Source organism: Triticum aestivum, chromosome 4A (assembly GCF_018294505.1).
Source record: "Triticum aestivum cultivar Chinese Spring chromosome 4A, IWGSC CS RefSeq v2.1, whole genome shotgun sequence".
Taxonomy (NCBI): Eukaryota; Viridiplantae; Streptophyta; class Magnoliopsida; order Poales; family Poaceae; genus Triticum; species Triticum aestivum.
Genome location: NC_057803.1, coordinates 730085102 through 730157190, shown reverse-complemented (window position 1 = coordinate 730157190; position 72089 = coordinate 730085102). Strand labels below are relative to the sequence as shown.

General features: G+C 45.5%; 2 protein-coding genes across 2 annotated transcripts; both read right to left on the bottom strand.

Annotated features, from left to right (window-relative positions):
* Positions 1-23641: 23641 nt before the first annotated feature.
* Positions 23642-24524, bottom strand: LOC123083439 (B3 domain-containing protein Os06g0112300). Its single transcript, XM_044505488.1, has 3 exons — positions 24474-24524; positions 24257-24367; positions 23642-24158 (listed from the first exon to the last, which is right to left on the bottom strand). The coding sequence occupies exons 1-3, from the start codon at positions 24474-24476 to the stop codon at positions 23826-23828; spliced, it is 447 nt and encodes a 148-aa protein (XP_044361423.1). The 5' UTR covers positions 24477-24524; the 3' UTR covers positions 23642-23825.
* Positions 24525-25432: 908 nt separating this feature from the next.
* On the bottom strand, positions 25433-29932 carry LOC123088407 (5'-methylthioadenosine/S-adenosylhomocysteine nucleosidase). Its single transcript, XM_044510606.1, has 8 exons — positions 29742-29932; positions 29572-29641; positions 29010-29101; positions 28726-28832; positions 28570-28644; positions 28131-28205; positions 27520-27612; positions 25433-26079 (listed from the first exon to the last, which is right to left on the bottom strand). The coding sequence occupies exons 1-8, from the start codon at positions 29818-29820 to the stop codon at positions 25882-25884; spliced, it is 789 nt and encodes a 262-aa protein (XP_044366541.1). The 5' UTR covers positions 29821-29932; the 3' UTR covers positions 25433-25881.
* Between the last annotated feature and the right edge of the window lie 42157 nt (positions 29933-72089).

The window sequence follows — 72089 nt, the reverse complement described above, 5'->3', positions numbered from 1 at the left end:
TTTGTTCATATTGTGTTAGATTTTTTTTCTGTTAATAGATTTTTTGGGTGATATTATTGTTGAATATGCATGTTTGTATGTTCATATATATGCAAAGATCGAATATGTCAAATTTTTATGATTTTTTTCTTTTCATAGAATCTTTATGATTTTTCTCTGTTGTAATTTTGTTTATAGAATTTTAATGATTTTTTTGTTCATAGTATTTAGAAAAAGGAAAAAATTAAGAACAGAAAGTGTTTAATATAATTAGTTAGAAAAATACTAGTTTATTTTTAGTAAGTACTACTTTATTTTATTTATAGTAAGTGCTTCATATATAGTTGAACTAGCTAGTTGATTTAATAAACTACTTTATTTTACTATATATAGAAGTAGTTTGTTTTTAGTAAGTACTACTTTATTTGTTTATAGTAAGTGTTTAGTAGTTGAACTAGCTAATTGATTTAATTAATAAAACTACTTTATTTAACTATATATATAGAAGTAGTTCCCGCATCGACGTCGGCGATGCCTATCCCGCATCCTCGTCGTCGTCGACTCGGCGGTGGAGGCTTGCTTGATTAGGGCCATTTTCGGGACTGGGCTCCGCCGGGCTGGTATTGGGAGGTGCTACCTTCCGAGGGACGTAGGTTGGTGAGGAGGCAGCCCGTTGTTGACCCGATCCTTGTTTGGTGGCGGTCGCGTGGGCCAGTGACGGTGCCGAGGCTTCCGGACACCGCGGAGGTGGTACGTCACCGTGTCAGCGAGGAGGACGAGCACGTCCGTCGCTACATGGTTGCATTGGAGGGCAGGTTCGACAATACCTGGCAGGTTCTTCAGGGATCTCACTGGAGCTATGATCCTGTGATGGTTCCTTATCTTTGGGTGTCCACCGCCCACGTCGATACCCGTCGGGCGCTACGGTTCTAGTTGTATTAGTGATGCTATATTAGTGATAATATTCGACGATGTACGGAGACCAAGAGATGATGTATTTTTGCTTATAATTATTGAATGCATGCTAATTTGAATACTACTTTATTTTATGATTTGGTTTTGCTTATTCTATGATTTGGTTTTGCTTATTGAATGCTCATATTGGATAAGTTCTCCTTCATTCCCGTGTGCTAGACAATTTGGTGTAATAATGCACTCGGGAATGAAAAGAGGAGCTACGTACATCACCGATAGTCAACCCGTGATTAATAATAATGATCTAGTTTAATATTTGAATTATGAACATAGGCCGGAAATGTCGTACTCATCGGACGACGAAAACCGCCCGGGGGAGTGCGACTGGTGCCACGACGACCGAGGTATCTGCGACAGGTTCATTGAGCTGGAGGAAGATCGTCGCTTCAACATTAAGCTCGAGGAGACCTTCGATGTTCATACGGTACGCAACCGACGACAATAGTTTTTTTTCGTAATTAATCATGACTTCAACTATTTTAATCATGACAATATTTTTTATCTTTTCCAATTCGACTAGCTTATCCCATGTTTTGCAAGACGCTATGTCTTGGAGAGGATGGATTTTGAAGACCATGAAAGTTTCGAAACCAAAAAAATTATCCTAGGTACCCATCATGGTGTGGATTTTCAAGTAAACATGTACAATGCTCAGAGTGTAACCCATTTTGGTTGCAAAAATTGGGAAGCACTTTGCAAGATGTATGGTCTTGATGAGGGTATGCTTGTCACCATGGATCTTGGTGATCCTACAATCGAGCAAGAGAGACCTTCGATTTGGGTCCTTGTAGATACACCTCCAATTCTTCCCCCATGTGAGCTTAACATAGTTATTAAGTAATTTATATTATTTATTTCCAAATAGTTGACAACTTATCTCCATTGACAGCTTATTTTCATTCTTCAAAGAATGTGCGGAAGATGGTAGACAGAACCTACTACACCGAAGGCTTCGAATTAACTTATCAGGAGAAAAATCATTTGTTCGGATTTTGTACTGATCTTGGGAATTACAATATCTACAATCAAACTCCTCAACATTATGGTCAATACGTGCCACTAGTGCAATTGTTGAACTACGGTAACTACCATGGAGATACCCTGGTAAGATTATTTTTAAATATTACAACATCCGTGCATCTTTTTGCACACTTCTAGAACTAGTACATCATTGCTAACTACGAAGTTATTACTATGTTTTTCAACAGATAATCCCGAATGATTGTGTGCCTCATCTGATGTATACGCATGGTAGCCTTCATGTTTTGAACATACAACCAGGTCGTCCTACGAATCTCAACTGTCCATACCGGGTTTCCAAAAGAAGTGGAGACATAAAAATCAAAGAATGGAAAAAATGTATGGACAGTCGTAAGGAGCTTCTTGGAAGCAATAAGCAGCGAAGGGCAAGAATTGGAGACAGGATGATCGCCATTCTTCATAATCGAGAGTCAGGGTCTATATTGTTTTATGCTATTTTACCTTAAGGGTGTTTAGGTCCTACCTGAGATACTGATGATCATGTGCTAAGAACAATTATGTAGGGTTGGGTTCGATGACTATGAGGATGATGATCGTATGACTTATTATTAATAACGAGTAGAAGTTGTATGATGATGCATGATTAGTAGGACTTGTTATTATATATGATGATGTATGATGCGAGCATGCATGAGCATGTTATATCTGCGGGTGCAATGAACATAGCAGCAGCGTTGATAAACCAAGGACGAAGATATAAGAGAGGACACTTCTCTCTATTAGCTAGCTAATAACAACCTAAAAATAACCCCCAAAACCCCTAAAGCAGCCACTTTTGTAAAAAAAAATTGACTTTTGGTCCCGGTTGGAGCCACCAACCGGGACCAAAGGCCCCCTGACTGGGCTCGGCGCACAGGGCCACGTGGAGGCACATTGGTCCCGGTTCGTGTTTGAACCGGGACTAATGGGTGGAGGTATTAGTAACGACCCATTAGTCCCGGTTCATGAACCGGGACTATAGGACCCTACGAACCGGGACTATTAGGTGTTTTTCTACTAGTGCTTCATTGTGTGCGAATTTCAAATAGTAAATATTTTGTTTCTGTACTATTCCCAAACAGGTGTCAGAGGCTCGGCGCTGCTTATTCTAACTCTCACTTCCCTAATTGGATCATATATATTGTATTACATGATGAGAGCAAGAACTGTTTGGATAAAATGATCGTTGAGTGCAGGAATAGAGAAACCGCAATGGTCGACTATGACGCTTGAGGAGATAAATATATATGTTTGAATGTTGCAAGAATATGTATCGCTTGAGGAAAAGGCAAGTTCTTCTCCAGAATACATAATTAGGCTTATGCTGAGAGTTTCTGTTAGCTAGATGGTTGTACCTCAATTCCTGGGATAGCATGTTGTTTAGGTTCAGAGTTCTCTTCCAGAATTACTTACACCAGCTAATGCTGAGTATTTTCTATATCGTTTGGTATGAATTAGACCATAGAAAAGTTTGTTCATACTTCTAATCAAATATATGACTAATTTTTAATTAAATTCTTTCGTCTTCCCGTGGCCCTTGAATTCTTCCGGGAGGTCATGCCTGCTACAAAATGGTGCACATAATTAACTAGAATGAGTGAATATTATTGTGGTAACTTCTTTGACATTTTTCTTTTTGTACATGTGTATGGAAACCTTCTCTGAATTCTGTAAAATGTACGTACAAAGACGATAATTAATAAACATTATTATTTTCTTATTGCGCTAACTACGAACAAAAATTATTTCAATCTGTATTTGAATTGGGTGCCATATGCTGCTAGCGTCGTGATGTCCTCAGCATATCAGCAATTGTCGACTTTTCTATCCCAATAAATATAGGGATAGAGACTGGACCAGTATCGTTTACTTCTATCGGCGATCTGCTAGGTAATATGCATATGAACAAATCATGTTGGCATGTCCTACATTGTGTTTGCAACGTCTTTAGCAGTACCTTTCCCTGGAGTTTATGTATGTTCTGAAAATGTTTGTTTTGCAAGAGCTGTGCTTCATATCCATATAGAAACTTACCACATATTTCTGAAATTCTATGAAGTTTTATTTTTTTCAAAAAAAATGCACAAACTTCCATGTTCAGTGTGTCAAGAGAAGTAGGTGAAAAGGCATATAGTGTGATTGTTTTCACCATAAATGGATGCCTAAATACTCTAACCTAAGAACAGTGAGCTTCACACAATAACCTTACATCGCTTGGAGCACAATGGGGCTTCAGCATTCGTTACTATCTCCTCTCTTATTCAATAACATAGGAAAGCAATTAGTGGTGGGCATAAGTACAACGCCAATTGACGGGCTTATGCTTAGTACTGTCAATTTCTCTTACCCAATAAATCAAAAAAGAAAGTTTTGTTACCCAATATAATTCTAAATGAATGTTCTCTTAGCCATTAGGAAATAATAGTTTCATGCTAGAAGTGATTTTTTTCAGCCTGCATATGATTTCGAGACAAACATGGAGTATATAGGAACTATCACATCAATGGAAATGAATAAAAAATAAACAATTGCTATAATTGCTATTATGTGAGTTGTAGTTTCTATCAGACTTTACATAATGAATGTATAAGCAGCTTGCCCGTGCAGGAGCACGGGTTGACGACTAGTTGTGTTAATTAAAAAGTGATTTTAGTTGACCCCCTCTTTCAAAAAATGGTTTAAACTATTTCAATATTTCAAAAGGTGGTTTAACTATTTTTTGGCATATTCATGTTATTTCTGAAAGATTTCATGATTTTAGAAAGAGAAAAAAAATGTTCTCCACTATTTCACTTCCGAAAGAGTGGTTTTGAACAATTTTCAACATATTCCAGTCATTTCAAAAACTTCATTTCAATTATTTCACTGTTTCAAAAAAGTGGTTTCAACCAAACCTGGGCCCGATCAAAGCCACACAGCAGTGTGCTCCTCCTTTTTACCAAACGTTGCTAAGAAATGATCCACATAGTTTTTCTCTCAATTTAACTAGTTTCAAAATATTCTAGTTACTGAAATAAGTAAAATTTAAACTAGTTTGGAATGTATCGAATATCGGTCTTTTTCTAGAGGCCTGATTGCCATGAATTCAAATATTAAATAGGAAATACAATTTAAATTTTAGTTCGAAAGATATCTATCATGTAATTTTCACAAATGAAATCATATGTCTGGACATTTTGTGGGGGTAGTTACCGCATGCAAGGTTCTACTCTCCCCAATACTCTCTCTCTCTCTCTCTGTGTGGGGGGGCGCCAAAAGTGTTGTTCTGGTACTAATGACAAGACAACATGAGTTGACATAATCGGAGATATACACAAAAGTGTAGTGGGAATGCACATGGGGGAGACGAAGTACACACGCATCTAACAACGAATGGAAAAAAGACCAATTCATACATGACACTATCCGACTGCGAGTCAGCGAGGTTCGTTACCTACCTTTTCTACGTACCCTGATTGGTGCCATAAATTGTGAAAGTGGAAATAAATTTTAAACAAGATGACAATATGAGTCGGTACTACGTGTAGAGATGCTTCGACTCCGCACCATGGTCCATGGTGCCTCCATCCGACCGGTCGACATGAGGCCCTGTAGTTAGATGTGTCGGCCTACCGTGCATGCCATCTTTGGCGCCATGTCCTCGCTCGGGTGCCTAGCTAGCATCGCAGTGGCTTGCTGCCAAGGACATCAGTCAACGGCGCTCACAATTGAAGCTGCTCCCACGTAGTGGACGAAGACATGGAGTTGCCTGTCAGTCATCCAGCGCTAGGTTGGTAATATGACCTCACTCCCCTGCAATTAGGGATGCTGCTCTAGGGACTGGGAGTCGAGGATGCAACAAACTGAACGTGTAAGCATTCAGGAATGGAATGGACTGCAGTTCAGAAGAGTTGGGCATTGTGATTATATGCATTGTGATTGTCAAGAATATAAGAGAAAAGTATGTTTTTGTTCCTCAAGTTTACAAGAAGTATACATTTGGTCCGATATCTTTTTTTGTCTACATTTCGTCCCTTATGTTTTAAAACCGGATATGTTTTGCCCAAAACAAGAAACAAGCGGTATTGACACACATGTCCCCAGTTTTCTGGTGCATTACGCACATAACAGATAAAGTGAGGAGTAAGATTAAAAATGCTCAAAAAGATAAGTCTCTCCCACCATGCGGCTACACCGATGGTGTCGTAGGTTGGAAGGCGCTACTCCTGCGGTGCCAAATGGTGTGGCGGTCGTTGGCAGTAGCAAGCGCTAGTTCCGTGTTGATATGGAGGTGCTCACCATCTATAGGGGGTTCACGTGGCTTGTCATGTTGGCCCAGCTGAGTAGCCTCGACCGCCATTCACCTCTGTCCATGCCGAACAGGATGGAGGTGAGGGTACGTAGGAGCAACAAGATGGCCACCAGGAGCACCACGCGCGACTGGGTGGTCTACCTGTGCCGCACGCTGTGGCTTGTTGGTAGGAAGGGATCTGAAGGCGGTGGCCTGCTCGGGAGCACAGGTGGTCGACGGGGAGGGTCCATCTGGTGATGCGTGGGTAGGAGGCAGCTGGGTGGGCCCCTCTGGCGATGCATGTGCCAGAGGCGGCGGGATAGGATGGGCAGTCAGGGGTTGGATTCATGCGGAGAGATGGGTATTTTGACTTTGACTGCTGATCTGGCAGGTGGGATTTTAAAAACCAGTGACACATCGGGCTCAATACAACGTACTTTGTTTCGGTTTTGGACTAAAAATATTTGGTTTTGAGACACAAGGGACTAAATCTCATGCAGTAAATCTTGAGGGACCAAATGTGTAGTTCTCTGAAACTTATCGGATGAAAAACATATTTTCTTATAATATAATGTCGACTTATACATTGAGTATACATGATATGACCAGCATAGCACCGACTAATAATTCCAAAAGTGCCACAATAACTTTCGGCAGGTAGTGCAGTATCAAGTAAAAAAAACAAAGCTAGTCTTCTCATTTCTTCATTATACCAAACCAACCAGGTAGGCCGCAAGAAAAAGGAAAAGAGCACAGCTAAGTCCTGTGGGCCCACGCTAATGTTGCCTATTGAACATATAAAGGATGAAGGACTGCGCCCAACTAGCGGCCATGGCCACGTCTCCTTTTATTCGTCTATAAACAGTGCCGAGCGTCGCGTCTAGCATCCTCTCCTCTCCCATTCCCTGGCTCGCTTCCTCCTCCCGCAGCACCTCATCCGCCTCCTCTCCTCTCCACCCAGCCGCCTACTCCCTCTCGCCCAGCGCGGACGGCCTCCGCCTCCTTCTCTTCCTCTTCCTCCCTCAGCGTACCCCCTCCACCTCCCTCCTCCGTCGACGGTGCCTGGTCCGTCTCCTTCTCTCCCTTCCACCGCTGCTCGTCGCAGCTCCGCCTCCCCGCCTCACCTCCTCTTCCTCTTTTCTGGAGCATGGCCTCGATCTGGATCAGGAGAGGCCAGGAGAGTGCATCCTCGATCTGGAGAAGGGGAGCAGCCGCCGGCCGATTCCGGCCAGCTCCGGCGACCCCGGCGGCCATCCAGCACCTTCCCGTGCTCTCCTATCATCTTGCCCCCTCCCCCCCCCCCCCCCCCCCGGATTCTGGTTCTGCGCCTCCCAGTGCACTGGCTCGTCGTCCGCCTTCTCCTCCACCTTCCCTAGCTGCTCTACTCGACCTCATCATCGTCGTCGGTGCTCAACAGGGGAAGCACGAGCAGCAGATGCAGTTGAGCATCCGCCCGGTGGTAGCTCGGCTTCAGTTAAGTCGCCGCCGCCTCCGGGATGGACATAGGAGAGGAGCCATGGAGGGTGTTGGCGGCGCTCGATTCAATGTAGCGCCATGGATCAGTCCCTGCTGCAGGAGAGAAACAGAAGATGAGAGGGAGAGGGAGAAGAAAGGAGAGGAGGGAGAAAGAGAAAGGAAAGAGGAGATGGAGGTGCGTCGTCCGGCATCGGCCTGCGCTGGTGAGGTGTATTTTACCATGGGATTAGCGAGGTGTATTTATGCTTACCCCTTTTTAGTGTTTGGTCAAGCCAATGGACAGCGAGCATTATGTACCATTGAAGCAATAAAGTTGTTAATTGTCCCCCTACATTCCTCAGTTAGATCTCTAATAAATTAAGAAATTGTTATTTGTCAGTAGGTTCAATATATCATCGTCTGCTTAGACAAAATATATCATGGTCAAAGCATGTGAAATATTAGTTCTCGGTGAAAAGATGAAGGTTTCACATATATTAATGCTTTCACCTCACTTGTCATGCTGTAATGAACATGTTTTTCGTGCAAATTGATAAGAGAGGGCCTACGAGTTTGTCAAGTTTGCCTTGTATGTTGAATATAATTTTCTTAGATTGCTACTGCAGTTGTATGATTGTGATCCCAGTAGGTCAAGACTGCATTTGTGTCGTTTCATATTTGAAGTCTGTTTGCATGTATATTGTGGAGGTTTTTGCTGATCTGAATTATGAAAATTTCTTAGTTAACATCTTGGCACTGTACAATTTATTCTTTGTTAACTAAATAGCCTCGGAGAGAAATGAGAGAAATTGTACATTGTCATTGGCATTTTGTTGAGGTTTTCGCTAAGGTGCTCCTCTCTAAGTTCGTATTTCACCACCACTCATATTTACATTTGGTAATATATGAGTTTTCTAAACATTGTGTACAGATACGAGGATGAAGATTGGGATTGTGTATTTTGGATGCAATATCCCACGGATATGGGTTACCTTCCAGAGTGATAGAGTTGGTCACAATAAAATATGAACCATGTCAAAGGATGAGGTGGTATGCAGATTTACCTAGAGCTTGAGTAGATACACATTATTCAGTTCATATTTTATTCCAGTGGTTTTACTTTCACATCACAGGCTTGTTTATATTAAATCACAAGAACTGCATGAGCTTGCTTGGTTACTCTGGAGAAGGGCATTCTTTCAAGGAGCTGTAAATTTTTTGTATACGCTCTCTGTTGGGCACTTTTTTCAGTATGTACAAGATTTGTTGAGAATGAGTGAAAAAATCGACCATCTGGTGGATTCGCTCGGTATGTTTAGTTTCAAGATAACTGACATAACTACATTATTCCTTGTTGTGTACTTCTTTTTTTGAACACTATTCCTTTTTGTGTACTGATTGAATGATCTGCTCACACAATGCAGGTACTCGGACAGAGTGAAAGCAGAGACCGAAAGTTTACGACTTAGATGATTTGGAGGTGCCATGTCAATGTTCTTACCTCCATATCAAAACGGATCAGATGATTTATTGCTTAAGGGCATGCTCTTATTCTCTGAGATGGATGATGATGAGCGATTGAGCGGTGCAACTGAAAATTCAGAGCTGGGCTTTACACACTTCAGTGGGTAAGTGAAGTTCTAGTTTTTGTTCTTTCCCCTGTTACTGCTCTGTTGTACAGAGGGCAGTGAGTTTTTATTAGCTGGATGTTATATTGGAATGCAGGAGTAGCATGGGAACACCAAGGTAGAGACCTGAAGAGAAGCAAAGGGGCGGACCAAGGAAACTAGAGCCGCACTGTCGTGATGACGGTCGTGTCGTCTTCGTCCATCTCCATGGAGGTATATATACATATGTTAGGTAGGAAAGGAGGCCGTCTCCATGGAACTCTGACTGATGTGTAATGTCTTCATAGGACCTGGCCTACCAAACTGAACATTCACTCATTGTTTTCACCTGGGATACACCATCAGTATCAACACCAGTAAAAAGAATCCAATCAAAACATGATGTTTTCCCTTGGCTATATGTTTATTTGAAGTAAACCATTCAATTCTCAGTGATCTTTCTTTATGCTCCTTATTGCCATTTTTCCTAATGCACCTATAGAAGTGATTTATCAGGTGTTTTGGTATATTATCTTATAAGGGAATGCCAAAGTTTTTTGGATTGTGAATTCTCTGGTCAGAATCGGTTGTTTTTTTTTCCTTGTGTTCATTTATTTCTCAGATTGCAGAACTGACGAGTGTAGACTAAGTTGATGATCTACAGGTGTTGCTCCTCTCCCCTGATGTGTAGTGCAACTATAAATAGGGAGAGAATTGCGTGAGGAGAGCTCTCTTGCTACTGTTCTGAGCTCACTCTTTGACTAATCTAAATGCTCTCTCTGCTCACTAATCGATCAAGGAAGGCACTGAAATACCAGCAAGGACCAGCACAAAAAGAAGGGAGAATAAATGGGACCAATTAAGTTACTTGTGTTTAAGAGTACACTACTTTTGACTTTGGAGTCTCACACTGGTGAATGGGGCGTCACATGATCTATGCTGGAGCTGTTCACATATAACAAGTTCACTATTTGTTCCATTGGTCAGTTGTATAATCTGTGGGCGTATTTAAGTTGAACTATGCTCCTTTCTTGGTATTTGGAGACAACATACTGGCAGTTTTTACGTTACCAGACTGTTTATTAGTTATCTGTAGTTTTGTAACACTCTCCATTGTCAATGGCAGTTCAGATTCTTCAGGAAGAATGGGTCTTGTATTTATATTATTCTTTTGTGCAATAATCGATAGATAACAAAGATAGATACTTAAGAAGTTTACAGATTTGAGTACGAAAGTTTCTCCCCAGTGAGTGTGGTATTGAATCATAACTCTAATTGTGGTTTAGTTTATTCTAGGTTACCAGTACAGAGTATGAACACTTGCAGAGTTTAAATGGTAAAGTAGCAAACCAGTATTTTGTACTTGGTTTATACTCCGTACTTCATAGCTTTATCATACCCAGTTGCTCCTTTCGCCATATATTTTTTCACGGGGCCAAATAATTTGGTAGCTGAGCAATGAGCAATGTTTGCCTCTGTTTTGTATTTGCCTCTGTTTTTTCACTAATATAATCATGTAAGCCATGGCGCATGTTTCTACCATGATTTCCTTCGGTTGGATTTCGTGGATTTAGGTGTTGAAAAATTATGGGCTGTGGATGCAGGATTAAGGACATGTACCCGCACTACAACGAGAGATCTGGGCTGCTTCTTTGTGGCTTCGAAACTTGAAATGTTTGTTTGGAAGTTAATTTAGTTTTTTGTTGTGGATTCACAGCTTCTCACATGTACCCTCCTCTTAGACCTTTAGATTCCCAAAGAAACTAAATGAAGATATGGTGGTATGGTCTCAATAGTACAACTTAAAGCCTTTCATGCTTTATATTTTCTCTGAAATTTGCTCTTTATGTTAGATCCTGTGAGAAAAGGCGGCTTTCAAGCAGAGGATGCGGAGTGTTGGCCACATTTGGTTTTCGACTTGGGTGTCTAAATATTCTCACAATACTTGGCTCCCTCTCGCCCCTTGCGCCATTGGCACAACGAGTCATCTAGTGTTTACAAAACATGCGCTGATAAACCAGCAATGAGGGTATGGCTTGTACATGCTTGTGAGCTCGATTGCACCTTCGCCATGTGTGATGGATGTGGCAAGCAAACCAAATCGGTGAAGGGCATTGCAGCTAACTACAGACACACGAGGTGGTCGGAGGCACCATGGTGTCATGCTGGGGCATCATAACGTGCCATACGACATATTCTTCTAGAGGTAAGCACTCGTTTCCTGACGCCTTCCATTCTCAAGATAGCCTTTTGTTTCACTCAGAATTATTTCTAATGAATACATAGTGTATGAGAGAAAGAAGTTAACCCTCGTTTACTCTGGCAAAGAAAAGAAGTCCTCAATCTTCCATTGTATATAAATTGGTTTTCCTTATGATAGTTTCTGTATGAGGGAAAGTTGCTAAGATGACCTCTTATATACTATAACAACACACTGAATCCATCGGTTGATGTATGTAAATTCTAATGCATGCAAGGTGTGGTTGCTAAACATACTATGATGAATTAATTATATGAGATATTTTTACATGAACATGTCTTCATAAATAATAACCAACCCACGGAGAGAGAGAGAGAGAGAGAGAGAGAGAGAGATGTTTCTCTGTAGGAAAATTGTAAAAAAAGGTGGATGTCATGAAGACTCCAATTCTATACATATCAAGTTAAAATTGGATCAGACATAGTTTATTTTAGAAAAAGAGGATGTACCCCGGCCTTTGCATCTGGACGATGCATGCAGCCATATTATTAATTATTCACAAAGACCATACAAGGTGATACATCAATAAGCCTGAAGCCACCATCTTGGCAGCAATGTTGCGACTCCTATCCCCTTGATGAAGGCATGCCGAATATCCGGACCTAATACCAAACAGACATCACACCAAAGCCTAACATCTAAAGCGGGGTGTTCCAGTGAGCACCGCACGCTGGAAGGGCCATCACCTCCATCTTCCCTCGGTCCATCCTCAGGGCAGAACTGATGCACCGACCTTGCCAGGCCCCTCTGCCATCAATGCCACCATGACGCCAGACAGCTTCCTACTCCTGCGCGAGTCCATCTCCAATAGCACCCATCGCTGAACCTTCGCGGCGCCATGCCGTCGGGATCCGCCATCAGCCTTGCGGTAGAGGTAACTCCGCTCCTCCTCTTGTCCCCTCCAGCTAGCACGTGCGCCAAAACAATGCCCCAGGGAGGGACAAGAGCATCGAAGGTTCCATCGCCGTCCGATCCGGTAGACCCAGATCTAGGGTTTCCCCCGGAGCTTCACGAGTGGGGCGCCATGACCTACAACGACGATGTCTCAAGAAGGGAACGATGTCATAGATGCCACCATCATCCACCATGACAGTAGTCAGCGCGATTTTCACTCGAAATAACTGCCTCCCGATCTCGCAGCTGACTGAAACTGAATGGAGCTTCGCCGTGAAGACCAAAGCCGCCGACGGCACGCCGGCAGGGAGCCTCCAGCGGCCCTCACCGGTCCTCCACGCACCACCGGTTGCCACGCCGACGCGGATCTAGATGGGACGCCAGATCCGTAGCCTCTGTCGCCCATCTCCAGGCATAGACTCCACCGAGAGGAAGAGCACCATGCCAGCCATGGATCTGGCTGCCGCCGCATAGGCAAGGGACGTCACCCTACCTGGTGCTCGTGGGTCCAACACCGGAGTTGCCCCTATCGCCTCCAGGTGATCCCGCAGCCCCGCCGTGTCCGGCCCTCCACGCGCAGGACGAGGCACCACAACACCTCCACCACACCTGCCCACGCGCCACCGCGCCCCGGATGAACGCGACAGCGCCGCCCGAGGATGCCCGCCCGCGCCGAGCCCTCGCAGGAGGAGGAGATTGGGCCCCGCCGCCGCGAGCACCTACTGGGCTTTGCCCGACGGCACGGACCGGCGGCGGCGAGGGGAGAAGAGGGGCGGGGGACCTGAGACCCCGGGGGCTAGGGTTGCCCCCTCGGTCGCTCGCGGGGGGAGCGACGCGAGAGGGTCCTTTGGATCAGACTTAGTAAATGTCATATCTCAAACCCAGGCCGCACTATAGAAAGAAAATAACAGAATTAATGCAGTGTAGTGGCTTGTAAGATGGCTCGCTAGAGTGCGTGGTAAGAACCTGGCCGGCCGACCTCGAGGTGGCTCAGCTTGCCACTCACTCTGAATCTTCCTCCTCCATTAGCATCACCATAGCCCGTTGGGAACATTATGTCGATTGGCAGGTACATTATGTCGTTGTGAAATGACACGGAGACGAATCCAAAGACGTCACACAAAGATACATGCCCACGAACCTCAGAGCATGTCACGGTGGTACCCAGCCACACCCAATCTGCTTCTCGATGGCTTGGATCTTTGTGGTACTGCAATTTTCCTTCATACTAAGCAAGCCCTTCTCGATGTCTCCCAATCCGAAGATATGATCACCTTTTTTTTCTTAAGTTTTGCATTTTTTTTCAATTCCTTGTTGGTGAGGTGTTTAACCTCACTAAACTATGAATCATGAAGACAAAAGACTGGATAAGAGGTACTCCCTCCGTTCGGAATTACTTGTCGCAGAAATGGATGTATCTAGACGTATTTTAGTTCTAGATACACCCATTTTCGAGACAAGTAATTTCGAACGGAGGGAGTAATACATAAGCTGTTTTTTGTTTTTTGCATTTTTCTGCCGGTTGGTGTGCTAGAGAAAGGTAAATGACTCATGAGGAATGTGCTCGGTAGTTGGTGCAATATAATATGGTTAGACATGTTGAATGTGTTCACTTTATACTTCTACATGCTAGGGGTATCTCCAGTGTGTGAAATTCGACGAAATGAGTAGGGACCACTTGTACAAAGAAGACTGTCAAAGGACAGCTAAAAAGTTCTTTACCAGCAGTTTGCCAAACACGGGAACTCATGACTTTGTGAAGTAGTGGCGGAGCTAGCAATTTTTGAAAGCCTGGACACACTCGAAAGTACTTCAATTTGGGCTACCAAAAATCAGAAGTTTGACATATCCAAATAAAAGTAATGAGCAGTATTATACGCAGTATTGTCAAAGAAAACCTTCCTAATTCTGAAATTTGAACATGTCTAACTAGCAATGGGCACGATCAACAGTCGGTTACGGAATTTGCCATAAGTACTTCACTTTGGGCTACCATGAATCACAAGTATCGCATATTTTGACAAGAAGATGGCTGGGGGGGGGGGGGGGGGGGGGGGGGGGGGGTTCTAGTCTAGACTCAGCGGGGGGAAGGGGTACAGACTAGAACAACGGACATATGTGTCCTCGTCCCCCATTAATTCTGTGCAACTTGAACCATCCTCTCACATCCCTAGTCATCCTCGCTGATAATTATATGATTATGTTTTCTTGTTTGGCCCATGCAATCGGCTCAGTCTTGGTTGTGGATTACGCTTCGATGTAGCAGTTTATATCAGCACTAGTGTTCCCTCCCACCTTCCTATAAAATTAGGCATGTAAGAGTTTGCACGATTTGTTCAGATCTATGCAAGGTTCAACAACGACGGCTGCGGCTCCAGGCCGCTGGTCCTTAGGGGTACGTGCTCGAGGACTTCTCGACATAAAGTCAAGCCGGCTCCGGTACGGGAGCGGCGATAGTGGTTAGGCGGCACCTTCTAATGGAAGTAGTGGTTGTTCGGTGATCTCCACATTTTAATATAATTTTTATCATGGTTGAGATATTGGTACTTCTGATGAACTTTTACAATAGATCTTCTTTTCGCAAAAAAACAGTTTGCACCAATATTAATGCAAAGTAGTGCAGTATGTCAATCTCGCTCAGGTCCTGGCTTACCACTCCCACTATCACGATGCCCACATGAAGTGATCCCAGTCGTTAATCGGCCGCTCTACCACGATCAGTCGTTGGCAAGGAATCCCACTCGCGGTGAGGAATTTCGCGACCACTGCTATGGCTTCTCACGCGCGTCCGCACTTCGTTCCCGTCCTAACATGGCTCTTAAACTATGGCGACCTTGACGGGCATGCCTGTCAGCGTCTTGCCCTTCGTTGGTGAGCACGGTCCAATATATAGAGGCTGGCACTCTTGGAGGTGACCTGCTCTACCACGATCGTTCACACAAAGTATCTTCATTTTGGACACCGTCTTCTTCATAAATGGCGCCAGCAGTCACCAGGTTACAGATGCAAGCGTCATCGATCCAAAACGGCAAAGCCGGTTGTTGAGAACGAAGTCTATCCACATGGAACCATGTCCCATTGTGCATGTGATCGGCTTCAGGACTTTTCATTTCTGATGTCTCAGTCTTTGACCAAACAGATTATGTCATGACCAATTAGTAGAAGACATAGATCTACAGAATGAAATGCAAGCTAATAATAATATCATGGTAGATGTCGTACAAAGAAAACACACGTATTGAATCTACATACACCAGCAACAAGTGAAGCCAGCTCTCAGTATCGATCATGAGTACTAGATGTCTGATTCATCCATCTTGTTACGATTACCATTTATTATTTGTCTACGTTCAGTCTCAAGCTGCTTGACTATCCATGGAATTTGGTTTTTTTTAACCAAATTAGGCGGATGTTACAACCTAAAATAATTACTTACAGTTTTCACCATTTTTTAGCAACAAGGCTTGAGGGTGGCTTTTAAGGTGCTGGTGGATCTTTGATCAGACATACTTAGAATGAATCGACTTCCGCAGGCCACATGAAGCCAACATCTAGTCCATGGTGACGGTGGGTTTCAAAACAAGAGCCAACATCACGCAAAATCAATCATTTGAAAAAGAAGGTGTTCCTTCGAGTTGTGAGATGAAAGAAAAAGAATACACTGAAATATTGTCCGGATAATGTGGGTTTCCCTCCGTTTTCCTAGGAGACATGCTTCCGATCTCAATTAGTGGTACTAATTTTGGGGAATTACAAACCATAATCCATCATATATTTCAGCCAGGTGTCAACGCCAACTCCAACCAAACCTACTCTATTAGTAAACTGACCAACATAAGAATTTTCACAGCGTGCGAAAGCTAATAAATAATCTCCGGTGCCACGCAAACAGAAGCCTGCCATAGCTTGACCTCTAACTCCATGGTTACCATGGTTCGGAGTGTTGGAAGTGAGTTTCTCTGTGAACAAAGATCCACGTACACGGACTTCGACCACCACCTCCATACCCTGTTTGGCACCAGTCACTATCTCAAAGACACAAGCGCCATTGACCAAGAACTGGTTGTTGAGTGCAAGGCGTATCTACGAGGGAACATATTGTAGTGTGCATGTTCTTGACTTCTGTATGCATTTTATTTCTGACGTCTCCAATTCTCAATCTAACCTCCCATCTCTTTTTAAATTTCCTTGTTGCTTTTGCTAACAATTGGTGTCTGAGAGCAAGTTGTTGACCTTGAAACAGGGAGAGAACACACTCAATTGGTAGGCGTATTTAAATTGATTCTTTCTTGAATTGTTTCGACCGGATATTTTTGTATGCGAGAAAGAGGAAGGTGGTTAAATAACTATTGAGCATGGCGAGAACACATTCTATCAGACGTCATATATAGTGCAGTGTGGCATGTCTGGTTGCTGAAAATATTTATCTGGAGTCAGTTTTACCAGCTATTTTTTGACTACTGGGCTTTCATAAATAATGATGTGCACATGCCACCAGAAAAGCGAAGAAAAGGGTGGAAGGGGTGGATGGATAGAGATGTGGTCTTTTGGTTGGTCTAAACATGACTGTCCATCAAACAATCAGTCTATGCTTTATTAAGATGAAATTGTGATTTAGTGACTGGTGCGATATTTGATAATAGCAAAATATTTGTGATGATTTTGCAATTTCCAAGCTAAAGACAAGTGACTATGATTCCAGTCTTGAGCAAAGCGATTATGTTGTGATAAAGTTAATCGATAGTCTAATTTATAGTAATATTTGTTGCTTGTTATATAATATTTATTTCCGGTTTCATCATTTGTTTCTTTCTGTCATAGATATAGAGAATAAAATGCAAGCTCATAATAATATTATGCTATCCATGGCTTACAAGGAGACATGCGTACGTTGAGTAGTCCATGATGATGATGGGCTCCATTGCGGTGTCTCCATTATTGGCGAGATCCTCGGGCTCTGGCAGGCCACCACCTCCAAGCACCACCTCCCCCTTGCCGCCATCTTCAGCATCCCTGGACACCAGCTCAAACACAAACGCATCACCAAGTCACTGTGAGGCCGAACGATTCCCCTTTTTGGAAGGGGCTTATGAGAATGAAAGACTTGTTCTTTCGTAGGACCAAATTTCTTGTTGGCAATGGGATGACAACAAGATTATGGGAGGATACGTGGCTAGGAGAGACGCCATTAGCCACACAATATCCAAGCCCTTATAATATTGTGCAACGTAAGGAAGATTATGTACGCATAATATTACAATCGACTCCCTTGAACATTCAGTTTAGGCGATCGTTAGTGGGGGAGCGATGGAATGCATGGATACATTTGGTTCGGAGAAAGATGGATGTTCAATTATCCGACCAACCGGTCTCCATACACTGGAAGTTGGCTCGTAACGGAGTGTTTACGGTAAAATCCTTTTATATGGACCTTATTAACTCTGGCTCAATCTCGAGATCTATTCACAAGCAAGTGATACTCACTAAAGATAATTTGTTAAAGCGGCGATGGGTAGACAGTTCATGATGTTGTTTTTGTGATCATGATGGAACAATTCAACATCTCTTCATAGATTGCCCTCTCCCAAAATTACTTTGGCGCACGATCCATATAGGCCTCAACATCGTCCCTCCAGTTAGCATTGAATTGTTATTTGGGACGTGGTTAGCTGGGGTGGAACTTTTTACTGCGGCTCGTATTCGAATTGGAATATGTTCACTTATGTCGAATATATGGAATTGCAGGAATGATATGATTTTTAACAGACAACACATTTTAAACTTCTTGCAGGTCATCTTCAGAGCTACGGCATGGATCCGTACGTCGTCCTTACTCCTACGGACTTCAGGGAGCCACTGGTTACTAGGTGCAACCAATGGGAGATGGTAGCACGGGCTATACTCAACCGGTTTGGATGGCGGTCACATAACGGGATAGGAGTCTAGGGCCCTAGTCCATTAATTCATACCGGTTGTGGCATTGCGGCTTTTTATTTTTCTTTGCTCCTTTTGCGAGTTGTAATACTTTGAAGACTTTGTGATATTTTGTGAATTTTTTAATAATATGGCTACATGCATCGTTCAGATGCAGAGGCCGGGGACAAGGGAAGGGGAAAATAAATTTGAGTGAGGAAAATATTATACAACCCAATGACGAACAAGGGAAGGGGGAAATAAAATTGAGTGAGGAAACTATAATTTGAGGCGTGGGAGAGTGGGGGAGAAGCTGATCACCATGAGTTCCAGAGCAGAGCAGGCAAGCAAAGAAGAGGAGACCAAAGCAGGAAACTCCACAGCTTAGTGTGGAGCTACTGTGCAACCAACTTTAAGCCTTCTGAACTTTACGAAAGTCACCATGGTAAAAATAGCAAGAGAACCAACCGACCAGCAGTACAACAGAATTAAAGCATCTAAATGATTTATAACAGACATATAGACATATAGTTTTTTTCACTGCTCCCAACAAGGGCAAGTACTAGATGATACCACGCACGTTGCGGGTATACTTTGCAACATATTTCAATGTGATTCATTGTATGAAACATGAATATTTGAAGTAATAATATGAAATTAAAATACATATAATTTATTATGTTTGATTACTATATAGTTGTAAAAAATTATTAGATATATATAGCATAATAGAATGAAAATTCTCATGTATGTTTGTATGTTGAGATGAGTCCCTTTTTCATGCATGTCGTGATGAAGTGGCATGCTTGTATGTTGAGAGACATGTGATAGTTGGGGTGGGACTTTTCTCATGCATAGTGTGCGATGATGTGGCATGCTTGCATGTTGAGAGAAATAGTTAGTTGGGGGTAGCTATGTAGACATAGAAGATGGAGCTGCAAATGCCCATCCATCACCCCTAGATTTATTTTCCTCGAGTGTATGGGAGTTTCTGCATCAATCATTTGTATTTTAGTTTGACAATTCGACTACTCATCAGAGCTACACTACACTGCACATTTTTCTTGAGGCCAGCCCCTGGCGACACGGGGGGCGATCTAACACGCCGGCCCTAGGCCTCAGCTCCTCTCTCCCTCCTCCTGCCGCCGCCCGAGGCCAGGCCGGCGTTGCCTGGCCAGTGACGGCGGCGGCGGGGCGCTCCCCCTCGCGCGGTGGTGGCGATCTCCTGTCGGCGGTGGCGGCTCATGGATCGGCGGTACACCGGCGGCAAGGAGCAGCGGGCGCCCGGCGGCGAGTGTGACGGCAACAACAGCGCAGGCGCGTTTTCCCCGTGGCTGAGGAGCACCTGTGGCGGCGGCCCAGATCGCGGGCTTCGTCCGTGGGCGGGCAGATCTGGAGGGCGTCTACAGGCGGGCATGGTGGGCATGACGGCGCCGGCTTAGGCACCGCGGTGGTGCCGTGGCCGGTCAGGTGGCGGCGGCCTGGATCCATCGTCCAGTCCCCGGCAGAGATGGCGGCGATCCGTGCACGAGATGCTTGATGGAGGTCCTTCGAACAGATCCGGGTGAAAGTTTGCTTTCGGCTTACTGCCAAAGCCGGCGGTGGCGGCGCTATTTTGCGACATTGCCTTCTTGAAGGCATCGCCGAGGAGAGTTTCAAGGTCACTGTCTGCTACCTCCGGGGGAAACCCTGGATCAGTTGATCGGAAGATGGCGGCGTTCTTATGTCGTTCCCTCCTTGGGGGCGTCGTTCTTGGAGGTGTGCACGGGCTCGAGGGACCAGTGGACCACATCTTAGGTGGAGCGGTGCTTCATCCTACACATTGATGGCGATGGATCTCGACGGCGTGGCGCAGTGCAGATTCGGCGTCCGATGTGCGAGGATGGACTCGCGCAGGAGGACGACGCTGTCTGGCGTCGTGGTGGCGTCGATGGCAGAGAGACCTGGCACAGTAGATGCAACAGTACAGCTCTGAAGATGGGTTGGTGGCAGGTGGCTGCGGCGGTCTCATACCCGGCAGGCGTCTGGGTTGAAGAGTGCGCCGGACTGGTGGGTGCCCCGTACCCGGCAGGCGTCCTGGTTGGGACCTCAGGTCATAGATGTTAGGTTTGGCGGCGAGGTTTGTTTGGTATTAGGCCCAGACTATCAGCATCCCTACATCAACTGGATAGGAGTAGCGGCATATATTGCCTAGACGGGCTTTAGTCTTACTACTATTGTATGACTTCGTAAGGTCTTGTGAGAATAATTAATAAAGTGGCCGCATGCATCTCCCAGATGCAGAGGCCGGGGTCATCCTTCTTTTCTAAAAAAACATTGCACATTTTTGCAGAATATTCTACAAAATGATATACATTGGCTCTAAGTAATCGCCAAGGATTTTTTTTAATATGAGGTTACAACAATATAAGATCATGTACGAAACTACTCCCACAAAATACTATACATACAACAATATATCCCCTATTACAACCATTCGTGGAAAGGCAGATTGTCAAGATTACAGATACCATAGATGCATTTTCCGCTGATGAAGCCGAGCACTTCGGTTACTGCCTTGTCAAATGCCATTATCACCGAGACCAGGTGTATAGAACATGTAAGCAGGTAAAAAGAAGTTGGAGAACTGTACGTAATTTTTTTGAGGGGAAAAGAGATAAAATTAAAATGGGTTATGAGTACAATCAGCACAAATCGCCTCACCGATTTCTGGAGGGTAGTTTCTAAGCCAAACGGCAGTCCTGCCTTGTACTCTACCTAGTCTAGCCAGCTCATGACTTGCCCTGTAAGCATCACGCTGATTTGGACTACCTGAATATTTCTTTTCCTGATGAGCTCCTGAATCACACTAATCATTGATGCATAGATGAACGCATTCGGACTTCTCACATCCAATAGCTTGATGGCCTCCGCACAGTCTGATTCTAGAGTGAAGGCATCCCGAGTCCAGTGCAGCGCGAGGGCGAGGCCCTCCTCCATCGCTGCAAGCTCCGAGTCGAGTGCATCGATGCCAACACATATCTGCCGGCTTGCCGCGAAGATCACGGCTCTCGTGTAGTCGCGTAGGATCATACCCGCGCCTGTTGTTCCATCATTTGCATATGCCCCATCAACATTGAGCTTCATCCTCCCTTCCTTAGGCGGATGCCACTTCTTCCTGATTTTCTTTCGGCCATCTCTAATATGCTTGTCCTGGTTACTCACTGATATGTATGACATTGTTTCCTTTCCTTTCACTACGTTGTTGTTATCGATGCCAATAATTGTACGTAAAATTTACGAAAAAGGGTTTCCCCCGCTTTATATTATAAAGCAACAACACTAAGCATCCAATAAGTCGGTTCAAAGTACAAGCAAGTCTCAAATCATCGCTAGGGGCACAGCAAGACAAGCCTCAAACAAAGAGAAAAAAGAAGCTAATCCGGCTCAGGAGGGGGTGGCAGTGGTGGTGGAGCTAATGCTGCAGCCGAGGAACGGAGACCCGTGATGATGTTGTCGATGACGTCCCGATCGCGCCACTTGCTAAGCGGTCTCCATAGCTGTAAGAAGCCACACATTTTGTAGATTGCATCAGTCACATGACAAGGAATCACGCGTTCGATGACTAGTTTATTGCGGATGCACCAGAGGGTCCATGCCAGGGTGCCCATAGCCACCCAGGTGGGAGCACGTCTTGGACTGGGGAGCCTAAGGATCTCCCCGAACAAGTCTGGAAGGTTGTCATGGTACCAAACGCCACCAACAACCTCCCGGAAGCAGCTCCATACGAACTACGCCGCCGGGCACCGGAAGAAGAGGTGGTTGCAGTCTTTCGGTACCATACAAATGGGACAAAGGCTGTCCCCAGGGCCATTACGCTTACGCACCTCCGTGCCGGAAGGCAGTCGGCCTCGGACCCATTGCCAGGGGAATATGCGGATTTTCAAGGGGAGTTTGATCTCCCATAACACCGATAGTTCAATTGTTCCGGGAGTGGGCACAATCGCCTGGTACAGGGATCTAGTAGCGAATCGGCCGCTTGGCTCCAGATGCCAGGACAGCGAGTTGGGCTCAAGGGAGGGGGTGTGGAGGGCAACACAATCGAGCAGCTCCTCCCATTGAGCGTGCTCCACCGCCCCGAAGGTACGGCGGAAGGCGATTGCGCCCATGTTAGCCAAAGCCACGGCCAGCAAAAGTTGTGGGCGGGCACATATTGAGAATAAAGCGTAAAACCGCTCCGCAAAAGGTCGAGTCCCGGCCCATCTATCAAGCCAGAATAGGGTGCCAGACCCAGAGCCCACTTTAATGGAGGTCCCAATACGCAAGACCGGCATCAGTTGGATCACCGATTGCCAGAATTGGGACCTTCCAGATCTAGAGGCGAATGCCAGAGGATACCCTTGTAGGTACTTTGCGCGGATAACCTCCAGCCATAGTCCACCATCACCGGTCTGAATGCGCCAAAGCATTTGGAGAGGACGGCAATATTCATCCGCTTGGATGAAATGATCCCGAGACCGCCCTGGTACGTGAAATTTAACCGTCACTGCCAACAGTATCAGCTATATAAATCAAAATATTTCAGTGATGATCCATTTAAGTTCAACTATATTTTCAGCTATAACGAACAAAGAAGATCACTGGAATACTACTCTAATGACAATAATTATTGTCTTTGTAATTGGAAATACAGTCTGAGTATACAGTTATTGCAGTTAACTGATTCAGCACCGCGCCGTCGCACAGGTCATCGCTGCACCGCACAGTCGCACACGTCAGCCGCCTAGACACATTCTTTGATGAGGAACCGGTTGTGGACAACGAAGTCTATCTGCCCGGAACCATATCACACTGCGCATATGAGACTTTCCATTTCGGATGTCACCTATTCCCAAGCTAACCCCCGTTCTCCTTTTTATTTTCCTTTTGCTTTTGCCAACAGTTGGTATGTGGGAGCAAGGTGTGAGCTTGAAGTATGGAGAGATACCTCATTTGCCAGTCGTATAAAATTTGCTATTTCTTGCATTGTTTCGACGGACAATTGTTTCTTTACATGTTCGACGGAGAATTGTTGTATGGTAGAAAGAAGGTGGTTAAATAACCCACGGAGCATAGAGACAAAACACTGGCCCATGGGCCTAATAAATTGCTCCTTCTGCAATAGTACCCTCCGAAAAACGTCTTACATTAAGGTACGGAGGGAGTATCTACAGTCAATTGTGCCAGATATTTTTGCATGGAAAAACCTTCATAAATCTTGAGGTGCGCAGATGCGGCCATAAGAAGAAATGAGGAAGATAATGGAATTGACGAAGAGTTCATGCATACTTGGTCATGGGCAAACTGATTATTTCATGACCGAATTACAAGACGACACATAGACCTAGAGAATGAAATGCAAGCTAATAATTTGGTGGTCAATGGCTTACAAGCAGAAGACATTGAATCGACTTGCACCAGCAACAAGTGAAGCTTAGCTTTGGTCCAAGATGACGATGGGCTCGTCGGTGGTGTCTCCTCTGGTTCCGAGATCCTCGGGCTCCGGCAGGCCACCACCTCGGAGCACCTGCACCTCGAGCACCACCTCGCCCTTGCCGACATCTTCGGCATCCCTGGACAGCAGCTCAAACACACACGCATCTCCGACCTGCAGCCGGTTGTGGACGGCGAAGTCCGCCCAGCCCTGGTCGAGCCTCTTCAGCTTGGTGTCACCGCAGTAGCTCATGATCCACGAGCTCCCGCGGCACCGGAGCACCACCGCCGCTCGCCTCGCCGGCAGCCGGCGCTGGAAGTGAGTCGGGATAATCTGCACGGTCCGGCGCAAGAAGCAGAGAAGATCAGGGCATGACCAATTGATTATGAAGCTAGCCGCCATTGTTGCAGGCTTGCAGCGTCATATCATACCAGCACATAGGGCTTCTGAACGTGGGTCTTGCACATGACAGCGGTGAAGAAGGGCCTGTCGCCGGAGAGTGGGGTGATCTCCTCATCTTCCTCAGCGCGCTGCTGCAAACCCTACTTTTCCACAGAAAAAATTATGCTCATATGCAAAAATAAAGGAAATCAAAATATTATGGAGGGGGGGGGGGGGGGGGGGGGGGGGAAGAGAGAAGCAGATCACCATGAGAGCACAGCAGGCAAGGAAGAAGAAGAGAGCACTTGCTTTGGATGATCTTCGGCCAATCGCAAAGGTGTGGAGCGACTGTGCAGCCAAATTTAAGCCTCCTCAACTTTACCAAGTTACAATGGTAAAAAAATAAAGCAAGAGAACCAACCAACCAGCAGTACTATAGAGTTAAAGCAATGAACTGATTTAGCACACATATAGAAATTTAGAGTTATTTTTCACTGCTCCCAACATTGGCAAGTATTCACTGCTCACTGCATTTTGTACTAGCTAGCATGTGATGGAGCTGCCAAGGTGCACCCATGACTCCTAGAGTTATTTTTCCTGTGCCAAATCCACGGGAGTTTCAGCGCCCATCATTTATATTTTAGCTTGCCAATTCAACAACTCATAGGAGCTACACTAACACCGCTCAGTTTTGCTAAATATTCTACAAAATCACACACATTGGCTCCAGGTAATTGCCAAATAAAAATTTACTTGCAAGGTAAGCACAATGTAAGATCGTGAACACGTCCACAAAATATTATACATCCAACAATCTGTCCCATGTTACATATTTCTGGAACGTCAGATTGTTAGGATTTCAGATACTATCAGAGGTGCCGTCGCTGCTCCCAGGAAATTCAAATGAGAAATTGGAAAACAAATTGGAGGTCTACAAATTACAGTTTGTCGCAATCATGTAAAAGAAAAGGATGCAGAATACTAGGTGGAACGCAAGAGTAACTGCTACAAGTGTACAAATATCAATATATTCTCAATGTTTATCCATTTAATTCCAACTACATTATCAACTACTACCTCTGTAAACAAATATAAGTCTTATATTTGTTTAAAGAGGGAGTACAAAAGAACAAAGATCTAACAAAAAGATTTTTTTTGTCTCCGTACGAGGTCTACAAATTATAGTAGGTAAAACAAAAGGTGCAAAATAGCAGGTAACAAAGAACTGAGTCCAACAAACAGTACTGTAGAATTATTGCAGTTAAATGGTACAGCATACATATGGCACAGCTGCTCCCAAAAATGAGTGCCTTTACTACTCACTGCATTTGGAAAGTATTCATTGCTCACTGCACTTGTGAAGCACCATGTGATGGAGCTGGCAAGATCCATCAACCATTGTGCTGAATCCATGGGAGTTCCAGTGCCCATCATTTATTCCAGTGTAACCATACACCACCTTATTAAGCCGAGCTTCACTAAGCTGCACAGTTTGTAAAATTCTACAAAATCCCATACAATGGCTCCGAGTAATCGCCAAGAAATTTTTACATAGGGGTTACGATAATGTAAAATCGTGTGTGAAACCCCCCAGGAAACATTATACATCCAACAATATATATTCAGGCTCCCTCAGTTTGTGGACCCCAGAACAGCATGGCGGAGTGTTCGGCGTTCAGAGATCAGAGATACATTTGCCGCTGATGAAGTCTACCACTTGCAAGACTGCCTGGTCCAGCGCCATCGTCACCGAGATCAGGTTTTGCAGAAACTCCTCGGCTGTTGGCTTCTCCCCATCAACAATGTCAGTCACAGCCTTGACAAAGATAGCGGGTGTCGAGAACAAGTCAGCAACATACGCCACCGCTGCTCCCTGGAATGGCAAACGAGAGGGAATAAAACAAGTATGAGATCTACAAATTACAGATTGTTAGCAGGTACACAAGAGATGGATGCAGAAAAGTAACAAAACTGAGTTGCCAGCCATAACCCATAATTAAAAAAAATGGCTATATTGGTGTTGATCTATTTAAGTTCAACTATAGCATCAACCAGCAAGAACTACACAGATCAGTAAAGAACTACTCAAAGCGATAATTCAAAATGGTGCCCAGGCTCATCTAAACCCGGTGAACAGTAAATTCAAAACAAATAGTAAAAAATATAAAAATAAAACCTGAAATTTTTTGGAATTGAAGATGCTCACGTGCGCAAGGTGCTTACAAATTTTCATGGTGTTTGGACATCGGAGGAGTTTGCAAAAAAAAATCGGCTATGAATAGTGTTCTTCTATGCACCCGATTTTTTTGGCACTTGGTCCTCAGATGTCCAAGCACCACGATATTTGCACGAACCTTGCGCACATGAACATCTTCGTTGCCTCAAAATTTCAGATTTTTTTACTTTTTTTTAATTTACTATTCACAACTCTAGATGGCAGCAGGGACGAAACCCACCAGGTTTTGCCTAACCAAAACCATCCCCACGAGAAAATCGCAAGCCCGGCCCCGTCCCCGTCACCGTGCGCGGGGCTAGATTTTTGCCCGTCCCCTAAAGCCATCGGGTTTTCTAAACCCACGGGGAAATCAGCATATTTAAGAAAACATATGGACTGGAGCTCTACCTCTTAGAACTAGAATTCCACTACTTGTGCTAAATGCTGATTCCGAAGCAACCGTGCTGACCGCAGTTGCAAAAGTATCACGTGCTAGCAGCCTCAAAGTTAGATAGCGTGTTCCACCAACTTTCCACCAATCTAACACACTGAATTTATCTTTGGACAATGGAACTAGCTCATCTTCCAGGTAACGGTCTAGCTCAGATTTTATCCTAAAAGATGTTGGCCATTTTCGAGCAACACGTTCATTGAAGAGTGGCATAAGGACTGGAGCTTGCAAAGAAGAGAATGAGCAAGATGGATGTCCATGATCATCATCACTCTCAAGATTATACTCCTCGAATACGCTTATTGTAGTATTTTGATGGGGATGGCGGGTTTCAGGTTCAAGTATTGTTGAAACGGGTTTCATATTTTACCCAACAACGGCCCCGCGGGGTTAAAAAGACGCCCATCCCCGTCCCCTAATAGGGTAAAAAAAAACATTGCCATCTTGATTCACAACCGGGTGGAGACTAGCAGCATCCTACTTAAAGGCTCTAAAAAAATATAGGTGCCTACAGAAGAACAAATACCCTCTGAAAAATTTAGATTTCTTAAAGTTGTCCAGGAGAAGTAGGGTGAACAAACTCCATTTGCGTGTTATTTGCTCATGTTTGTAATTCATAAGCTGAACTCTCAAGTAAAAGCATGTACCTCCATATCCTTGACTGTAGCTTCATTGCTCAGTATTGCTGTCTCATCATGGGGGGACATATCCAGAGAATCACCAGTTGACAGTTTCCCAACCTGAAACAGAGGAAGCAGAGCAACTTTAGAGAGGCTCCTAGCTCCTGAGCCTTGATATGCATTACTGAATGAAAACAAAAAATTCATTTCAGAAACAACACTCTTTTGAAATAAACAGCAAGGCATATTCATGTATATTCATGCCGTCAAGTATGGCCAAAAAAATAATCCAGCAGATTGACAAGTGGCAACAACTAGCATCCAGCGAAGCCCTATAAGGGCATCGCCAACGCTGGGCGCTAACCCAGGGTGCCAGGATTTGTTCCCCGATCGATCGGCAGTTGGGCATTCCAAACCTGGCGCCAGCTACGGCATCGGTGCAAAAAGGGTAACCGGGCGCTTGGGATTTTTTTGCCCCACAAGATAAGCGGCGAGATCAGCGGACGGCTTATTAGCATCCGAGATTAGCGGTTTTCATTGTAACAAGAGGCGCTAAGTTCCTTCTCTAATTCTACGAGATTTACTTTGTTCTCTAAGCGCCTATACAAGCGCATTCCAATGAAGATGGCCTAACTTACCTTCAAATTGAGTTCCTTCACTATATTTGGGGTTTCAAATGTTTTTCGTGCTCCAATTCCATAACTGTCAAAAACCTACACAAGAAAGACCATGTCAACATCAATAAGGTTTGAACAGAGAATGAAAGAATGACATAAGAGAGGAAATTTCTACAGAAGAAATAACATACTAAGCCATAAAGAGATATCAAACCACAAGCGTAAGCATTTAGTTCCACATGTTTAGCCGTGATGATACAACCAGAGCAGAGAACTCCTACTTATTCGAACAATATGGATTGGATTATTGAATTCATTTGGTAAAATTAGCTATGCACAATTCTGCACACATATGACTTCCTAATTTCAAACAACACTGAAGCTTATCAATGCAGTCCTGCTACAAGAAAATGGATGCAATTGCACTGTGGATAGAGAAGAAACATAAGACAGGACTCACAGGAATGGGTATTCTCCTGTCATGGAATGCAACATCTGAAGCTAAGAAGACATCCCCAATACCTGCTCCTCTGGCCTAAAACGGACCAAGACAGAATCAGCAAAACCGTAATGCATAAACGGTGGCATCAAACATCTGAAACAATGAAAACACTACCTTAAAACCACCAGCAGTACCAGCGTTGATGATAAGGTCTGGCTTCAACAATTGTATAGAAGCATAAGTCACCAGAGCTGCGGATACTGTACCAACACTGTCAACTCCTGAAAGAGATTAGCTCTCGGTAAGTCGGTAAGGAACAAAGTTGATCTATGGACAATTATACCAAGCAAACGACACTTCTTCAGAGAAGTTGATCAGAAAAACCGAACTGCCACTGATCCACAGAGAACATGTCCTCGCAGCCAGCTGGGAATACCGGCATAGTGGTAAGAACTTACCGAGCACAGGATCTTTTCCAGGCCAGACGAGATCGATGTGGAGGCCTTTGTAGTCGCCATGGTACCGCGTCCATGGGGCACCTTTAGGAAATCTGTTAGGTGTGCACCGACAAAGAAAGGCGTTAGCTTGAGAGCATCCAAAGAAATCTGAGGACCAACTGGTTCCAGCGTAATTCATGTATAGAGCATCTTGGGTTCAGTTATACAGTAACTAGCCATCCAACAAATCTGTCCAACTGAAACCGACTGCTGCTAAATTTTCCCAGCTCAACATCCATTCCAGCAACAAATCTATGCTGCACCTCCGCGCAGACGCAACCCTTGCAGCAACAACACAGGAGATCTACCTAGGCATACACTTGCGTCTAATCTCCACTGTGTTGTGCAGCTGCGCACCGAGCTAGTGGGCTATGCGTATCACCGCAGAACAACATGCCAAGTAACTAACAATCTAGCATGCCATATCGACCAGTAAGTAGCTGCTCATCCGTTTCTAAGTTCTGAATTCTGAACCAAAAGGGGGGAGGGGGGGGGGGGGGGGGGGGGGGGGGGGGGCACTGACATGGATTCGTCGGCGGCCGCCTCGACGAGCTGGAACCGGGTGACGAGCGGGAGCGCCTCCGTCTGCATCGCTGCAACCAACCAGACCCCCACACAGTGAGCAAGCAAGCAATCAAGCATAGCACGAGGGGCGGCGGGGAGGGAATCTTGCAGGGGGGAAAGCGCGCGCACCTATGACGACGAGGACCTTGGAGATGGCGCCGGCCTCGGCGGCGGCGGCGGCCGGCTCTTCGGAGGACGGCGGCGCCATGGCCGGACGCGCGAGGCTGCGGCGGCGCGGGACGGCGGCGGCGGGCGAGGAGGTGTCAAAGCCGCGGTTGGCTTCCTTATACACTTCCGTGGGGTGGCATGAATGGCGCCGCTTCCCGTTCCACCTGCCCACCGGCCACCCGAATTATTCGGCCCAGTAAGTGTGTCTGGGCTGGCTGATTCAGGTCAGCAAGGCCCATTCATTCGGCCTCGCTAGACTAGGAATGGCGCCATATATCTAGAAAAAATATATGTGTGTGTCTCAAAAGCAAATCTATTTTTTTTGAGACAAAAAGCAAATCTAATAACATATAGTACATAAATGGAGCTAGAGCTATGTCTCGCGTGTTAGAACACCGAAAGAAGGATCGAAAAAACATATCTACCGGGAATAGCTAACTGACGGCTACCGTTTGCAGGGGAACCTCAGGAGTCATTTTTTGTGGCCTGGGACCGTGTCAAGGGGTGCGTTCACCATCTGTCACATGCGCGTACTGGGCCTTTTGGATATTTTTTTTATTTTTATGTACGTGCTTTCAAGTTTTAGATGGACCTTTCTCCTTTTACGGTGTTCACCTGGTTTATCCCTATGTCTTGGAGAGCTTTGTTTTGCACGGAAAAAAATGTTGCGCTTGCACCAAAAGCATATATCGGTACAGATACTAAGCTCCCACGAAATGGGAGCCTCTGGTTGATCGGGGCTGGTTTAGGCGGTACGTGGGCCCAGTTTAGCCTATGGTCGGTTTGTAAATGGGCTTTTGACTGGGGCGTGCGTGGCCTTTTTACTCTGTGTCGCTGGTTTCTTCTGGTGTAGCGTTGTCTCTCGCGATAGCATAGGCGGTGGCGGCTGGGGGGTCTTGCCCTTTTCTTTCGTTCGCGGTGGAGGGCGGCGGCGCTGTTCTTGTTGGCTGCTGCGTGTGATGTTCTCTCCGGAGGGTGAGCTGCTCCTGTCGTCGGGGTCTTGTTGCCGCCGTCTTCGTTTTCGCATCGGCCGCGTGGAGGCGTGGGGGGCGGCGGCTGCTCGTGGGGTTGGTTCTTTTTCCGCTCTCTATACCGCGTTGAAGGTATCGATTTTTCCTTCTCCTTTGGTTCCATTGCTTCTGTAATAGTATTGTGCCTGTACCCATGCTTGGGGGAGGGGGGCTGTGGATGTGATTTTGGGGAAGGGGGCCGGGGTGGATTTTGTGCAGGAAGACAGTGCCGCTGGTCTGTTGGTTGGATGTTTGGTCTGTGTTTAGATTGCGGGGCTGTTTTGGTGTCGTGGATGAGCTATGTGTGGATTCGTAAGTGTGTCTGCTTTTAATTGGCATTGGCCTAACACTAGTGCAGAACCGGGCAATAGCACCGGTTCGTAAGGCCCTTTAGTGTCGATTCCATAACCGGCACTAAAGTGTGGGCACTAAAGCCCCCCCCCCCCGTTTAGTACCGGTTCAGCACGAATCGGTGGTAAAGGGCAACCACGTGGCACGAGCCAGCTCCGGGGGCCTGGAGCCCTTTAGTACCGGTTGGTAAGACCAACCGGTACTATAAGGTTTGGTGGTTTTTTAGTTTTATGATTTTTTTTCATTTAATTTTGTCTTTCCATTTTAATTCTTTTTCGTTTGCTGGTATTTTACGATACTACACATTGTACACGTTATGCATATATATATATATATATCATCAATGTCTCACAAACCACCATATTAATTAATTCACATATACACACATGTATAGCTATATACAATTTCTCCTACATATGCATGTTGCCTTCGGAGCCAGTTGTTGAGGAACGTTGCAGAAAATTCAAAATTTTCCTACGGTTTCACCAAGATCCATCTATGAGTTCATCTAAGCAACGAGTTATGGGAGAGTGATTGCATCTACACACTACTTGTAGATCGCGTGCGGAAGCGTTCAATGGAACGGGGATGATGGAGTCGTACTCGCTGTGATCCAAATCACCGATGACAAGTGCTGAACGGACAGCACCTCCGCGTTCAACACACGTACGGAGCGGATGACATCTCCTCCTTCTTGATCCAGCAAGGGGAAGGAGAGGTTGATGATGCTCCAGCAGCACGACGGCGTGGTGGTGGATGCAGCAGAACTCCGGCAGGGCTTCGCTAAGCAACTACGAGAGGAGGAGGAGGTGTAGCAGGGGGAGGGAGGCGCCAAGGCTTGAGGGGTGCGGCTGCCCCTCCCTCCCCTCCCTTTATATAGGCCCCCGGGGGGGGGCGCCGGCCCCTACAGATGGGAAAACCCCAAGGGGGCGGCGGCCAGGGGTGTGGAGTGCCCCCCAAGGCAAGTGGGCGCCCCCCCCCCCCACCCTAGGGTTTCAACCCTAGGCGCAGGGGTTGGGCCAAGGGGGGCGCACCAGCCCACTATGGGCTGGTTCCCCTCCCCACTTCAGCACATGGGGCCCTCCGGGATAGGTGGCCCCACCCGGTGGACCCCCGGACCCTTCCGGTGGTCCCAGTACAGTACCGGTGACCCCTGAAACTCTCCCGATGGCCGAAACAGCACTTCCTATATATAATTCTTTACCTTCGGACCATTCCGGAACTCCTCGTGACGTCCGGGATCTCATCCGGGACTCAGAACAACATTCGGTTTGTTGCATACTCATATTCATACAACCCTAGCGTCACCGAACCTTAAGTGTGTAGACCCTACGGGTTCGGGAGACACGTAGACATGACCGAGACGGCTCTCGGGCAATAACCAACAGCGGGATCTGGATACCCATGTTGGCTCCCACATGCTCCTCGATGATATCATCGGATGAACCACGATGTCGAGGATTCAATCAACCCCGTATACTATTCCCTTTGTCAGAAGGTATGTTACTTGCCCGAGATTTGACCGTCGGTATCCCAATACCTTGTTCAATCTCGTTGCCGGCAAGTCACTTTACTCATACCGTAATGCATGATCCCGTGACCAAACACTTGGTCACTTTGAGCTCATTATGATGATGCACTACCGAGTGGGCCCAGTGATACCTCTCCGTCATACGGAGTGACAAATCCCAATCTCGATCCGTGTCAACCCAACAGACACTTTCGGAGATACCTGTAGTGCACCTTTATAGTCACCCAGTTACGTTGTGACATTTGGTACACCCAAAGCACTCCTACGGTATCCGGGAGTTACACGATCTCATGGTCTAAGGAAGAGATACTTGACATTGGAAAAGCTCTAGCAAAACGAACTACACGATCTTGTGCTATGCTTGGGATTGGGTCTTGTCCATCACATCATTCTCCTAATGATGTGATCCCGTTATCAATGACATCCAATGTCCATAGTCAGGAAACCATGACTATCTGTTGATCAACGAGCTAGTCAACTAGAGGCTCACTAGGGACATATTATGATCTATGTATTCACACGCGTATTACGATTTCCGGATAATACAATTATATCATGAATAAAAGACAATTATCATGAACAAGGAAATATAATAATAATACTTTTATTATTGCCTCTAGGGCATATTTCCAACAGTCTCCCACTTGCACTAGAGTCAATATTCTAGTTACATTGTGATGAATCGAACACCCATAGAGTTCTGGTGTTGATCATGTTTTGCTCGCGGAAGAGGTTTAGTCAACGGATCTGCGACATTCAGATCCGTATGCACTTTGCAAATTTCTATGTCCCCATCTTGAACATTTTCACGAATGGAGTTGAAGCGACGCTTGATGTGCCTGGTCTTCTTGTGAAACCTGGGCTCCTTTGCAAGTGCAATAGCTCCAGTGTTGTCACAGAAGAGTTTGATCGGCTCCGACGCATTGGGTATGACTCCTAGGTCGGTGATGAACTCCTTCACCCAAATTGCTTCATGCGCTTCCTCCGAGGCTGCCATGTACTCCGCTTCACATGTAGATCCCGCCACGACGCTCTGCTTGCAGCTGCACCAGCTTACTACTCCACCATTCAACATATACACGTATTCGGTTTGTGACTTTGAGTCATCCAGATCTGTGTCGAAGCTAGCGTCGACGTAACCCTTTACGACGAGCTCTTCGTCACCTCCATAAACGAGAAACATGTCCTTTGTCCTTTTCAGGTACTTCAGGATGTTCTTGACCGCTGTCCAGTGTTCCTTGCCGGGATTACTTTGGTACCTTCCTACCAAACTTACGGCAAGGTTTACATCAGGTCTGGTACACAGCATGACATACATAATAGATCATATGGCTGAGGCATAGGGGATGACACTCATCTCTTCTTTATCTTTTGCCGTGGTCGGGCATTGAGCCGAGCTCAATTTCACACCTTGCAAAACAGGCAAAACCCTTTCTTGGACTGATCCATTTTGAACTTCTTCAAAATCTTATCAAGGTATGTGCTTTGTGAAAGACCTATGAGGCGTCTCGATCTATCCCTATAGATTTTGATGCCTAATATGTAAGCAGCTTCTCCAAGGTCCTTCATTGAAAAATTCTTATTCAAGTAGGCCTTAATGCTGTCCAAAAGTTCTATATCATTTCCCATCAAAAGTATGTCATCTACATATAGTATGAGGAATGCTACAGAGCTCCCACTCACTTTCTTGTAAACGCAGGCTTCTCCATAAGTCTGCATAAACCCAAACGCTTTGACCATCTCATCAAAGCGAATGTTCCAACTCCGAGATGCTTGCACCTGCCCATAAATGGATCGCTGGAGCTTGCATACCTTGTTAGCATTCTTAGGATCGACAAAACCTTCCGGCTGCATCATATACAGCTCTTCCTTAAGATAACCGTTAAGGAATGCCGTTTTGACGTCCATCTGCCATATCTCATAATCATAGTATGCGGCAATTGCTAACATGATTCGGACGGACTTAAGCTTCGCTACGGGAGAGAAAGTCTCATCGTAGTCAATCCCTTGAACTTGCCGATAACCCTTAGCGACAAGTCGAGCTTTATAGATGGTAACATTACCATCCGCGTCCGTCTTCTTCTTAAAGATCCATTTGTTTTCTGTCGCTCGCCGATCATCGGGCAAGTCTGTCAAAGTCCATACTTTGTTTTCATACATGGATCCTATCTCGGATTGCATGGCTTCAAGCCATTTGTTGGAATCTGGGCCCGCCATCGCTTCTTCATAGTTCGAAGGTTCACCGTTGTCTAACAACATGATTTCCAAGACAGGGTTGCCGTACCACTCTGGTGCGGAACGTGTCCTAGTGGACCTACGAAGTTCAGTAGCAACTTGATCCGAAGTACCTTGATCATCATCATTAATTTCCTCTCCAGTCGGTGTAGGCACCACAGGAACATTTTCCTGAGCTGCACTACTTTCCGGTTCAAGAGGTAGTACTTCATCGAGTTCTACTTTCCTCCCACTTACTCCTTTCGAGAGAAACTCTTTTTCCAGAAAGGATCCGTTCTTGGCAACAAAGATCTTGCCTTCGGATCTAAGGTAGAAGGTATACCCAATGGTTTCCTTAGGGTATCCTATGAAGACGCATTTTTCCGACTTGGGTTCGAGCTTTTCAGGTTGAAGTTTCTTGACATAAGCATCGCATCCCCAAACTTTTAGAAACGACAGCTTAGGTTTCTTCCCAAACCATAATTCATACGGTGTCGTCTCAACGGATTTAGACGGTGCCCTATTTAAAGTGAATGTAGCTGTCTCTAGAGCGTATCCCCAAAATGATAGCGGTAAATCAGTAAGAGACATCATAGATCGCACCATATCCAATAGAGTGCGATTACGATGTTCGGACACACCGTTACGCTGAGGTGTTCCAGGCGGCGTGAGTTGTGAAACGATTCCACATTTCCTTAAGTGTGTACCAAATTCGTGACTTAAATATTCTCCTCCACGATCTGATCGTAAGAACTTTATTTTTCGGTCACGTTGATTCTCTACCTCACTCTGAAATTCCTTGAACTTTTCAAAGGTCTCAGACTTGTGCTTCATCAAGTAGACATACCCATATCTACTCAAGTCATCAGTGAGAGTGAGAACATAACGATATCCTCTGTGAGCCTCAACACTCATTGGACCGCACACATCGGTATGTATGATTTCCAATAAGTTGGTTGCTCGCTCCAGTGTTCCGGAGAACGGAGTCTTGGTCATTTTGCCCATGAGACATGGTTCACATGTGTCAAATGATTCATAATCGAGAGACTCTAAAAGTCCATCAGCATGGAGCTTCTTCATGCGCTTGACACCAATGTGACCAAGGCGGCAGTGCCACAAGTATGTGGGACTATCGTTATCAACTTTACATCTTTTGGTATTCACACTATGAATATGTGTAACATTACGTTCGAGATTCATTAAGAATAAACCATTGACCATCGGAGCATGACCATAAAACATTTCTCTCATATAAATAGAACAACCATTATTCTCGGATTTAAATGAGGAGCCATCTCATATTAAACGAGATCCTGATACAATATTCATGCTCAAACTTGGCGCTAAATAACAATTATTGAGGTTTAAAACTAATCCCGTAGGTAAATGTAGAGGTAGCATGCCGACGGCGATCATATCGACCTTGGAACCATTCCCGACGCGCATCGTCACCTCGTCCTTCGCCAGTCTCCGCTTATTCCGCAACTCCTGCTGTGAGTTACATATATGAGCAACGGCACCGGTATCAAATACCCAGGAGTTACTACGAGTACTGGTAAGGTACACATCAATTACATGTATATCAAATATACCTTTAGTGTTGCCGGCCTTCTTGTCTGCTAAGTATTTGGGGTAGTTCCGCTTCCAGTGACCCTTCCCTTTGCAATAAAAGCACTCAGTCTCAGCCTTGGGTCCATTCTTTGGCTTCTTCCCGGCAACTGGCTTACCGGGCGCAGCAACATCCTTGCCGTCCTTCTTGAAGTTCTTCTTACCCTTGCCCTTCTTGAACTTAGTGGTTTTACTGACCATCAACACTTGATGCTCCTTCTTGATTTCTACCTCTGCTGACTTCAGCATTGAAAACACTTCAGGAATAGTTTTCACCATCCCCTGCATATTGTAGTTCATCACAAAGCTCTTGTAGCTCGGTGGGAGCGACTGAAGGATTCTATCAATGACCGCCTCGTCCGGGAGGTTAATGTCCAGCTGGGACAGGCGGTTGTGCAACCCAGACATTTTGAGTATGTGCTCACTGACAGAACTATTTTCCTCCATCTTACAACTATAGAACTTGTCGGAGACTTCATATCTCTCGACCCGGGCATGAGCTTGGAAAACTAGTTTCAGCTCCTCGAACATCTCATATGCTCCGTGTTTCTCAAAACGCTTTTGGAGCCCCGGTTCTAAGCTGTAAAGCATGCCGCACTGAACAAGGGAGTAATCATCAGCATGAGACTGTCAAGCGTTCATAACGTCTTGGTTCTCTGGGATGGGTGCTTCACCTAGCGGTGCTTCTAGGACATATTGTTTCTTGGCAGCTATGAGGATAATCCTCAGGTTCCAGACCCAGTCCGAATAGTTGCTGCCATCATCTTTCAGCTTAGTTTTCTCTAGGAACGCGTTGAAGTTCATGGTGACATGAGCGTTGGCCATTTGATCTACAAGACATTTTGCAAAGATTTTAGACTATTGTTCATGATAATAAAGTTCATCTAATCAAATTATTTAATGAACTCCCACTCAGATTTGACATCCCTCTAGTCATCTAAGTGTTACATGATCCGAGTTGACTAGGCCGTGTCCGATCATCACGTGAGACGGACTAGTCATTGTCGGTGAACATCTCCATGTTGATCGTATCTTCCATACGACTCATGTTCGACCTTTCGGTCTCTTGTGTTCCGAGGCCATGTCTGTACATGCTAGGCTCGTCAAGTTAACCTAAGTGTATTGCATGTGTAAAACTGTCTTACACCCGTTGTATGTGAACGTAAGGATCTATCACACCCGATCATCACGTGGTGCTTCGAAACGACGAACTTTAGCAACGGTGCACAGTTAGGGAGAACACTTTCTTGAAATTGTTATGAGGGATCATCTTATTTACTACCGTCGTTCTAAGTAAACAAGATGCATAAACATAATAAACATCACATGCAATTATATATAGTAGTGACATGATATGGCCAATATCATATAGCTCCTTTGATCTCCATCTTCGGGGCTCCATGATCATCTTGTCACCGGCATGACACCATGATCTCCATCATTATGATCTCCATCATCGTGTCTTCATGAAGTTGTCACGCCAACGACTACTTCTACTTCTATGGCTAACGCGTTTAGCAATAAAGTAAAGTAATTTACATGGCGTTCTTCAATGACACGCAGGTCATACAAAAAATAAAGACAACTCCTATGGCTCCTGCCGGTTGTCATACTCATCGACATGCAAGTCGTGATTCCTATTACAAGAACATGATCTCATACATCACATATATCATTCATCATTCATCACAACTTTGGCCATATCACATCACAAAACACTTGCTGCAAAAACAAGTTAGACGTTCTCTAATTGTTGTTGCAAGTTTTACGTGGCTGCAATAGGGTTCTAGCAAGAACGTTTTCTTACCTACGTGAAAGCCACAACGTGATTTGTCAACTTCTATTTACCCTTCATAAGGACCCTTTTCATCGAATCCGCTCCAACTAAAGTGGGAGAGATAGACACCCGCTAGCCACCTTATGCAACTAGTGCATGTCAGTCGGTGGAACCAGTCTCACGTAAGCGTATGTGTAAGGTCGGTCCGGGACGCTTCATCCCACAATACCGCTGAAGCAAGATAAGACTAGTAGAGGCAAGAGAGTTGACAACATCTACGCCCACAACAAATTGTGTTCTACTCGTGCAATAGAGAACTACGCATAGACCTAGCGCATGATGCCACTGTTGGGGAACGTTGCAGAAAATTAAAATTTTTCCTACGGTTTCACCAAGATCCATCTATGAGTTCATCTAAGCAACGAGTTATGGGAGAGTGATTGCATCTACACACCACTTGTAGATCGCGTGCGGAAGCGTTCAATGGAACGGGGATGATGGAGTCGTACTCGCCGTGATCCAAATCACCGATGACAAGTGCTGAACGGACAGCACCTCCGCGTTCAACACACGTACGGAGCGGATGACGTCTCCTCCTTCTTGATCCAGCAAGGGGAAGGAGAGGTTGATGATGATCCAGCAGCACGACGGCGTGGTGGTGGATGCAGCAGAACACTGGCAGGGCTTCGCTAAGCAACTACGAGAGGAGGAGGCGGTGTAGCAGGGGGAGGGAGGCGCCAAGGCTTGAGGGGTGCGGCTGCCCCTCCCTCCCCTCCCTTTATATAGGCCCCCAGGGGGGGGCGCCGGCCCCTACAGATGGGAAAACCCCAAGGGGGCGGCGGCCAGGGGGGTGGAGTGCCCCCCAAGGCAAGTAGGCGCCCCCCCACCCTAGGGTTTCAACCCTAGGCGCTGGGGTTGGGCCAAGGGGGGCGCACCAGCCCACTATGGGTTGGTTCCCCTCCCCACTTCAGCCCATGGGGCCCTCCGGGATAGGTGGCCCCACCCGGTGGACCCCCGGGACCCTTCCGGTGGTCCCGGTATAGTACCGGTGACCCCCGAAACTCTCCCGATGGCCGAAACAGCACTTCCTATATATAATTCTTTACCTTCGGACCATTCCGGAACTCCTCGTGACGTCCGGGATCTCATCCGGGACTCCGAACAACATTCGGTTTGCTGCATACTCATATTCATACAACCCTAGCGTCACCGAACCTTAAGTGTGTAGACCCTACGGGTTCGGGAGACACGTAGACATGACCGAGACGGCTCTCGGGCAATAACCAACAGCGGAGTCTGGATACCCATGTTGGCTCCCACATGCTCCTCGATGATATCATCGGATGAACCACAATGTCGAGGATTCAATCAACCCCGTATACTATTCCCTTTGTCAGACGGTATGTTACTTGCCCGAGATTCGATCGTCGGTATCCCAATACCTCGTTCAATCTCATTGCCGGCAAGTCACTTTACTCGTACCGTAATGCATGATCCCGTGACCAAACACTTGGTCACTTTGAGCTCATTATGATGATGCACTACCGAGTGGGCCCAGTGATACCTCTCCGTCATACGGAGTGACAAATCCCAGTCTCGATCCGTGTCAACCCAACAGACACTTTCGGAGATACCTGTAGTGCACCTTTATAGTCACCCAGTTACGTTGTGACGTTTGGTACACCCAAAGCACTCCTACGGTATCCGGGAGTTACATGATCTCATGGTCTAAGGAAGAGATACTTGACATTGGAAAAGCTCTAGCAAAACGAACTACACGATCTTGTGCTATGCTTGGGATAGGGTCTTGTCCATCACATCATTCTCCTAATGATGTGATCCCGTTATCAATGACATCCAATGTCCATAGTCAGGAAACCATGACTATCTGTTGATCAACGAGCTAGTCAACTAGAGGCTCACTAGGGACATATTATGATCTATGTATTCACACGTGTATTACGATTTCCGGATAATACAATTATAGCATGAATAAAAGACAATTATCATGAACAAGGAAATATAATAATAATACTTTTATTATTGCCTCTAGGGCATATTTCCAACACCAGTGGCATTAGCCTAATTGGTGCCTTCGGAGCACGATGACAATTGGAAGTGGTTTTCATGGGGGCGGTAGCGGGTAATAGTATTCTCCCTTCGGATTTATGACCTGGTCGAGCAAAAATCCCGCTATTTCCTCTTGAAGTGCTTCTACGCGCTCCGTTTCTAGGAGCTTCTCCCGCACCTCTTTGAACTGTTAAGAAGGAGATCAATATGCATGTGTATTAGTTGTGTGACTAGATATCGATAATGGTGTAAAAATTGTGAATAGTGTTCTGACAAGCGTACCCATTCCTGTCTTTGAGATCTGCTCCTTTCGGACGCCATCATGCGAATGTTCTCGCAAACGCAGAATGCACAGAGATCAGTCCCCTGCACCTGCTTCAGGGCCTTTACGAGAATGGAATTTGATCAGATAATAATTAATCAAGCGTGATAATTAAAGAGATGGCAGCTAGCTAGCTAGCTAGTACTACTTAATTACTTACCCTGGGTCGAAACCATTTAAGCTTATTTTTCCATTCGCCTTCCATGACGCTGATGAACCTTGCCCAAGCCCTGCCCGCCGACAAAGAAAATGAATAAAGGGGTTATTAAATAGTTCATATCATGAAATGACGAACTAAATAGGCCGAGATATATAGTTAATAATGATTGAAATTACCTGTTGACTATCCCAAACAAGATGTTATAGTCAGTTTTTTCTTTGAGTAGTGAGTCCAGTATTTCAACTGTTCCGGCGTCAACTTTAATGATACACAAGATCCAGTGAAATCTGCATGCACACATGTTTGCATGTCTTAATTAAGCGGGCATATGTAAGCAAAAACATGTAGCTAGCTAGTAGGCAAAAACAGAGAATTTGTAGTACAAGACAGTGTGACTCACTGGAAGTTGTAAGGAAGTAGTATATCTTCATTGTATTTGAGGCGCTTCAAGAACTCTAGCATGTTTTCCTCTACGGTCTTTTGATGATGTGGATTTATTAGCCATGTGTATTCATTAACTGTGTTTGGGTCAATGAACCCAATGCCAAAGCGTCCACCTTTTCTCATTTCATACATCTTCATCCTGCATAATATACCACAGAAAAGAATATAGTGAGGATAATTACAGGTAATGATTGATCAAAAGGATCACTATAGCTAGCTTGAGACTTAAATTACAGAAATAAATCACTTACAGACAATAGCAACTTACGATAGATTTGTCGAGTGCGTCTTGATTGTATAACTGAAACAGTTCAGAATACTCAACGGACAGAGCTTTCTCATGGAAGTAATGCTCCTCCTTGACATTCACCATGAGGGACAATCGATCGGAAATCTTGGTAATGTTCATGTACCATTGATGCAATTCATACATTCTCGTTGGGAGGTTCTTGACCTTGTCTGGCTTGACCAAAGGTTGGCCCTGGACATATTTCCGTTTTATTTCATCCTCTGTAAGCACAGGCATGGGCTCGATCTCGAGGAGTTGTCCAACAGTGATGTTGAGAACTTCAACCTGCATTATATGGTCCTTGGTTATTACCACATTGCCCACCTCGGGAACGTAAACTATTTGCCCACAATAATATTGGGCGCGCGTACTGTCACGTGTTGTTGGCACAACAAGCGAGGGGATCGATTGCGCCGCCTGTTCTCCCAGCTGGGGAATGGTTTTCCCGCATTTTTTGACAGCTGCTTGTTGTTTGCTCGATCCCGAGCTCGCCTCCTTACGTAGACGTGCTCGATTTAACTTCCTGATGTGGCGCTCATAGTCTGTGTCAACAGGCTTGGGAGCTGGTGGTTGAGCCATACGAATGAAGTGGTCAATCGTTTCCTCAGGCACTTTCTCCCTTGGCAGCGGTGGCGGTTTCGGTGCAAAATGGGCTTCCACCTCGGCCTTTGATATGGCTGCGTTTTCCTCCTCGGACTTGTCATAAGGCCTCTGCGGAAGAGGCGTGAGGCTTGGACCATATTTATATCGCTTGCCTTCGCCTGTACTTCCTGTACTACCTCGACTCGTACCGCTACGCACCATAGCTGCGGGGTGTCTCTTCTGCGATTGCTGAGGCGGCGGAGACGGCTGACGGGGCTGAGTTGGACGAGGAGGAGTGGCCTGAAGCTGTGCCGGACTTGGAGGAGGAGTGGCCTGAGGTTGTGCCGGACTTGGAGGAGGAGTGGACGTCTGACGCTGTGGCGGACTTGGAGGAGGAGGAGTGGCCTGACACTTTGCCGGACTTGGAGGAGGAGTGGCCTGACACTTTGCCGGACTTGGTGGACTTGCAGGAGCGGGAGTCTGCTGACTCGGTGGCGGACTTCGACGAGGAGTCGGCTGACGCGGTGTCGGTGGCCTTCGAAAGATGATGCAATCCTTTTTCCATAGGATGATACGATGTTTGGCCTCTCCGAGAAAGTGCTCGTCGTCACCTCCAGGAATGTCAAGCTGTAGCTCCGAATATGGGTCCACCACCTCATCAACCAAGACACGAGCATAGCCCGCTGGAATCGGGTTGCAATGGAAGGTTGCCTCGGGGGGATTTGTAAAAGCAACGGCGTCCGCCACCTTCATGGATATGTTCTTCATTTTGACGTGTAGCTCGCAGTTAGTGTTCTCCGTGATGTCATCCACGGGGTATCTATCCAGCATTGCGTCGTCCGGGGCGGAACCCACGCTGCTTCTCGGCATGGATGGGGCGGTGCTATCCAATGCTGGATCATTCGCTAGCTGCTGCAGCTGCTGAGACCCCCTTTGCTGGGTAAGTGAGTCGATCTGCTCCTGCTGCCGCTGGAATTTGACTGCCAATTCCGCTTGACTTGCTTCTAGGCCTTGAAGGCGTTCATAGTCCCGCTTCCTCTGCTCCTCCTCCATCTTCCTCTTCTTCTCCTCCGCAATCTTCTTTCTCGCACGGGTTCTGTAGTCGGTGTTCCAGTCTGAAAACCCCTCATACCACGGAATAGCGCCCTTGCCTCGTGTTCTTCCCGGGTGTTCAGGATTTCCCAGGGCACGCGTAAGCTCGTCGTTCTCTCTGTTGGGCTGGAACACCCCCGATCGTGCCTCTTCTATTGCAACAAGTATCGCATCGTCGGCTCCCTTCAGACTTGCCCTCGTCGAAACATTGCCTGTCTTCGGGTCCAACTCCCCCCCATGCGCATAGAACCAAGTCCTGCACCTGGGGGGCCAGCTCTTAGTAACCGGAGTGACACCTGCATCCTCCATCTCTTTCTCAGACTTATCCCACTTAGGCATTGCCACCGCATAGCCACCTGGCCCCAGCTTATGGAACTTATCCTTTTTTTCGGCATTCTTCTTGTTTATTCTCGACCGTTCCTTAGCTAATTCCGAATCCTTGAATTTCACGAAATCGTCCCAATGAGCACGTTGGTTCTCTAGTGTTCCCTCGAATACTGGAGTCTTCCTTCCTCCCTTGACGTACTTGTCCCATTCACGATTCTTGTGGTTCTTGAATGCAACCGCCATCTTCCTAAGAGCAGCGTCCTTGACTTTCTGCACATCTGCTTCTGTGAAATGATCTGGTAGGGTGAAATGTTCCATGAGAGTATCCCAAAGCAGATCTTTTTGTCTTTTGTCGACAAAAGTAACATCTGGACGTGGAGCAGCGTCCTTTTTGTCTTTTTGTCTTTTGTCTTTTGCTGGCTCTCTCCATTCTTGAAGGGAGATCGGGAGTTGGTCCTTCACAACAACTCCGCACTGACGAACGAACTTGTCCGCAATCTTCTTAGGCGCTAATGGTTCGCCATTAGGTCTGATTGCCTCGATATTGTACTTTACGCCCTCCTTCAACTTTTTGTTCGGGCCTCGTTTCGTCCTTTTGCCTGAAGATTTGCTCGATCCGGATGGCTGAAAGAACAAAGATCGATTCGTTAATATATCTTCAAGTCATTTAAAACATGTGATGATCACCAGATGCCTGCTTATATAAATATATATACCTCGCCGGTCTTTGTTGTTTCAAGATCAACATTTTCTTCGTCATCATCATAATCATAGTTCATGACTTCATCAATTCGGTCGTCGCGATCGAATATCATATCACCCTCTCCGGTGTTGTTTAGAAATTCGGAGCCGTCATAATCTTCTTCATTCTGATCATCATCTGGCCCGTGAGGATGGCGTATCATATCGAACATGGCCTGTTCTCCCTCTCTGCCGGTATTGTCCGCCATAGCTTTTATTTAACTAATCCAAAAGAAATATAAAACAATTTAGTATTCAAATTACATCGTCTCGAATAATAGATATAATCTCGAATACATCGTCTCGAATAATAGATATAATCTCGAAAACATCGTCTCGAATAATAGATATAATCTCGAATACATCGTCTCGAATAATAGATATAATCTCGAATACATCGTCTCGAATAATAGATATAATATCGAATACATCACTGGCTAGGTAGCTAATAAAGATCGAATACTACAGAAGAATCTAGGACACTCGCGGTTCCTGCGGCGCGGGCGGTGGACACCCAAAGAGAAGGAACCCTCACAGGATCATAGCTGAAGTGAGATCCCTGAAGAAACTGCCAGGTATTGGAGAACCTGCCGCCCTCTAACGCAACCATGTAGCGATGGACGTGCTCGTCCTCCTCCCTGACACGGCGACGTACCACCTCCGGCTGGGCCGGCTCCCTCCGCGCCGAAACTGGCCCACGCGAACGCCACCAAACGAGATCAGGGTCGACGACGGGACCCGGGGCCGGGTTCCTCATCAAGCGGCGCGCCCCTCCAGGCAGCACCTCCCAGTGCCAGCCCGGCGGAGCCCAGTCCCGTACATGGGTCAGCCGGACGTCGTCGCGGACGTGTCGACGGCGAGGATGCGGGTCGGGCATCGTCGAGAACAAATACTAGCTATATGCCCGCAAAAAGTAACATTTTTTAATGATTGGATTTTGATAACTAAAATTTCTAACATTTCTATATAACTAACATTTCTATAACATTTCTAACAATGCTATATATAACTAACATTTCTATAACATTTCTAATATTTCTATAACTAAAAAACAAAAAAAAATTATAACATTTCTATATATAACTAACATTTTTATAACTATTTCTATAACTAAAAAACAGAAAAATTTCTAACAATTCTACCGTTTCTAACTATTCTAACAATTCTAACATTTCTAACTATTCTAACAATTCTAACATTTCTAACTATTTCTGAAAAACAGAAAAATTTCTAACAATTTCTAAAAAACAGAAAAATTTCTAACTATTTGTATAACTAAAAAACAAAAAAGTATGTGTGTGTGTGTGTGCGCGCGCTCACCGGCGAGGCGAGGGACGACGGGGGCCGAGGGCGGCGCGGCGATGGGGACGGCGACGGGCGCGGCGACGGAAGACGGGGACAGGGACGGGGCGGCGACGACGGGGACGGGGACGGACGGGCCGGGGCGGCGATGGCGACGGGGACGTACAGGGCGGCGCCGACGACGGGGACGGGGACGACGCGGGACGGGCCGGGACGGGGCGGCGGTGACGACGGGGACGACGGGGACGGGGACGACGGGGCGGCGACGACGGGGACGGGGCGGCGATGGGGGCGGCGACGAGGGATGGAGACGCGTACAGAGGAGAAGAAGCCAGATGAGAAACTGAAATTTTCGTAAGTGTTGTTTATATAGGAGGGGCCTTTAGTACCGGTTTGTGCCACCAACCGGTACTAAAGGCCAGTTTTTGCCAGCCCAAGCGGCGGGAAGCGACCCCCTTTAGTACCGGGTGGTGGCACAAACCGGTACTAAAGGCCCCCCCTTTAGTACCGGTTTGTGCCACTACCCGGTACTAAAGGGGGTGCGCTGGCGCAGGTGCGGTGCGGCAAGTTTAGTCCCACCTCGCTAGCCGAGGGGCGACCGCACTGGTTTATAAACCCCTGTGCGGTCGCTCTCTCGAGGTCCTCTCCAAAGCAGGCCTACTGGGCCTACGTGTTCTTTGCTGCCCTGTGGGCCCACTTGGCCTTTGCGGGCCTGCATCCTGGCCCAACAACAGGTTGGGTTTCTAGTCGTATGCAGGCCGCTCTGGCCTAGTAGGCGGGCTTTTTTTATTTTTTTTTGCTTTATTTATTTTTGTGTTTTTTTTGTGTATTTAGAGTTTCTTTGAGAATATTTTTGCTTTAGGTACAAAAAATTACAAACTTTCTGTTAGTGCCCGTAGTTTTCAAATTCGAATAGTTTAAATTTTGAATTATTTGAAATTAGTGTGAATCACTAGTTTGTGAATAACTTAACTTTAAAAATCAGTAAAGGCATGAAAGAATTTGTTTGCACATAAAATTTCTTCGCGTTTCAAATGCCAAAACACATAACAACCCTAACTATTGCAGAGATTCCCCTCTGGGTGTGAAACACAGAAGAAAGTGATGATAGTGAAGCCGATCACATCCCAGATCTTTGGGTGTGAAACTTTTTCTTCGCGTGTGTCCCTTTGCGCCGTAACCATGGAAAATCTTCATCATTTAACGGGATGCTCGGGTCAATATTCACTGTGAATGGAGCAATTTCATCAAACTTTTCATAATCTTCTAACTTGTCTGTCTTGTCATCCACTCCCACGCTGTTTCTCTTCCCAGAAAGAACTATGTGCCGCTTTGGCTCATCGTACGATGCATTCGCTTCCTTATCTTTTCTTTTTCTTGGCTTGGTAGACATGTCCTTCACATAGAAAACCTGTGCCACATCATTGGCTAGGACGAATGGTTCGTCTGCATACGCAAGATTGTTGAGATCCACTGTTGTCATTCCGTACTGCGGGTCTTCCGTTACCCCGCCTCGTGTCATATTGACCCATTTGCACCGAAACAAAGGGACCTTTAAACCACGTCGATAGTCAAGTTCCCATATGTCCTGTATATAACCATAATATGTTTCCTTTCCCGTCTTGGTTTCTGCATCAAAGCGGACACCACTCTTTTGGTTGGTGCTCTTCTTATCTTGGGCGATTGTGTAAAATGTATTACCATTTATCTCGTATCCTTTGAAAGTCATTATATTCGAAGATGGTAACTGGGACAGCAAGTACATGTCATCTTCAATAGAGGTGTCATGCATGGTACATGTCTGCAACCAGCTGGCGAAACTCCTGGTTTGTTCACGTGTAATCCAGTCATCAGACCGCTCCGGGTGTTTGGAGCGTAGCAAATTCTTGTGTTCATCCATATACGGAGCCACCAAGGCGGAATTCTGTAGAACTGTGTAGTGTGCTTCAGTGAGAGAATGTCCGTCCATACATATTATTTGTTCCCCTCTTATCGTGCCTTTTCCATCCAGTCTGCCCTTATGCCGCGATTCAGGAACACCAATCGGCTTAAGGTCAGGAATAAAGTCAATACAAAACTCAATGACCTCCTCATTTTGATGGCCCTTGGAGATGCTTCCTTCTAGCCTAGCACGGTTATGAACATATTTCTTTAAGACTCCCATGAACCTCTCAAAGGGGAACATATTGTGTAGAAATACAGGACCCAAAATGTTAATCTCTTCGCATAGGTGAACTAGGACGTGCGTCATGATGTTGAAGAAGGATGGTGAGAACACCAACTCGAAACTGACAAGACATTGCACCAAATCATTCTGTAACCTTGGTATGATTTCCGGATCGATTACCTTCTGAGAGATTGCATTGAGAAATGCACATAGCTTCACAATGGCTAATCGAACATTTTCCGGTAGAAGCCCCCTCAATGCAACCGGAAGCAGTTGCGTCATAATCACGTGGCAGTCATGAGACTTTAGGTTCTGGAACTTTTTCTCTGCCATGTTTATTATTCCCTTTATATTCGATGAGAAGCCAGACGGTACCTTAATACTGAGCAGGCATTGAAAGAAGATTTCCTTCTCTTCTTTGGTAAGAGCGTAGCTTGCATGACCCTGATGTATGCCGTGTTCTCCGTGCATACGTTGCTGGTCCTCCCGTGCCTCAGGTGTATCTTTTGTCTTCCCATACACGCCCAAGAAGCCAAGTAGGGTCACGCAAAGATTCTTCGTCACGTGCATCACGTCGATTGCGGAGCGGACCTCTAGGTCTTTCCAATATGGTAGGTCCCAAAATATAGATTTCTTCTTCCACATGGGTGCGCGTCCGTCAGCGTCCTTCGGAACAGGTTGTCCGCCAAGACCCTTTCCAAATATCACCTTCAAATGCTTGACCATATCATGTACATCAGCACCAGTACGGTGGCGAGGCTTCGTCCGGTGATCCGCCTCACCTTTGAAATGCTTGCCTTTCTTCCTTACGAGATGCCTGCTCGAAAGAAATCGACGATGTCCCAGGTGCACATTCTTCTTACAACTATTCAAATATATACTGTCGGTATCATCCAAACAATGCATGCATCCACGGTATCCCTTGTTTGTCTGTCCTGAAAGGTTACTGAGAGCAGGCCAATCATTGATGGTCACGAACAGCAACGCCTTTAGGTCAAATTCTTCCCCCATGTGCTCATCCCACGCACGTACACCTGTTCCATTCCACAGTTGTAAGAGTTCTTCAACTAATGGCCTTAGGTACACATCAATGTCATTGCCGGGTTGCTTAGGGCCTTGGATGAGCACTGGCATCATAATGAACTTCCGCTTCATGCACAACCAAGGAGGAAGGTTATACAAACATAGAGTCACAGGCCAGGTGCTATGGTTGCTGCTCTGCTCCCCAAAAGGATTAATGCCATCTGCGCTTAGACCAAACCATACGCTCCTTGCGTCATCTGCAAACTCCTTCCCGTACTTTCTTTCGATTTTTCTCCACTGCGACCCGTCAGCAGGTACTCTCAACTTTCCGTCTTTCTTACGGTCTTCTCTGTGCCATCGCATCGCCTTGGCATGCTCTTTGTTTTGGAACAAACGTTTCAACCGTGGTATTATAGGAGAATACCACATCACCTTGGCAGGAATCTTCTTCCTGGGGCGCTCGCCCTCGACATCACCAGGGTCATCGCGGCTGATCTTATAGCGCAATGCACCACATACCGGGCAAGCGTTCAAATCCTCGTACTCACCGCGGTAGAGGATGCAATCATTAGGGCATGCATGTATCTTCTGCACCTCTAACCCTATAGGGCAGACAGCCTTCTTTGATTCGTACGTACTCTCGGGCAATTCGTTGTCCTTTGGAAGCATATCCTTTATCATTACCAGCAACTTTCCAAATCCCTTGTCAGATACACCATTCTCTGCCTTCCATTGCAGCAATTCCAGTGTGGTGCCCAGCTTTTTCTTGTCACCTACGCAATTCGGGTACAACAATTTTTTGTGATCCTCTAACATGCGCTGCAACTTCTTCTTCTCCAAATCACTTGCGCAGTTTCTCTTTGCATCGGCAATGGCCCGACCTAGATCATCAACGGGCTCATCTGATGCCTCTTCTTTAGCTTCTTCCTGCATTGCCGGCTCAGCTTCTTCCCGCATTACCGGCTCAGCTTCTTCCCCCATTGTTGTATCATCGTATTCAGGGAACCCATGGCCAGGATAGCTGTCGTCGTCCTCTTCTTCTTCATTGTCTTCCATCATAACCCCTCTTTCTCCGTGCTTGGTCCAAACATTATAGTGGGGCATGAAACCGGACTCAAACAGGTGGACGTGAATGGTTTTTGACGTAGAGTAATTGCAACCATTCTTACAGCCAGCACATGGACAAGGCATAAAACCATCCGCCCGCTTGTTTGCCTCAGCCGCAAGCAGAAAAGTATGCACGCCCTCAACGAACTGGGGAGAGCAAGTCATCGTACATCCATTGCCGGCTCATCTTCATTACACAACACCGAATAGACCAAATTAATACAAGTTCGTACATAAAGTTCATACAACACTTAAATGCAACAAACAAATAACTCTCTAGCTAAAGCATTTAGATGCAACAACAAATGCGATCAAGATCGCAACTAAGGTAACAATTGATCCAACAACATAATGATACCAAGCCTCACTATCGATGGCATATTTTCTAATCTTTCTAATCTTCAAGCGCATTTTCTCCATCTTGATCTTGTGATCATCGACGACATCGGCAACATGCAACTCCAATTCCATCTTCTCCCCCTCAATTCTTTTCGATTTTTCTTTCAAGTACTCGTTTTCTCTTTCAACTAAATTTAACCTCTCGACAATAGGGTCGGTTGGAATTTCCGGTTCACATACCTCCTAGATAAAAATATCTATGTCAACTTGATGGGCATAATTTGTCATAAACACAAAATGCAACAAATAGTTTTAAAAGAGAATATACCACATCCGAATCATAACAAGGACGAGGGCCGACGGGGACGGATATCAAAACCATGGCACTATGTATAACAAACAACGTACGGGTAAGATAATTATACGAGTAACTATATATCCAAATCACACAAACATCAATTTTTTATATAAAATTTCATGAACAAGAGGCTCACCACAAGGTGGTGCCGGCGACGGGACGGTGCGGGCGATCGACGGTGGTTACGACAGAGATTTAGAAGGCACTAAGTAAAACACACCTACATATGCAAACTAAGTGTTATTTTGACCTCAAATTGCATATAAATCAAATACTACCACATATAATTCCTCCCAAATTACTAAAACCCACAATTAATCACTATATAAACCAATGCAAGAGCTAATCTAGCAATGAGAGATGAAAGGACAAAGTTGCTAACCTTGGTGATCATTTGAATGGATGGGGGCCTGCAAATCTTGACAAATTTAGGGCAAATTTTGTGATGAACTCGAGAGGAAGAAGGGAAGAACAGAGGAGAGAGAGAGGGGAAAGGGGGAAGAACAGAGTGCGGGTGGACGAAGGGTTTATATAGGACGACCTTTAGTACCGGTTCGTACCACGAACCGGTACTAAAGGTGCTGGAAGGGCCCCACTCTGACAACATCCTGCCACCACTTTTTTTAGTACCGGTTCGTGGCACGAACCGGTGCTAAAGGCCACGAACCGGTACTAAAGAGCTCCTCCCGCCTAGCCGTTGGAACCGGCACTAATGGACACATTAGTGCCGGTTCTGTTACAAACCGGGACTAATGTGTCTCACATTTGACCCTTTTTCTACTAGTGTAACTATCTTGGGCGTTATGTTAGAATTGCTTTTGATTTTGCTTAAGTACACATTTTGTTCATCTTGGTGCGGTACTGTTCATACGAAGGGATTGGTGTTCTTGGTTGGTTTTCCTTTGTTTGTTGATGATTAGTTTTTTGATTTTATAGTAGGTTCTTTGTTGTTGTGGGCATGTATTGGCCTTTTACACTTGTTCCTGCTGAGGTGTGTCGGCAGAATCGGTTGAGGAGGTGGATGTTGCGACAGCCGCATTTGTTTGGTTAGATAGCTGTCTTTTCTATGCTTTTTGATTTTATTGTAGGGGTTGTTTTATTTGCTTATTTGTAAGACCAATGTATTGAGTTGTAGGTGTGGTTGTGAGGTGTGATGTTGGCGACGCGCCGTATCCATACAGAGGGGCTGCTTTCCGATCTGGAGATGGTGTGTTTTGTGCTTTTTGTTGTTTGAGTGTTTGGCTTTGTGTCTCTTCTATATGGTTTTTGCTTACTCCTTTTTTGGTGTTGTTTTGGTAGGACGGAGGGGCAAGAAGCTTCTTGGTATGTGCTTTTCTTTTTGCGTTTGTTGGTTTATTGAGCTTTTTGTATGGGTGGGACGTTTCAGCATTTGTGATGTTGTGCTTCTGTTATGTGGATTCTCCTGCTACGGTTGTTCCTGTTGTTTCGGTTGTGCAAGTAGTTTCTTCTTCTACTCGTATTGGTATGTTCTTCTTCTTCTTCCTCTTCTTTTTCTTTTCCTTTTTTCAGTGCTTCTTCTGTTTATCAATATGTTTTTTCGTGTGTGTTAGATGAGGGAATTCGTTATTCCGGGCGTGCTGTCTGAAGAGGCACATCAAAACCGGTTGAAGAGGCGTATGTTGTGGAGGCCACATCTCTTTGGTTAGATGTTTGCTTTTGTTTGTGTTGGTGGTTGTGTTTGTGTTTTCTCCTTTTGGTGTTTGATGAGTTTTGTGCTTTAGATGAGGTCGGCGGAGCAGGGCTTGATGTTGATGGCTCAGGACAGTTGCCTAAGGAGTTTATTGCTCAGCTTAAAGGTGTGTTGGGCGTTATATTTCAGTTGGGGGTGTTTGTTTGTTATTGTTTTGTATTCTTCTGTTTTTTGTGCTGAATTTTGTTGCCATCTTTGTGTTGTTTTGTTAGGTAGCTATTCTGGCAGGTCGTATCATGGTGGTCTTGATTATGCTTGTGTCTATTGTGGCGCTCTGTTTTGGTATGCGGAAAGGTGTGTCTCCGGTAGTGCCATTACGAAGGGCCGCATTATGTATAACTTCTGTTGCAGGGGCGGTCGGGTTGACCTTCCAAAGTATAGGGAGTGGCCTTCTCCATTGTGTGACCTCGCGGTTTTTGATGGCGGTCCGTCGTCAATGGAATTTATAAGACTTATTCGCTCATACAATTATATGTTTGCTTTCACTTCTATTGGTGTGGATGTGGATAAGAGTATAAATACAGGTTCTGGGCCTTATGTGTTTAGAGTTAATGGTGTGGTGTTGGCTCGCTTGTGCCCTAGGAGGGCGTCCGTCCTCGATATGCACAACTTTATGTTCATGATACTGATCAGGAGCTTGATCATCGTCTTAACATTTTTAATTCGGATGGCAAGCGCGCTGCTTCTGCTGATCGAGATGTTGTTGCTGAATTGCTTGCTATGCTTAATGAGCATAATGAATTGGTTAAGCAATTTAGGGTTGCGGCTCAGCGTGCGGTGTCGCATGAGTGTCCAGATTTGGCTGTTCGTATTATTGGTACTGGTTTTTCTGATCCTAGGGTGTATAGTCCCCCGACATCATCTGAGTTAGCTAGTCTTATCGTAGGTGATCTTACGGTTGATAGATATAAGTTTGATATCATTGCTGAGACAGTGGATAGTCTGTTGCGACGGATTTGTCCTTTGCATGTGCGGTTGATGGCGCTTCAGTATCCCTTGTTATTTCTTTATGGAGAGAAGGGGTTCCATTTGGGTATTAATTATAAGGTCCTTGATGATCGGCCTGTTGGTGGGAGGGATACGGTTACCATGCTGGAGTATCATTGTTATAGATGTCACTATAGGCCGGGTCAACCTAACCCTTATAGTTGTGTTGGTAGGTTGTCAGAGCAAGCCATGGTCGATGCTTATTCTTGTGTTGAGGCTGATAGGCTTACTTATGTTGTTAACAATCAAAATAAGCTTAGAAGTTCGACGTACCAAGGATTGTCTGATGCTATTGGTGAGGGTGTGGCAACGGGCAAAAATGTTGGAGTTAAGATGTTGCATCCTGCAAGTTTTATTGGGTCACCCAGGTATATGGCGCAAAATTATCATGATTGTATGGCGATTTGTCGAGCTTATGGTGCTCCTGATTTATTTGTTACTTTCACATGCAATCCTAGGATGAGATCACAGAGGCATTACAACCTGGTCAGTACACTGCTGATAGATCGGATATAGTTTCAAGAGTGTTTAATATTAAGCTGGATGGGTTATATACGGATATTAGGAAAGGGAGGGCTTTTGGTCGTGTTAAGGCTGGTGAGTGTCTTTTTTTGTTTGTCTATATCTCAGGTTTAGAGTCTTTGTTGTTCTGTTGCTTATCTTTGGTTTTGTTGTTCTGTTTGTAGTTGTGTATACTGTTGAGTTTCAGAAAAGAGGTTTGCCCCATGCTCATATGCTTGTTTGGTTGGATTGTGCATCGCGTGCTGAGATGGAGACTTCTCCTAAGGCAACAACAGCATTTATCGATAATTTTGTGTCTGCTGAGCTGCCTGATGTGTTTGTTGACCCTTTGGCATACGCATTAGTAGATGAATTTAGGGTTCATGGTCCGTGTGGGCGTATGAATGTAGGCTGTCCATGCATGAAAGGTGGGGTTTGTTCTAAGAGATTTCCCAAAAGTATTGCTGATATTACGTATATTGATAGTGAAGGGTTTCCTGTTTATAGAAGGCGTGATGATGGTCGGTTTGTGATGAAAGGTGTTCACCGTTTGGACAATAGGTGGGTTGTGCCGCATAATGTACAGCTTCTGAAGAAATATCAGGCTCACATAAACATAGAGTGGTGTAATAAGACCCATTTCGTTAAGTATTTGTCTAAGTATATTACAAAGGTTGGTGATCGGGCGAGAGCCAGAATGGAGGTTCTGCCTAGGAGAAGTAGGCCTACGCCTGCAGAGCGAGCTGGCATCACGCCACGGGCGTTGCAGGGCAGTGGCACAAGCCTTCAGTCTTCGGCGTCCGGGGTGTTGGATCCTCAGTCTTCAGTTGAGGATTCCCAGTCTTCACGAGCTGCTGAGTGAATTGCAGAAAACCACCACATTGAAGCCTAGGGTTGCAGAAAAGACTCTTCTACTATTTTGTGCCAGAAAACACTGATTTCGCGCCTAATCATTTGTAGAAAACACCTAACCGTCTGTTAGGGCATTTTAACCTCTATTATGACAGGTGGGGCCTTGTTTCTTCTACTTGGCGTCACGGCCGGCAGCTGACGCCGTCTAACGGCGTGACTGCCGCTACTGCTCCACCGTGTGGGTAAAAACTGGATCGATCCAGCTCTCTCCTCACACTCTCTCCTCTGCCTCGCCCTCTCCTTACTCTGTTCTTCTCCCCCGGCGCCGCCACACCGCCGACCGCCGTTCTGCTGCTCCCAGGTGCCATGGTGTCGTGGAGCGACGAGACCAGTGAGGATTCAGTCCTGAACATCTCCTCCTCCTACGATGGCATCATCAAGGTTAGTTCGTTAGATAGCTAGAGCTAGGGTTAGGGTTAGTGAAATGGGGATTTTTCACTGAGCTCGATCTGAACCTAGCCTTCTCTTTGCTTGCTCCCGCAGCTTCCAGCTACGATGCACGATCCGAATTTCAATGGCACAGACGCAGATGTGAATGTTTTGTGTGAACACGGTGAGCCGGCTGAGCGCTTTGTTGCATTTGAAGGGATGCACACGGGCAGGAGGTTTCTTGGATGTGGTAAAAAGGTATGATTCACATCCTGTGTAAAGGAAGTTGTTTGCTTAATGTTTTGTTTATCAAGCTGTTAATATTTTTTTAGCTTGGTCTTTGTTTAGCTTGTTCTGACATGCCTTGTCATTAGTGGAATGTACACATTGTTTATAATGGCAGTGCTAACTCCTTTGTGTCTCAAGTTGTTAAGCTTGGTTAAGTTCTTTTTCTTTGTTTAATTTGCTTTAGCCACTGTGTTGGAGTGTGTTCTCATTAGTGGATGGTAGTATTTGTTTATTATGGTCAGTGCTTAATGACTTGTTTACTTGTGTGGGCATTGTTTATTTGTGTGCTTTATGGTAAGGAACCTGTCAGTGCTTCGTGACTTGTTTATTTGTCTGTTTAACATTGCACATATTAGATACCTGAACCTGTTGGTTTGATGATACCTGAACCATAATTAATTATTTCTTTTATTGTTTATAATACATGAAGGCCTAAACTGTGGAGTAGTTCAATGGATTGATTTTGAATGGCCAGACTCTATGGAGAAGGCATTGGCCAAGCTATGGGATATGTATGAGGAGATTAAGTCAGCTAGGACCAATGACAATCCAGAGAGTTCATTTGCAATCCACAACCGGACAGAAGAGAAGAAGAAACTACAGGAGAATTTTGACAGTTTGTATGCTGATGTGAATGCTCTTTTGAATGCTCTTTTGGATGCCCAGCATACATTTCTAATAATTAAAATCAATAACAAACTGAAGTATATACAATGCACAAATAAATATTAAAAATTACTAGGTGAAACTGATACATATTACTAAAAAAATTCAGTTAAGTTCATGCATACAGTTTCAATATTCAGTTAACTATTCAATGCATATTCAGTTAACTATTCAGTGCATATTCAGTTAAATATTACACTAAAAATTCAATTAAGTTCATACATACAGTTTCAATATTCAGTTAACTATTCAGTGCATATTCAGTTAACTGAAATCTTTTGAACACTAAAAAATTCAGTTAACTACAGTGCATAATCAGTTAAATATCAGTTAACTTAGTACACTATACACTATATACAGTGCATATTCGGTTATCTATTGACACTAAACAATATTCAGTAAACTGAAAACCTTTTGTACACTGAGAAAATTCAGTTAACTTCATACACTGAAGCAAATTCATCTAACTGATAGGATACATATCAGAGGTTAGACTACAAACAATAATGACCTACAGTTCATTCAAATCGAAGCCTAACTATTGAACTATGAGAAATTGAACCCTAACCCTAGAATCCACAGTAAAAGAGGGGGAGAACTTACTCAACGCCACCAAATGCAGAAGCCCATTGATGGCTACCCGTCGGAGTAGCTTGCACAGCACGGGCAAGAGCGCCGGCGGCGCGGTACTCAAGCGACGGCGACGCCGCTCTCCTCTTCGGGGCCCGACTAGGGTTTGAGCTGCCGCACACCTCCTCCACTTCGATCGATTCGCCGCAGGGAAGCAACCCTCCGCTGCAGCCTCCATCCACTCCCCCGCCGGCGGCACCCACTCCCCCGCCGTCGTCAGGGCTCGCAGTCACCATGGAGCACGGGGAGAAAGAGAGACAGAGGAGAGTAGAGTGGTGAAAGGGGGAGAATGAAGTGGATAAGGGACCCGTGTTGTTTTGACCGAGACGGCGCGTCCGTTGCCACTGTAGTACCGTCAGACGGCGTGAGCTTGTGGGTGCTACGCCACGTCCTCAAAATCGGGCCCCACCTGTCATAATAGAGGTTAAAATGCCCCAATAGACGGTTCGGTGTTTTCTGCAAATGATTAGACGCGAAATCAGTGTTTTCTGGCATAAAATCGTAGAAGAGTCTTTTCTGCAACCCTAGACTTCAATATGGTGGTTTTCTGTAATTCACTCCGAACTGCTAGAAATGAGGTGGATGAGTATATTAACTGCCGATATTTGTCATCGTGTGAGGCTATTTGGAGGTTATTTTTGTTGCCGTCCGGCCATCAGGCGCTTACGGCAGATCGACTAACATTGAAAGACACGACAGCGACAAAAACGACATACCAAAAAAAAAAAAGACCAAAACAGCAAACTAATTCTATATACTTAAGAAGTTCATCCCCACTACTTGATTTATCTCAACATGCAGCATAGGTACATCAGCGTTCAACCATATCCAGCCACGTCAGACTCAAGGCCACCACCAAGCAGCTCACCACGTTAGCATTTTTTAACAAAAAAATCATGTAATTCTACTCTCTGGAAACCGAAGAGGCCTCTTTGGTCTTCCGTAACCGAAGAGTCGCTGTACTAACTAATAAAGAAGCCCGACGGAAGCCCATCCCTACATCTCTTTGCATCTCTTATTCTTCCTCTTCCCCGTATCGTCGCAGCAGACAGGGCGGCGCACGCCGTACCCACAGCAGATCCGGTGCAGGCCGCCAGTGCCTCCGGACCAGAAGGATTTAGCCCCAGGGATCCAGTCGCACCGGCCAGATCCGCCGCCGAGGGGACGACCTACACCACCGCCCCGCTACCCTGCATCCTCGACGCCCGACCCAGACCACCTCGACGACTCTGCCTCCTCAAGGACGACCTCCACCATCGTCCTCATACCCCAGAATCGACGAGATATTTACAGAGATGCATCGTCTTATCCTCGGCTCCCCACCACCCGTCCAATAAAAAAACTGGATTGCTCAACCGCCGGCCGTCGGGCCGGCCGCGCTGCCAAGCCGCCACAACCGCTTCGTCAATCCACACAAGGTCTCCTGCCTCCCCCAGCCGTCCGTACAACCGCCAGCAGCCCACTTTGGAAGCCGTGCTGCTCCTGTTGACGCCACTGCAGCCGCCTCGCCGTGCCCCCAAGCGACGATACGCCTCCGGCCACCCTGCGGAGAGAGACGTCGTCATCTGTTACACATGCTCTATCTAGGTTGTGGATTTTTTTCTCCCTGTTGATTATTTCCTCATAATGAAGCGTCACCACTGAAATTTCTTTTGTGTGTAATCAAAGATTGCTTAGATTAGTTCCTTATACATAATGTTCCAGTTTCTCTTCTGTTCTTATAATCGACCTATTCGTCATGCAGATCCATTTCCTTCCTTTACTTTTGCTGTTATGGATGACCCCGTGTACCTTCATCTCTTAATTTAGAAGCAGACTGCATGCCACCGGCAATATGACAATTCTTATTAAATCTACCCCGCGGAGGTAGGCACCGATATGCGTCCACCTGTGATTGAGCTTTCAAACCATGCTATATTCTAATTTCTTCCCCTTTTCCCTTACTGTTGTTCATTGGGATTGTCCCATCTACATGCCCTTTTGATTCTCTTCAACCATCTGGTCCCCCTAGATGTAGGCATTGATTCTTCTTGCTGCATTTTAATTCTTCTGCTGATATTAAAACTATCACTGTATGATGACATGTTCTATTGTAGATTTCTATACTACAATCTGGATGCAATAAAATGGCCGGTTTGTTTATGCTTGCAGCTATACAGTAGAGTCTAGACATTCTATTTTTGTATTTTACCCAAATCAGTATGGCCACACACAACACTGAAGAGGGATAACTTTCTTTGCTCCTGAATCAGCATCTCACATTCAAATGACTGACCAAGATTTTCTTACTCTTGAATCTGCCTAAGCTTTATCAGTGCTAACTTTAGTCACTTTCAGGTTTGATTTTAACTTCTAATGCATGTATTTAGTTTGCAAACACATTGTCCATGTATCATCCTTTTGGCAATATTTTCATTAGTATATGGTCACAGGCCCACAGTTGAGAGAAGACATGATAAGTGGGTGGCTTAAATATGAATGACATAAAAATGAATCATATATAGCCCACTTCGGATAAGTTAAGAGTGCATGCATTTTATTCATTTGAGACTATAAGTACATGTTCGGAATTCGTATGGCGATTCAGCCTCTAATACTTTATGATAAGCATCCAAATGAAAAAGGAAGTGAGGACTTGCGTGATTATTCCAGTTCTATAAACAGAACATTAAGCGACAATTTTGAATGAACAGAAAAGGGTTGATAGCTGCAAGGTCGAACAGAAAATAAACTCCACATGGCAAGTTTTAATCCCATCGGAACATACCATAAGGAGGAAACAGAACATGAATCAGTTAGAGCTAACTGAATAGTAGATTACATAACACTGAAATAGAGGCCTAGGATTACTTCATTATCGCTATACTGTGAACGGAATGTTCTAGCAATAACATGGTTTATTTTTTTTTTGATTGCAGGTATGTAGTTAGGCATTCTTTCTATCGTTCCCAAATCAATATGACCTCACAGAACAATGGTGGCCGACAACCTTCATTGTCCTTTAATAAGGAGCCCACATGCATCTGATGGAAGAAGATTTTTATCTACTCTTGAATCCATGTTTATCATAGCAACACTTCAACCACTAAGTAAATGTACAATGTCCCTCAAAGGCTCCTCAAACCAGTCAGTAGTAACTGAAAATTTTGCTAGCCTAGCAATTTCATGAGCCACCTTATTTGCTTCCCTATTACAATGTTCAAATCTAACAAGCGGAAAATCACAAGCTATGAAATAGTAATCATCGAACACTGCCGCCGCCGCTCCTGCCGAATGTCCTCCATTTTCCATTATTTCAATCACCTCCGTATTGTCAGAATTAACGACAAGACGATTGCAACCCGCCTTTTGTGCAAGGAATAGGCCGAATCTAAGAGCCAAAGCTTCTGCTGTTAATACGTCAGCACACCACTCAATCCTCCAGTTTCCACCAACAATGAATCTTCCATTATCATCTCTGAGAACAGCTCCAGCTGTGCCCCTAAGTAAATCATGGTCATAAGAGGCATCAATATTAAGCTTAACAAAACCCATAGGAGGTCTTGTCCATCCTCCTGATTTAGTAGTTGCCTGAGGGGAGTGTGCATTAACATAGTTAAGCGTTATAGCCCGGGCACCCATGGAAATTTGGTTTGCATCTTGAAACTTTCCTTCATGAACCAGTTTGCGTCTATCCCACCATAAATACCAGGCTGTAACAGCGATCAGTTCACGTGCTTTTGGAGAACCCATTATCGCTAATTCTTGTTTTGGCATAAGTAGTAAGAATTCCAAAACCGCCTCTCCCGCATGATCAGTAGCACAAGCTTTATTGATCACCTCATGTAATCCTAACTTGCCCCATATCTCTTTTGCCTTTTGACACATGAATGAAACGTGTTTTGTATCTTCTGCCCCCTTCGAGCATGATGGGCAATTGGGTGATACTTTCATGTGCCTATTCGCAAGCGTAACACTTCAACCACAATGAAAGCATCTGCGCCGTGACATACTACAGATCATTTCATGTCATTACAAAATAACATGTCCATGTAAAATGCATATTTTGCTCGCACCTCTTACACCTATGTAATTATGCAAATGTTTTGTCTCTCCAACATATGTTTTTGATACACTAATAGCTCAGTACAGGCCGGTATAGCTAATTTTGAACTTAGTTTCCTTTTCGTTCAGAATAATGTTTGTCAATCCTACCTGATTAGCTTTCTCATCTGTAAACTGTAATACCATAGATTTTATATCTCCATTCATATCCATTAAATCCATGGACAATGCTACCTCCCAATACAAAGTCTTCAGGAACAGTAGTTTGAACAAAACTACGTGCAATCTTACTATGTGCAAAACTGCAGAGATGCAAGATGCTCTCTGAATTTTACCTCACTATTTATTATGAATGCTTAGACATCTATTTGCTTTGGATTTCCTAAAAGGGGCAAGAGGCTCACCACTACATGTAACCATAAATCCGTTTATGCTACTTATGTTCAGTTTTACTTCTCATTCTCACTAAGATATATCACAACCAATTCCCGCAGCAACGCGCGGGGTATCATCCAGTACAGAACAAAAAACCAAAACGAACCGACAGAAAAACGGGCGCAGCGCAAGCGCGTGTATCCCTCTAGTTTACTCTATGTGAAAGCACATATTTCTTCTCGGAAAAAAAATGATACTTCCAAAAGGACCATGGATTTGCTTCCGCGAGCTCGATAAAAAGGGAAAAGTACACGTTGTGCTTCCAAAAATAGTGAAAAGCTGCAATACATGCTTCCGGGCTGCCCTTTTTTCTTCTTTTTTTGTAATCGTATTTTTATGTGAACTGGATTTTTCAGTTTTTCTTATTTTTCTTTGTTTTTTGGTTTTCCGTGATTTTTCTTTCATTAAAACTTATCAACGTGAAATCTAGTTTTGAGTAACTCGACGCGAGAAATCAAACAGTGTAAACGGTTCGGTACTCAGACGCATGGTTCAAGAGATAGAACATCTTGAAAAATTAATCCATGAAAAAAAGGGAAACTCCATTGCGACCAGTGACGCACATGAGTATGTTGTTTGTCAAATCAGGGAAGGTGAGTGAGTAAGCGTTGCAAGGGGTATCACTTAACTAGTGATTTCGTTATTTACGTGCCAAATACATGGGGTGCATCTCTCTAAACATAACAGCGCATGCCATCAGACTAGACAATGTATGTAGATTGTTTTTGGTTTCGGGAATCTTTCTACAAGATTTCAACCGGTTTTTCTGCCCAGGTTTTCACTGTTTTATCTTCTCTCTTTTTTTGAACTTTACTCTAGTTTTTCAACATTTTGTTTTTTATTTATTTTCTTTCAAAAAAATCATGAACACTTCTTAGAGCCATGATTTCGGTCACCATGAAGCATCCAATTTGCACGCCCTCTCTGGAGCCAAATTTTTTCCTCCTGATCTAGCAAGTTTTCAAACAAACCTTGTATCTCCTTTTGTTTCGCACTACTTTCAAGACTATATGGGCCGCATCTTAAATTCTCCAGTTCTCTTAAATTTTTAATATTTTTGGGACCTTGGAGAACATCTTTGTCCAACTATGAAGGTCTGCTTTGACCGCACATGTACGGTGAGTTGAGGAAGGACCTAGGCCAGCCAACTTAGCTCCATTCTTGGTTGTGGTCAATTTTTCTGAAATTGTTTCTTCCTTGAGCCACTTAGCTTCAAACAGGTGGCCACTGGATGATCTATAACTGAAGCCCTTCATGATAATCAATGTCAAGAATAACCATCAGGTGAGAATTAGCTGTTGGAAGTGTTGGGGAACGTAGCAGAAATTTAAAATTTTCTACGCATCACCAAGATCAATCTATGGAGATTCTAGCAACAAGAGAGAGGGGAGTGTATCTTCATACCCTTGAAGATCGCGAAGTGGAAGCGTTACAAGAACGCGGTCGGTGGAGTCGTTCACGAAGCGATTCAGATCGCGGCCGAATCCGATCTAAGCACCGAACAACGGTGCCTCACGCGTTCAACACACGTACAGCCCGGGGACGTCTCCTCCTTCTTGATCCAGCAAGGGGAGAGGAGAAGTTGAGGGAAAACTCCGACAGCACAACGGCATGGTGATGATGGAGCTCGTGGTTCTCCGGCAGGGCTTCGCCAAGCACTACGGAGGAGGAGGAGGTGTTGGAGGAGGGAGAGGGCTGCGCCAGGGGAAGGGTGCGGCTGCCCTCTCTCTCCCTCACTATATATAGGGGGAAGGGAGGAGGGGGAGGCGCCCTAGGGTTCCCTAGGGGAGGGGCGGCGGCCACAGGGGAAACTCTAGATGGGTTTGGGTGCCCCCACCCCCTAGGAAACTTGCCCCCCAAGCCGGGAGGGGCGGCTGCCCTAGGGGTGGCGCCCCCACCTCTCCTGGTTACGTGAGATGGGGTGGGAGGGGCGCTCAGCCCCTTAGTGGGCTGATGTGCCCTCTCCCCTTGGCCCATAAGGCCCCCCAATGCTTGCCGGGGCCTCTGAAACCCCTTTCGGACACGCTGGTCATCACCTGGTACCCCCGGAACAATTCCGGACTCCAATACCCTTCGTCCAATATACCGATCTTCACCTCCGGACCATTCCGGAGCTCCTCGTCATGTCCGGGATCTCATCCGGGACTCCGAACAACCTTCGGTAACCACATACTATTTCCCATAACAATTCTAGCGTCACCGAACCTTAAGTGTGTAGACCCTACGGGTTCGGGAACCATGCAGACATGACCGAGACGTTCTCCGGTCAATAATCAACAGCGGGATCTAGATACCCATGTTGGCTCCCACATGTTCCACGATGATCTCATTGGATGAACCATGATGTCAAGGATTCAAGCAATCCCGTATGCAATTCCCTTTGTCAATCGGTATGTTACTTGCTTGAGATTCGATCGTCGGTATCCCAATACCTCGTTCAATATCGTTACCGGCAAGTCACTTTACTCGTTCCGTAATGCATGATCCCGTGACTAACTACTTAGTCACATTGAGCTCATTATGATGATGCATTACCGAGTGGGCCCAGAGATACCTCTCCGTCTCACGGAGTGACAAATCCCAGTCTCGATTCGTGCCAACCCAACAGACACTTTCGGAGATACCCGTAGTGCACCTTTATAGCCACCCAGTTACGTTGTGACGTTTGGCACACCCAAAGCATTCCTACGGTATCCGGGAGTTGCACAATCTCATGGTCTAAGGAAATGATACTTGACATTAGAAAAGCTTTTAGCAAATGAAATACAACAATAACCATTTTATTATTGCCTCTAGGGCATATTTCCAACAGTCTCCCACTTGCACTAGAGTCAATAATCTAGTTCACATCACTATGTGATTGTAATGAATCGACACCCATGGGGTTTGATCATATCTCGCTTGTGAGAGAGGTTATTAGTCAACGGGTCTGAACCTTTCAGATCCGTGTGTGCTTTGCAAATCTCTATGCCATCTCCTAGATGCAGCTACCACGCTCTATTTGGAGCTATTCCAAATAATTGTTCTACTATACGAATCCGATTTACTACTCAGAATAATCCGGATTAGTGTCAAAGTTTGCATCGGCGTAACCCTTTACGACGAACTCTTTTACCACCTCCATAATCGAGAAAATTCCTTAGTCCACTAGTTACTAAGGATAAGTTTGACCGCTGTCCTGTGATCTATTTCTGGATCACTCTTGTACCCCTTGACTGACTCAAGGCAAGGCACCCTTCAGGTGCGGTACACAGCATAGCATACTATAGAGCCTACGTCTGAAGCATAGGGGACGACCTTCATCCTTTCTCTCTCTTTTGCCGTGGTCATGTCTTGAGTCTTACTCAATATTCACACCTTATAACACAGCCAAGAACTCCTTCTTTGCCGATCTATTTTGAACTCCTTCAAAATCTTGTCACGATATGTATTTATTTGAAAGTACTATTAAGCATTTTTGATCTATCCTTATAGATCTTGATGCTCAATGTTCAAGTAGCTTAATCCAGGTTTTCCATTGAAAAACACTTTTCAAATAACCCTATATGTTGTCCAAAAATTCTACATCATTTCTGATCAACAATACGTTAATAATATATACTCATCAGAAATTCTATAGTGCTCCCACTCACTTCTTTGGAAATACAAGTTTCTCATAAACTTTGTATAAACCCAAAATCTTTGATTATCTCATCAAAGCATATATTCCAACTCCGAGATGCTTACTCCAGTCCTTAGAAGAATTGCTGGAGCTTTGCATACTTGTTAGCATCTTTTAGGATTGACAAAACCTTTTGGTTGTATCACATACAACCTTTCCTTAAGAATATCATCGAGGAAACAATGTTTTGACATCCTATCTGCAAGATTTCATAAATCATGCAGTAACTGCTAATATAATTCCAACAGACTCTTTAGCATCGCTACGAGTGAGAAAGTCTCATCGCAGTCAACTCCTTGAACTTGTCGGAAAACATCATAACGACAAGTCGAGCTTTCTTAGTGGTGACACTTACCATCATTGTCCGTCTACCTTCTGAAATCCATCTGTACTCAACAGCCTTACGACCATCGTGTAGTTCTGCCAAAGTCTACACTTTGTTTTCATACATGGATCCTCTCTCGGATTTTATGGCCTCGAGCCATTCATCGGAATCCCGGCCCACCATCGCTTCTCCATAGCTCGTAGGTTCATTGTTCTCTAGCAACATGACCTTCAAGACAGGATTACGTACCACTCTGAAGCAGTACACATCCTTTTCGACCTACGAGGGTTTGGTAGTGACTTGATACGAAGTTTCATGATCACTATCATAAGCTTCTACTTAAATTGGTGTAGGTGCCACAGGAACAACTTCCTGTGCCCTGCTACACACTAGTTGAAGTGATGGTTCAACAACCTCATCAAGTCTCCACCATCCTCCCACTAAATTCTTTCAAGAGAAACCTTTCCTCGAGAAAGGATCCGTTTCTAGAATAAATCACTTTTGCTTCTGGATCTGAAATAGGAGGTATACCCAACTGTTTTGGGTGTCCTATGAAGATGTATTTATCCGCTTTGGGTTCGAGCTTATCAGGATGAAACATTTTCACATAAGCGTCGCAGCGCCAAACTTTCAAGAAATGACAGCTTAGGTTTCTCTAAACCATAGTTCATACGGTGTCATCTCAACGGAATTACGTGGTGCCCTATTAAAAGTGAATGCGGTTGTCTCTAATGCCTAACCCATGAACGATAGTGGTAATTCGATAAGAGACATCATGGTATGCCCCATATCCAATAGGGTGCATCTATGATGTTCGGACACACCATCACACTATGGTGTTCCAGGCGGTGTTAGTTGTGAAACAATTTCCACAATGTCTCAATTGTGTACCAAACTCGCAACTCAAATATTCATCTCCATGATCATATCATAGACATTTTATCCTCTTGTCACGAAGATCTTCAACTTCACTCTGAAATTACTTGAACCTTTCAATAATTTAGACTTGTGTTTCATCAAGTAAATATACTCAACATCTACTCAACTCATTTGTGAAGTAAGAACATAACAATATCCACTGCATGCCTCAACACTCATTGCACTGCACACATCAAAATGTGTTACTTCCAACAAGTTGCTTTCTTGTTCCATCTTACTGAAAACGAGGCTTTTCAGTCATCTTGCCCATGTGGTATGATTTGCATGTCTCAAGTGATTCAAAATCAAGTAAGTCCAAACGATCCATCTGCATGGAGTTTCTTCATGCGTACATACCAATAGACATGGTTCGCATGTCTCAAACTTTTCAAAAAACGAGTGAGTCCAAAGATCCATCAACATGGAGCTTCTTCATGCATTTTATACCAATATGACTTACATGGCAGTGCCACAAGTAGGTGGTACTATCATTACTATCTTATATCTTTTGGCATGAACATGTGTATCACTACGATCGAGATTCAATAAACCATTCATTTTAGGTGCAAGACCATTGAAGGTATTATTCAAATAAATAGAGTAACCATTATTCTCCTTAAATGAATAACCGTATTGCGATAGACATAATCCAATCATGTCTATGCTCAACGCAAACACTAAATAACAATTATTTAGGTTTAACACCGATCCCGATGGTAGAGGGAGTGTGCGATGTTTGATCACATCAACCTTGGAAATACTTCCAACACATATCGTCACCTCGCCTTTAGCTAGTCTCCGTTTATTCCGTAGCCTTTTATTTCGAGTTACTAACACTTAGCAACCGAACCGGTATCTATTACCATGATGCTACTAGGAGTACTAGTAGAGTACACATTAATATAATGTATATCCAATATACTTCTGTTGACCTTGCCTGCCTTCTTATCTACCAAGTATCTAGGGTAATTCTGCTCCAGTGACCGTTCCCCTTATTACAGAAGCACTTAGTCTCGGGTTTGGGTTCAACCTTGGGTTTCTTCACTAGAGCAACAGCTGATTTGCCATTTCATGAAGTATCCCTTCTTGCCCTTGCCCTTCTTGAAACTAGTGGTTTCACTAACCATCAATAATTGATGCTCCTTCTTGATTTCTACTTTCGCGGTGTCAAACATCGCGAATATTTCAAGGATCATCATATCTATCCCTGATATGTTATAGTTCATCACGAAGCTCTAGTAGCTTGGTGGCAATGACTTTGGAAAAACATCACTATCTCATCTGGAAGATTAACTCCCACTTGATTCAAGTGATTGTTGTACCTAGACAATCTGAGTACAAGCACAACGATTGAGCTTTTCTCCCTTAGTTTGTAGGCTAAGAAACTCGTCGGAGGTCTCATACCTCTTGACGTGGGCACGAGCCTGAAATCCCAATTTCAGCCTTTGGAACATCTCATATGTTCCGCAACGTTTCAAAAAACGTCTTCGGCGCCACAATTCTAAACCGTTTAACATTACTGAACTATCATGTAGTCATCAAAACGTGTATGTCAGATGTTCGCAACATCCACAGACGACGTTTGAGGTTCAGCACACCGAGCGGTGCACTAAGGACATAAGCCTTCTGCGCAGCAATGAGGACAATCCTCAGTTTATGGACCCAGTCCGCATAATTGCTACTATCAACTATCAACTATATTTTCTCTAGGAACATATCTAAACAGTAGAACTAAAGCGCGGGCTTACGACATAATTTGTAAAGACCTTTTTTTGACTATGTTCATGATAATAAAGTTCATCTAATCACATTATTTGATGAACTCCCACACAGATAGACATCCCTCTAGTCATCTAAGTGATACATGATCCGAGTCAACTAGGCCGTGTCCGATCATCACGTGAGACGGACTAGTCATCATCGGTGAACATCTTCATGTTGATCGTATCTACTATACGACTCATGTTCGACCTTTCGGTCTCTTGTGTTCCGAGGCCATTTCTGTACATGCTAGGCTCGTCAAGTAAACCTAAGTGTTTCGCGTGTGTAAATCTGGCTTACACCCGTTGTATGTGAATGTTAGAATCTATCGCACCCGATCATCACGTGGTGCTTCGATGCAACGATCTTTCGCAACGGTGCACAGTTAGGGGGAACACTTTCTTGAAATTATTATGAGGGATCATCTTATTTACTACCGTCGTTCTAAGCAAATAAGATGCATAAACATGATAACCATCACATGCAATCAAAAAGTGACATGATATGGCCAATATCATTTTGCTCCTTTTGATCTCCATCTTCGGGGCTCCATGATCATCATCGTCACGGGCATGACACCATGATCTCCATCATCATGATCTCCATCATCGTGTCTTCATGAAGTTGTCTCGCCAATTATTACTTCTACTACTATGGCTAACGGTTTAGCAATAAAGTAAACTAATTACATGGCGTTGTTCAATGACACGCAGGTCATACAATAAATTAAGACAACTCCTATGGCTCCTGCCGGTTGTCATACTCATCGACATGCAAGTCGTGATTCCTATTACAAGAACATGATCAATCTCATACATCACATATCATTCATCACATTCTTTTGGCCATATCACATCACATAGCATACCCTGCAAAAGCAAGTTAGACGTCCTCTAATTGTTGTTTGCATGTTTTACGCGGCTGCTATGGGTTTCTAGCAAGAACGTTTCTTACCTACGCAAAAGCCACAACGTGATATGCCAATTGCTATTTACCCTTCATAAGGACCTTTTTCATCGAATCCGATCCGACTAAAGTGGGAGAGACTGGCACCCGCTAGCCACCTTTATGCAACAAGTGCATGTCAGTCAGTGGAACCTGTCTCACGTAAGTGTACGTGTAAGGTTGGTCCAGGCCGCTTCATCCCACAATACCGTCGACACAAGATAGGACTAGTAACGGTAAGCATATTGAACAAAATCAACGCCCACAACAATTTGTGGTCTACTCGTGCATAGAATCTACGCAAAAGACCTGGCTCATGATGCCACTGTTGTGGAACGTAGCAGAAATTCAAAATTTTCTACGCATCACCAAGATCAATCTATGGAGATTCTAGCAACAAGAGAGAGGGGAGTGTATCTTCATACCCTTGAAGATCACGAAGCGGAAGCGTTACAAGAACGCGGTCGGTGGAGTCGTTCACGAAGCGATTCAGATCGCGGCCGAATCCGATCTAAGCACCGAACAACGGTGCCTCCGCGTTCAACACACGTACAGCCCGGGGACGTCTCCTCCTTCTTGATCCAGCAAGGGGAGAGGAGAAGTTGAGGGAAAACTCCGACAGCACGACGGCATGGTGGTGATGGAGCTTGTGGTTCTCCGGCAGGGCTTCGCCAAGCACTACGGAGGAGGAGGAGGTGTTGGAGGAGGGAGAGGGCAGCGCCAGGGGAAGGGTGCGGCTGCCCTCTATCTCCCTCACTATATATAGGGGGAAGGGAGGAGGGGGAGGCGCCCTAGGGTTCCCTAGGGGAGGGGCGGCGGCCACAGGGGAAACTCTAGATGGGTTTGGGTGCCCCCACCCCCTAGGAAACTTGCCCCCCAAGCCGTGAGGGGCGGCTGCCCTAGGGGTGGCACCCCCACCTCTCCTGGTTACGTGAGATGGGGTGGGAGGGGCGCTCAGCCCCTTAGTGGGCTGATGTGCCCTCTCCCCTTGGCCCATAAGGCCCCCCAACGCTTGCCGGGGCCTCCGAAACCCCTTCCGGACACGCTGGTCATCACCTGGTACCCCCGGAACAATTCCGGACCACAATAACCTTCGTCCAATATACCGATCTTCACCTACGGACCATGCCGGAGCTCCTCGTCATGTTCGGGATCTCATCCGGGACTCCTAACAACCTTCGGTAACCACATACTATTTCCCATAACAACTCTAGCGTCACCGAACCTTAAGTGTTTAGACCCGACGTGTTGGGGATATTACTACTGGGCGTAAACCGGCCAGGAGAGGCCGGGTTAACTTCATCAGTAGTCAAGTATGCTTCAAGCCCGCGAGGATATTCTATAAGGGCCCAAGGCCTAGAACCGGTTTAAGGCTTGTAGACGTGAACCGGCATTAGTATGCAACTTGTGTTGTAAGTTAGAAATACTAGAGACCGAACCAGACACGTCTATGAGCCGGTCCCGAGATTGCAAACCGACGGGCGTCACCCATGTATACAAGGGGACGACCAGGCGGCGGTTTAGGGACAACCGACAACAACTCGAGACTTAGGCGAAGCTTGTTTGCTCCCTAGTCATCGAAACCCCCATCAATTCCATCACAACTAGACGTAGGATTTTACCTTCATCGAAGGGGCCGAACTAGTATAAACTCTCTTGCGTCCTTGTGTCCGCTTTAACCCCTTCAAGCTAACCCGTAGCGATGGCTCCACGACTAAGTCCTTTCATGAGGACATCTGCCGTGACAAAACCACGACAGTTGGCGCCCACCGTGGGGCTATCGCACAATGGTTTCAAGTTCTTGGAGGGCAACTTTGAAGGACTCAAGGGTTACGCTGTGGGCCGGATGACCAAGAGTCGTCGTGGCAAGCTCTGCATCGACGATTCAGGCTGGGGCCCCGAGGCCGGCTCGATTGAGTACGGGTACCGGGTCCCCTTTGGTGGCATACACGTCTTCATTGGCAAGATCGGCGAACCGGGCCCTGAGCCAGACATCTGCAGCAACCTTGTCGAAACGGCTCAGCGTGCAAGATCTGCCCAGGTTAAATCGGCCGTGAAGCGTGCCTTCGTGGGATTCATCCACAGAGGAGAATATGAAGATGGATCGGCATCTGGTAGCGAGACCGTCGTTTATTCTGGCGACGAGTCCTCAACCGGAGAAACCGAATCATTGTATCAACTGCAAGACGACCGTATTGGGGGCTGCTCCGATGGTGACAGTATTCCGGACCCCTCTGATCTGCCCAACCGGGTTGGAATATTCATGGCCGGTACGCAGGCGGCGATCCACTCTTCGACTGCAGCAGCAATGTTCTCCGGATCAGCAGCAGCGGCAGCGGCCGGGGCAGGAGGCTCTATGCGCCTGCTGGCTCAAGTTTTATCTGATCTGTTTGATGCATTGGCTGTGCTTATGGCAGAGACTAACCCGGCGGATCAGGACGCCCACAACACGGAAATTGCAAAAGTGAGGGAACAGATCACTCAGGCCAAGGCCGACCTAGCGGCATAGAACAACAGGATGGCCACAGAGCGGGCCGCTTTGGATGCGCAGGCCTATAGGCTTATGCTGGACTAGAACGCGTCGCATGAAGTCCTGAAAAGGAAGCATCGGTCTCGCCTGCCGAAGGGTTTCGATGCCAGAAACCTCTTTAATACCCCAGGAGCAGGGACTAGTAACCCGCCGTGGTTAAACCGGGCGGAGGCACCTGGGCCAGGTGTGCCGGTTCAGTCTCGCCTGATGGAGCCGCCTCGACAGGATAATATCGTACCTCAGCCAGTCCAGACGCCTCCAGGTCATTATTCCAATCCAATGGACAATCTTATCGCCGCCGCTTCACGGCTGGAGGCCATCCCAATTGAAGGTGATTCTCCGCAAGCGGTGGAGACGCACCGGGTTAAGGAACTTCTTCGAACGGCCTCAGTTCAGCAGGAAGCATATTCATACAGCCGTGACCGGATTCATTCCACCCCCCGTCCAAGCCGGAGTTCACTACAGGAATCAGCTACTTTGCCGTCTGCCACGGCGGACGGCAAAGGCATGAATGGCGGACGGCAAAGGTCTTTGCCGTCCGCCACGGATGGCAAACGTGGACGGCAAAGACAGGGTCGGCAAAGGCCTTCTTTTCTGTCTGTTTTTTCCAGCGTACGGCAAAGAGGCCTTTGCCATCAGTGGCAGACGGCAAAGGGCATGGTTGTTTGCCATCTGCCAACGGATGGCAAAGGGAATGGCTCTTTGCCATCTGCTGGCAGACGGCAAAGGCTGCAGGCTCTTTGCCATCTGTTGGCAGATGGCAAAGAGACCAAATAGGCATTAATTCTGTTTCTTCTTATATCAATTCATTT

What these genes read in the sequence shown, in the direction of transcription:
- LOC123083439 (XM_044505488.1), bottom strand. An exon ending in TTCAGAAGCCCTATGTGCTG is followed by an intron (nt 24,159 to 24,256) that starts GTATGATATGAC and finishes CGGACCGTGCAG; the next exon opens with ATTATCCCGACTCACTTCCA.
- LOC123088407 (XM_044510606.1), bottom strand. Translation starts at nt 29,820, where the DNA reads ATGGCGCCGCCGTCCTCCGAAGAGCCGGCCGCCGCCGCCGCCGAGGCC. An exon ending in GCGGCCGCCGACGAATCCAT is followed by an intron (nt 29,102 to 29,571) that starts GTCAGTGCCCCC and finishes CACACCTAACAG; the next exon opens with ATTTCCTAAAGGTGCCCCAT. An exon ending in TGGAAAAGATCCTGTGCTCG is followed by an intron (nt 28,833 to 29,009) that starts GTAAGTTCTTAC and finishes AATCTCTTTCAG; the next exon opens with GAGTTGACAGTGTTGGTACA.